The 52,643-nt window shown below is 39.6% G+C and overlaps 1 protein-coding gene across 2 annotated transcripts; it reads right to left on the bottom strand.

Moving 5' to 3' along the window:
* Nucleotides 1-6,039: 6,039 nt before the first annotated feature.
* On the bottom strand, nucleotides 6,040-43,715 carry qrich1 (glutamine rich 1). Of its 2 annotated transcripts, XM_003217846.4 has the most exons (11): nucleotides 43,566-43,715; nucleotides 28,302-28,634; nucleotides 22,388-23,401; nucleotides 13,183-13,360; nucleotides 12,321-12,475; nucleotides 10,697-10,811; nucleotides 9,999-10,107; nucleotides 8,915-9,066; nucleotides 7,891-7,981; nucleotides 7,377-7,551; nucleotides 6,040-6,376 (listed from the first exon to the last, which is right to left on the bottom strand). In XM_003217846.4, the coding sequence occupies exons 2-11, from the start codon at nucleotides 28,611-28,613 to the stop codon at nucleotides 6,344-6,346; spliced, it is 2,334 nt and encodes a 777-aa protein (XP_003217894.1). In that variant the 5' UTR covers nucleotides 28,614-28,634; nucleotides 43,566-43,715; the 3' UTR covers nucleotides 6,040-6,343. The 2 variants fall into 2 exon arrangements, with proteins under 2 accessions (XP_003217894.1, XP_008103652.1); XM_008105445.3 differs by lacking the exon at nucleotides 6,040-6,376 and having other exon boundaries at nucleotides 6,616-7,551.
* Nucleotides 43,716-52,643: the final 8,928 nt, after the last annotated feature.

Raw genomic sequence — 52,643 nt, 5'->3', positions numbered from 1 at the left:
GAGTGTTGTTCTTTATTTAGTGTTCTGATTTTAGAGATTGTATTGTTCTGTTTTATTATACCACATTAATTTTTATATATTCTGATTTTAGTGTTTTTGAATACTTGGAGCCAGATTGTATTCATTTTCACGGTTGACCGCAACACAATAATAATAATAGTAAGGATAGTAATGATAGTAATAATAATGACTTTGGTAATACATAGTGCTTCACTGCCTTCTCAGCTTCCTTTCTGGAAGAATCCTTTCTTGGGAGGTGTTAGCTGGCCCTGATTGTTTCCTTTGTGGAATTTCTAATTTCCTTGCTTTATTTACTTTCTTTATTTCTTTATTTCTTTATTACTGTCCTGGTTTTAGAGATTATATTGTTCTGCATTATTCTATCCTAGAAATTATTTCATATCAAAGTAGAATCTCACTTATCCAACATTCGCTTATACAATGTTCTGGATTATCCAAAACAGTCTGCCTTTTCATAATCAATGTTTTTGTAGTCAGTGTTTCAAATTCATTGTGATATTTTACTGGTAAATTTGTAAATACAGTACAGTAGAGTCTCACTTATCCAACATAAACGGGCCGGCAGAACGTTGGATAAGCGAATATGTTGGATAATGAGGAATTAAGGATAACCCTATTAAACATCAAATTAGGTTATGATTTTACAAATGAAACAGCAAAACATCATGTTAGACAACAAATTTGGCAGAAAAAGTAGTTCAATACGTAGTAATGCTATGTAGTAATTACTGTATTTATGAATTTAGCACCAAAATATCACGATATATTGAAAACATTGACTACAAAAATGCGTTGGATAATCCAGAACGTTGGATAAGTGAATTTTGGATAAGTGAGACTCTACTGTAATTACTACATAGCATTACTGCGCATGGAACTACCTTTTCTGTCAAATTTGTTGTATAATATGATGTTTTGGTGCTTAGTTTGTATAACGATTACCTAATTTGATGTTTAATCAGCTTTTCCTGAATCCCTTCTTATTATCCAATATATTTACTTATCCTGCCGGCCTGTTTATGTTGGATAAATGAGAGTCTACTGTATATTGATCATCTTATATTATCTGCTTAGAACTGGATTATATGAGGCCCCTTCTTCACAGTTGTATAAAATGCACACTGAAGTGGATTATATGGCAGTGTGGAGTCAAGATAATCCAGTGCAAAGCAGATAATATAAGATTATAAATGGGTTATATAGCTGTGTGGAAGGACCTTGAGTCTACACTGCCATATAATCCAGTGCAAATTAGATAATCTGTGGAAGAAGCCTAAGTGAGGCCTAAATTTGCCTGTCCCCTAACTGAAACCTGGCTGTCCCTTGGTTGCTAGGCAACGAAGTGGGCAGAGATTAGCCCTCTAAACTGGCAGCAATTGGATAAAAACAATTATTGCTCTCCCTCTAATTAGGACTTTATTTTTCTTTTCTTTTTGTTGTATCAACCTAGAGGCGTGGATGATGGGTTGTGTTGTCAAATTTCGAGGTTGGGGGGCCTGTAGTTTTGTTGTTTTGTCCACTGCCCTGATGCCATCACTCTTTTATATATATATAGATATATATATACATACATATACATATGGTGTATATATGGAATATATATAGGTAAAGGTAAAGGTTTCCCCTTACGTTAAGTCCAGTCAAGTCTGACTCTGGGGGTTGGTGCTCATCTCCATTTCTAAGTCGAAGAGCCGGCGTTGTCTGTAGACACCTCCAAGGTCATGTGGCCGGCATGACTGCATGGAGTACCGTTACCTTCCCGCCGGAGCGGTACCTATTGATCTATTCACATTGGCATGTTTTCGAACTGCTAGGTTGGCAGAAGCTGGAGCAACAGCGGGCGCTCACTCCGTTCCTGAGATTTGAACCTGGGACCTTTCGGTCTGCAAGTTCAGCAGCTCAGTGCTTTAACACACTTCGCCACGGGGGCTCCTGATATATATGTATCTTAGGAAATCATTTGTTGTCTTAGAATGATGGCCTTCCAAGTGTAGTGTCCTGTAAGTGGATATGTTGGTGATTGTGGAGACATGTTCTTCCACAGTGAAGACATTGGCATGGTGGACCTTTCTCTTGTTATGTTTCCCCCTTTCACCCTCCATTCGTGCCTCTTCAAATACCACAGCACTGCTGGTCACAGCTGACTTCCAATTGGAGCTCTCATGGGCCAGGGCTTCCCAGTTCTCGGTGTCCTTGCCACAGTTTTTAAGGTTAGCTTGAAGCCCATCTACACATCTCTTTTCCTGTCCACCAACATTCCGTTTTCTATTCTTGAGTTGGGAGTATAATAACTGCTTTGGGAGACAATGATCAGATATTTGGGCAACATAGCCAGGCCAGCGGAGTTGATGGCATAGGATTCCTACCACTTGTTAGGAATTGTGGGAATTGAAGTCCAAAACACCTGGAGGGTCAAAGTTTGCACATGCCTGATATATACCTATATGGGGTGTATGTATGTGAGTATGTGTATATATGTGTGTATATATATACAGTAGAGTCTCACTTATTCAACACTCGCTTATCCAACGTTCTGGATTATCCAACGCATTTTTGTAGTCAGTGTTTTCAATACATTGTGATATTTTGGTGCTAAATTCGTAAATACTGTATAATTACAACATAACATTACTGCGTATTGAACTACTTTTTTATATCTCGCCCCATCTCCCGAAAAGGACTCAGGAGCGGCTTACAATATGTATACATGTATACATATATACCCCTTTAACAGTGTATAATTTAAGAATATTTTAATTTGTACCCCCCTTCCAAAGTGCGCATTTATAATACAGGAATGTTTCGGTTTTGCAATCGCTTCTCCCCCCCCCCCCCCCCAAATGTATACATCTTTGACATTTTATAATTGTGGAATTAATTATATTATTTTGGCAGCCCTCCCACCTCCAAATGTATGCATCCTTTTTTCCAGTGTATAATAGATCCTTCACAGGATTAAAGATTTCGAATCGTAAAGCGTTGTAAAGTCCCAAGAGAAACTTCCATGGAAGTTTGAATCTCCAATGCTGCACAGGGAGGATGATGGGAACACCTGGCATGAAACTGTCATTTAAGATGGCATCTGTAACTGATTATTATAATTATTATATTATTAGTGTAGCCTATATGCTTCGATATAAATGCATTTGTGTAGCTTTTGAATCTGCCACTGCCTGTTAAAAGATGGGATACATATTTCTGGGACAACTCTTTATATATAAAAGCTGTATATGAGCTTGGCTCTCTAGAGAAAGTCGTCATCCCCCCATTATATATTGTGGCAGACTAACCCAACTATTTCTTATCAAAAACTTAAAAAATCCATGACAAGCAGCGAGCTTCTCCCGGGCCTTTACTCCAAAAGCACAGTGCCACCTGTCGACAACCTGGGGAAATTGCTTCAGCTTAAAAAAGTGCATACAAAGGCAGTCAAACTCCAAATTTGCTCCAAGGACACAATGTAAAGTCAGGGGCACTTTTAAGTGTGTTGGATTGGTTGGATTTGGGGGGTCTCCTTTGATTCCACTTCAATTCCCGACTAAAGGTATCTCTACACTGTAGAATTAATGCAGTTTGAGACCACTTTTAACTGCCATAGCTCAGCGCTATGGGATAGTGGGCATTGTAGCTTTATAAGGTTTATAGCCTTCTCTCCAAAGAGTGTGAGTGCCTCACCAAACTACAACTTTAATGATTCAATAACATTGAGACTATGTGAAACTACACCTAGAAATCAGGATGATTGTATTCTAGTATTAAAGGCAGGCATTTCTTTCAGTTGTCAGGACACACAAGTGGGGTGTATTGCTGCAATTGTGCTTATAGGATACCTTCTGATTTGTCATTATGTGATGAGAATAGACTTGTCTTTAGTGTAAATTAGTGTTGCTTACACTCTGGTCTTCTAGGTGTTTCGGACTTCAACTCCCAAAATCCCCAATCACCGGCCGAGACAGTTGAGGCTTCTGGGTGTTTAAATTGGGAAATTTGTAGTCTAAATTAACACAGCTCTTCTTACATTCTTAACTTCTTGCAAATTCTATTTAATTCAGGATTGCAAACAATGCAACTTACCTACAATCATCCTCCACTGCACTGAAGTTTATTTTCTATTTTGTTCAGCTGAAGACAGCTTCACACATCAGCTATGGAAAGAGAATTCTAAATGGCTAATTTTAGTAAGTGAGAGATAGTGCAGTAAGTGTATTTAACAAAATGTTGCCCAAGTAAACAATACTTTAACCTGTTAAATATCCCATATTTTACATCCTAGGTAAGGTTTGGAATTCAATCACTTACATTTAGTCATATACATTTGTGTATATATAAGTGATGTGTTGTTGTGAAAAAGTTCAGGAAATATAAAGTTGGTTAGAGGTCTTCAATCTCTTTTTAAACTTTAGGATTCAACGTGTTGTTATCAGTTAACCACGGTGTGCAATGTGTACTACTGTATATACCGTAGGTGTATCATTTCATATGCACAGAAACCAATCTTCTTTAGATAGCTGTTTTTCCAAGAAAAATAACAATATTGTTTGCAAAAGAGCCCATAGATTCCCCACCTTAGAAAAGCAAGATTCTTTCCCAACACAGTGGGTCATTGGTATGTTCTTGAATTCGGTTACAGGACTCATATATTGACTCTCTGTGAACAAAATCTGTGGATCCACAAGTCCCATTATACACAATGGCATTGTAAAATGATGTTCCCTTATTAAAAGATAGCAAAATTAAAATTTGCTTTCAGGATTGTGTGTGTGTGTGTGTGTCCGGGGGGGGGGGGGGGTTATATTCTAGCAATGGATGGTAGAATCCAAGGATGCAAATCTGTGGATATGGAAGGCAGACCGTATTTGGCAGCTTCCCCTGCTACTAGGCTGCTTTACTCTTTACTGACAATCAGTTCTTGAACTAAAATATAAAAGAACACTGGTTTGTGAACTGACTACAGCTTTCTTCATAATCAGGGGTTAGTTAATAGTTCTTTTCGGTTATACAAAGTTCTTCAGTAGGAGAACAAGTGATTCAACAGAGCAACTGTAACTGCCCTCTGGTTCATTGATTCATTTCAAACAGCAGGTACAGCAGGTATGGAATTAGAGATCTTAATTCCAAATCACAGTCTCGTATTACTTCTTGTTGTTATGTGAGGATGATAGATCACAGGGTTTTATTGGCAAGATTTGTTAAGATAGTTGCCATTGCCTTCTCTCAGACTGAGAGCATACCACACACCAAAAAGAAAAAGAAAAAGATGAATTTTATCATTCATGCTGAATTAGGGAAATGATATCATTTTCAAATTCAACAAATTAAGAAATGGGAGAACACCAAATCTATAGGTACAAGACCAAGGACCAATCTGAAGGGAACTACGTACTGACTCCTGGAAGTGAAGAAGCAGCAAAGCTTGTATATGCAGCAATTGGGGATGGGGGGAACCCTGTAGGGTATACCTATCTGTTTTTTTCATGTTTTCTAGATATATGTAACTCAATATGCTTTATTTCCTGCTTTCATGTAGAAATCACTTCCCCCTTCTTCCCAAAAAGCCTTTAGTGTGCTTTATTATCCTTTGTTTGAGAAGGGAGCACCATGAGTCCTCTCTCTGCCAAATGATGCTTTATGCACAAAGATGAGAGTCAGTATTAGGTAGTATTCTACCAAAGTTAGGTAACTTTCTTTTGTCTATCTACTCTTTTATCTCAGGTGTATGACCTGCAACAGTAAACACACATTTTTACCTGTAATTAAACCTTACTAGAGCAACCTGCATATTTTCTTGCCTGTTTCCTACCATATGCTCATATATAGCACTGGCTACACTTCACTCTACTCTGCCATGGATAAGAAATATTCCAACACTGATAACCGACAAGATCAAGGACCAAACTGAAGGGAATGACCTGGTTTGTGCCTAATGATTCTGATACTACTGTAGGACTCTAGTCCCAAAAGAGGAGCAAGTTCTAGCAGTAACAACAGGAGTCTGTGATAAATGAAAACTGCAAATAGTTTGAGCTGTTCAATGACATATTATTCAAAGAATGTAAAATAAAACCGTCTTCCATGAGCCAAATGTAGATGTAAAATACAAGGGATTACACACTCCCCACTTCTCAGCTCTCTTCCCAGGTTCACCAATATAACCAAGTGTTGCCAAGTCGATGAAGTTGGGATCCTCCCAAATGTACTTAGCCAATCTAGGATTAAAACCAGTTCCCAGTGGTCAAGGATAACACCGAATCCAGATGAAAAGGGGACAGAATGAGCTATAGGAAAACATGCCCTCTAAATCCTGGATTCATTTGTATATCTGCTACAGGTTTGAATTTTCCAGGAGGTTGTATGCCTGAAAAAGAAGGAATAAATGTCACCTTCACCCCAAGGTCATTTCATCCAAAATTGTTCTGCAAGCAAAATTACTATGGAAGCCATAAGCCAATACCAAAAGATTTCTAAAGGGAATTCCTTGCTATTGGCTTATGGCTTCCATAGGGTCTCTTCATCAGTGGGATGGTCACCCCCTACCATACAACTAATCTTTTTCTGCAAAATTTCTCATAAATAAAGACACGTTGTTCAATAGCATGTTGAAAAGACGTGCTCGTCATTCTTAATAAACAACTAGCGTAAGAATACATAAGAGAAACAGGGTGGTATCTTTATATGATACACAAGTGTATGTTACAAGAATTCCATCAGGCACAGGAGCCTCAAAGTTTTAAGGCCTCAACATCAGGCCAAAAAAGAAAGAAAAAAAAAGACTGAAAGAGGGAGATTGAGAGAAAGAAAGAGAACGGACTGTGGTAGCTTGTACTTAACATCTAAAAATGTCACTTTTAAGAAATCAATTTTCTTCTTTTTCTTCTTATAAATCATAATTGCAGGACAGTCTTCTCTCCCTTCCAAGACATGTCAGTGTGAGCACAAGGAAACTGCAAACTGCTTCTCTATCGATCATTTTCTGCTCTTTCCAAGTGCATGAGCGCCAAAGTAGTGGCCGCACAAGGCCAAGTCTCTCAGTTAAATTTGTTTTTCTCCCCTCACATCATAAAAAACCCAAAGTCAACCTACGGCACCTCACAGCTCCCAGAGAGAGAACACAGCCCTCAATGTGTCCAGAAGGACGGTGCATTTGGGCCAGATATACAATGGGAAAGGTTCTCTTTTGAAACAGAGGAAGCTTAAAAAGGCTTCCTAACTACACCCATTAAAAAAAAAACTTAGGCATCTCCTTTAGTGTAAAAGGCTGTACAACTGATCCTGGCCTCACGACCTACCCTCCCACCCTACCCCACTGCACCCATTTTATGAGCTGGCAAGGGATGCCCTTAGTGCATGGTGCTGACATTTGCCACAGCAATCGCTTCCTGAATCTCTCGTATCACCAGAATCCGGGTGAGCATCTGCTCCATTTGCTCGCGGCTGATTGGCTGGATGGAATACCAAATTGGGCTGTTGGGAGCCACCACGGGTTCGGGGGTCAAATAGAAGGTGTCATTCCGGCCTTTCACACTCTGGGGACTGTGGAGAAAGAGAAAGAGGGAGAGAGAGAGAGACTGAACATCAAGCAATTACTCTAAATGGCTATCAATATTATCCTAACCCAGGAGTTTGAGTTTTAATTTTAATAACATTTAAGCTGGCTATGTATGCAACAAGCAAATAAATTGGATGGAATTTCCATTTTTTAGTCAGCAGTGACATCCAGTAGATCACACCTCCATCCTAAACTCCAAGTAGGAATGTAGCTAGATGACCTTATAGTAAGATGCATATTAAAGCAATTTAAAATCGAGCACACTCCCACAACCCATTCCATGATATTTTGTGGCTTTCAAGGACAAGGACATAAACACTCACCATTTGAAGAGGTAGAAGTCATAGAGCTTTATAGGACACCTTAAAGGGTTCTCAGGGTTCTCAGTCTGTTCTGCATACATGTCATCCGTAACTGCAAGTTAATCCAAATAACAGAAGCCTGTCAGATACTTTACATGGGAAACAAATAACAATAAAGCAAGCCTGCACAACATGCGGCCCTCCAGGTGCTTTGACATCTAACTCCCAGAAGCCTTAGCCAGCTTGTTCAATGGTCAGGAATTCTTGGGGCCAAAATCCAAAACACCTGATAGGTCGCAGGTTGTGAACGCTTGCAATACAGCATAATATCAATCTCTTTCTTGTGACTGATGAACCATCTTTACAGGGATTTTAAAATATTTTTTTCTGGTGGAATTAGGAGTTCTTGTGAATAGCCAAATACAAAAACTTTCTGTCTGACAAAGTAGTCTAAGTACATACTCTGTAAAAATCAAATCCAAAATGGGAATAGTTGGAAGAGTTGAAGGTCAAAGGCGAGTTCTGCTGTCCAAACCACATTTATGGTAAAGGAAAGTAAATTGGCATTGAAAAAGGATCTCTGGTGCAAGGAGGAAGAAAGCAGACAAAACTCTCAATGTCACTTCAGAGTCTCACAAATTTGATTCATATTGTTGATCCTATCATCTTAGAGAAGTAAGTTTGACACATCCAGTCAAACATCCACATACATAAAAATTAGAGGAAAAGGTACAATCAAAATATCTGCAGAGAAAAAAAAGAAATTTATCTGCAGAACATAAAGGAGCAGCATCACTATAAAATAACTCAGTGATAAATTCTGTTCACTCTCATGAAAGTACTGTATTTAAAGTTTTACTCTGAACTATTCTGAGGAAGCTTTACATAACAATGTAATATAAATATGGAAAATAATAAAATAAAATGCTATTTTACACATATCATAAAATCCCATTTCTCTCCTTTTTCATCTTGCATCTTCTAAGCAGCACTGCAGAATAAATATGATTAGCCATTAGAACCAAAATTAAGTTTTAAGTTCTACCTTTCTGGCCAGCCTGGTGTATACCAAGTGCCTTCAGATACCGGATGCTTGTACTCTTATCCTTGGGATTGGAAGGGTTCTTCTTAGTCTGCCTCAAGACTTTTGAAAAGGCCAACTTCATGTGCTGGTCCACTGTTTTTAACAGAAAGTATCTGCACAAGAAGAGAGAAGATGCACATTAAAATATATTTGAAAACCCATTTCTCATACTGAGAGAAGTACCCAATTTGCATCTAAAAGGACATAAATGAGAGTCATAAAATTTAATATTTAATGGCAGGTCACCACAATCAAGAAAACAGGTGTGTTTACTTCCAGCAAACTAATGACGTTATGGTAACTTCACAGCAAAGCCACATACAGTCTACTTCAATTGACATAAGGTAGTGTAAACAAAGAAGAGGTTTTGGCAAATTTATAAAATGCAGCACTTAGCTGTACTAGCCAAAATGGCATTTCCTTGTTCCCAGACAGACTCCCTGCAAAATCCAATACTGGGGGAATTAGCTAGGCTCTGTTTGTGGCTCTTTCTTTCCTTCTTTCCTCACTTTCCCTCATACATTTCTGCTTCTTCTTCCTTTTTCTTGGCTTTCTTTTCCTTCCTTTCCTTTTTCTTTCTCCTTCCTTCCTTCCCCTCATACACTTAGCAAATGCCAGTCCACTTTGTCTCTCTCCCCCCCCCCCCCCCCAGTCATATGACAGAGGGTCACTTACCCAATCACAGCCAATCCACTTTGTTCCTTTTCTTTCCCTTCACTCTGGGCCCGAAATGGATGGGGACATTTTTAGTTCATACCCCTTAATTATTTGAAGCTGTATAATGAAGGGTATGTGCGCGTACAAACCAACCACTGACAAACCAACAGACATACTTTTACTTATATATAGGTTTCTGAGTACTTGCAACTCAGTAACTCTAGATACATTCTGATCTGATCTATTAAAGTATCTCCTGTCCGCTAGTTTGTCTTTACCCTCCCTCTACGTCCCCACATCAAAATCCACAATTCATTAAAATAGGATTCTACTTATTTTAAAGCAATCACTACAATGTTGGCAACAAAATTGGTATAGCAGTACATACTTTGTGTTGAAAAACATAAGAGTAGTGAGCAAGGTGGCAGGGGAGTGAGCACCCAGTTGCTTGCATTCCCACAACATCTCTTCAGTTACGTGGCTCGGAAGAACATAGCCTGAAAAGACAGGATGACAGCGTCACCAAAAGCATGGAAACCAAGCAACATTTCCACCCCCCAGAGTTGCCAGATAAAAGACATAATTCGTGATAGAGCCATTACAACCATAAAGTTGCATTTACATCAAATTTAGTGAACTGTTTTGTCATTCTGTTAAATAAAGGTGCAAATAAAGGATACCACCCTGAATACCATTTTGTATCTCTCCAAAAGTCCCCTAAGCTCTTTTGTCTTTTTATCTTTTTTAAAAAATATAAAAAATGTGATCCCAAAATGAAAAACCAAAGTCAAAAGGAATGGCTTTTCTATATGCCACATACTGCAACCACCTCAATCTCTTGAAAGTCTGGGGTGTAAACCAAGATTTTTAAAGGGCAGCGTGCAAGTAAAATGTGGTCAATTTCAGGGCTGATTTTCATCTGAAAATGAGGAGCATTGCACTATTAGGATGAATGTTTGGCAAAATCTGTCTAGCAGTTGTCTACCCAGTATGAAACCTTTTAAAAAAAACAGAATGGCGTACACAAATAATTAAAGTGCTTCATATTATTTCTCTACAATTACTATAAACTGAGGAATCTCTTACCAAGAGGAGTGACTCGGGGCTGGACATCCTTGAGAACTTCATGTAACCACTCAGTGAACCGTATATAATAGAGATCAGAGAAGATGTCATCAACTCGTCCATTTTCAAATAGATACTGAAAAAACACAGTAACACGGGTGAGAGCAAACTTTTTCCACAAGACTAATTCTTAAAATGAAACTTCTAAAATAGTAATCAAGTTATTCATGTTTTAAAGATGGACACCTGAAACATGGAGACTAAATCTCCCTTGTTAACAGTATATTTTAAGAAGGATCTTAAAGGAAAGAACAGTGGCTTTTGTAGTTGTTAAATGCTTTCAAGTCAACTCCAACATGGTGATCCTTATTGAGAGTTTTCTTGATAAGTTACCCAGAGGAAGCTTGTTTTTGCTTTGCTCTGAGGCTGAGAAAGTTTGGCTTAGCCAAGGACACCCAGTTGTTTCCACAGTTGAGCTAGAATTTGAATTCTGAATTCCCAAACTCATAGAACAACACTCAAACAATTACTCAACACTAGCTCTGGACAGTGACAAACACAAAATCTATTTATGTCATTATTTTATAGTTTGACAGCTACTCATGACAATATTGCAATGTGCAATAGGAGTTAAAGTGATATGGCTGTGTACATAAACTTAATGGCTAAAAGTCATTTATTGTTTGGAACTATCCCTACAGGATACTGGCCTCTTTGAACTAGACATGACTTTGCTTACTATACACAAATCTGAGGCCCCTTCCACACAGCTGTATAAAATACCACATTTAACTGGATCATATGGCATCGTGGACTCAGATACGCTAGTTCATAACAGATATTGTGGATTATTTGCCTTGATATTCTGAGTTATATGGCTGTGTAGAAGGGCCCTGAATAACTAACTTTTCAACTGTTTACTCTTTAGCATGGAATGTGTTCATAATTTTGGATGTTAAATTTCAAAAATATGTTAAATAGTACAAACTAACCAATGGAACACTTCTTAGTGCAAAACCAGTGCACATGTTTAGGTTTCAAATAAAAATAGCATTTATTTAAATTTCCTCCCAAATTTCCTTTTCCCCTTTCATGGCATCCTGTAGTATTGCTTTTGAGGCAATCCCAAGGACTATGGTAAGGAGATGAACAAAATTTCAATTGTACTAGACGTAAAAGCCCAGTGCAACACATTATAATTAGGGCACAGAATCAATTGCAGTTTGAAACAAGCTATTTGTTAAAATGGAAGTATATTGGCATTTCACAAGTGCATTCATGGTTATGTACTTTTAAAAGCATGATGCATTATGTATTTCTTTATATATATTTCATGCAAACTATTTTATATGTAACTGAAGTCTTAGGTTGGGATACATGGGCCTAAGATGATTTATTCAGCCTATACCTTTAGTTCACTTATTAAACTAAAGCAGACTGAGCATGAGTGCTAAATATATGAGTACATTTTGTAATATGGTCTTTGAACATAAAGTCATTCTCATACAAAATAAGAAAAAGTTCATTATTGAAAAGAAATGAATTTCTCTCCCAAGCATGTACAAGAATTGCCCTAATCACAATAAAAACACTGCCCTACAGTTTTTGAGCACTGGTTACAGAAAGAATTTTCATGACATCGTACCTTCTGAATACACAGGAAGATATAGTACAAAACATCTGGATCATATGGCTCGCCTTCACTATTACGAGCTTCACGACTCATTAAGCACAGTCCATAATTCAGTTCTGCTACAGCTGATGATATGAGATCTTCCTGGAATCTCAACAGCTGACGTCCTGCAAACCACAACAAAAAAGCCCATTAACTGATGTTCTTCAGAAGGCTATTTCTAGACCTGATCGTCCTTCCTTTAGTGTCTCCCCCAAAAAAACTACCTGACATTTTCAAGAACAAATTTCACCCAGCACCCAGTATTTTTACATAATATCCTAAAATATTTACTCAAAACAAAGTTTTGACATTAAGATTTAATTTTTAATAAACCTAAAACCCTGGTACACTAAATACTACCCAGGTGAGCCTTCCTTCAACAAGGAAGGGAAAAGATGTGAAAAAATGAATTGTACAAACAAATAACTTTAGAGTCTTGTGTAAGTGACTCTAGCATGTTGTATAACTCTAGTAATGTGTCAATAAATGAAAAAAATTCAGAGACCGGAAAACCCAGAAAATGAGTAAGCTTATTTTTTCAAATAATCCAAGATTGATTTTTAACATGAAAACACAATAAAAATGGGGAAACAGTATCAAAATAATTAAAATTAATTCAACCGAACAACTAAAAACAAAACCACCAAAAGGGGGAGGCAGTTCAATACTCAACAGAACATTTGGAGCATGAGATGCCTGAAGGGAGAGGTTAACATTCAATAACCAATTCTAGATTCATGGAATGTAATAACCTTCCATAGTCAGGAGAGCAAAGAAAAATTACTTTGGTTTGAAAAGGCAAAGCAGTATGTCTTCTGCCCGAAGAACTTACTGCCAATAGGTGCAAGCCTGTTCTGAGACTCCTTTTCCAGCTCTGCATTTTTAGTCTGTGCCCAGCTCTTCCATACTTCTAGCCCTTCTTCTGGCTTCAGGGACTGTGGAAGGAGGAGTTCAGGTGAAGGCTGAGGCTGCGGCTGCTGCTCCACTTCAGCAACCTGGACAGTTTGAGCCTATGGAAGAAAGTCATTTTCATTCATTTAAGTCGGCAAAAATCAAAGGTTTTTTTCTAATTGAATACCATCAGTGTAAGTTCAACCACAATTCAAAGCTATTCTACCACACATATAGTTAATTAGCAGGATTATACTATTTTGATTTATGGACTGCATTTTGATCAAATGTTGCTTCAGGAAACTTACAAAAAGCTTCAACACATGCACACATGTGAGTGTGTGCATACAACATAACCATCTTCATGGGAAAAGAGTAATGCTCAGGTTTAAATCTGAACATTATTCTTTATGTAAACCTGGATGACAGAAGATAGATGAAAATCTACCAGCAGATCTATGCACGCTTTACAATACAGTAACTCAACTGTTTTAACATTAAAAGCAACAATATTATCTCTCAGTGCTGTTAAGCTGAAGACTGGCTGAGTAACAAGGGTTTTTTCCTTGTGTGTTTGTTTTGATTTATGAAAGATCTGTAAGCTCCATTCCGTTCCTGTATTATAAACTAATTTCTGTGGTTATATTTTGTTAATTGTAATTGCACATATTTTGCACCTGGACTATTAGTAAATCTTGAGGTGCTAGGAAAAATACCAAACAAAACCAATATTGATCCTTGAGGTATGAAGTCTAGCCACTTCTTAATTTATACTTTTTTAAAAAACCAATTCACCAAATGCAACCTGCCATTTCATATTCTTTATGAGCAAATACCAGAAAGTAAATACGAAGGTGCAAGTGTAAAGCTGTTTAGCCTGGGTGGATTCACATACATTTCTGTTAATCTGGGGACCAACAAGAACAAAAACAGAGCAACACTTTGAAAGAGGCAACACCTCTCGGCATAGCTACATACTGCTACTTCAAAACTCTTTTCAAAATTGAACAGGAAAATCCCACTGGGGGAGGGCTTTCCTCTTTGCTTTGGAAAAGATGCAAGAGTCACATCTCTGAGAGATGAACAAAGTATCCTTTTGAAGATGGCAGCAGAAATTCATGCTTCTACTAAGCTACTGTATGAATTTGTCAGTTTGCTGCAACAACATTATTCGTCCTCAGTTCAAACCTAGCAAGTTACTTTAACAAACCACAGGATTTTTGCCATGTGATGACGTGAAAAGCATTAACATGCCTTCTTCTTTCTCCTTGCTACTAACTACAGACAAAGCTTCCTTGTTTCTTTGTTTTCTGTGATATTCTGCTAATCCTCATTTACAATCCTGATTTATAGTTCACTTTTAAACTAGTTTCTCAGTTCAACTATCATAGGAAAGAGGCGTGAGATTTCAGTGCCTCTCATTTTGAGGGCTTGGGTATTTAAGGTTTTGCTTGGTTAGAGTGAGAGAAAATAAGGTGTATATCTACACACAACCAATCAAATACCAATCTGCATCCATTTAGGAAACTACATGAGGCTCTACAATGATGCAGAATCAAAGATCTGCTCCAAATGGTGACTTCTGGAGAGAGCAGATTTGTTTCCTTCCTGGAATGGGTTATTACTTTCCAGAGACATTTTCAAATTCATACTTTTATTTGCTGGAGGAAGTGAACATATTGTAAAAAAAAGTTTGCAAGTTTTTAATGTGTTTTATCTGTATAGGATGGAAGGGAATACAGTAAACATGCAAATTAAAACATTGTTTTCTCACTAGCTCTACCCAATGAGATTGTTTTGCTTTCTCAGCAGGCCTGTCATGGTTAGGAAGACTTGTTAAGTCATTAAGATACGCATATCTGTGTATGGGTAGGGGGGATAACAACCTGAATTGAAAACATTATATAAACAAATTAGTCTAATGATTACATAATAAATAGTAGCTACTTATTTTTCATTCTCTTTCTTATACAATCATACCTCCACATTTGCAGATTTGATTATTCACAGATTTGATTTAAAATATTATCTCTAGGAATCTCCAGGTCCTGCAGTATGACTTTATAGTTAACTTCCTCCAGACATGTTGGAGGACCTAAAGATTTCTAGAGTGAACACCCCTCTAGGAATCTCTAGGTCCTCCAATGTGATTCTATAGTCAGCTTCCAGTAGACATTGACCATAAGAGTCATGCTGGAAAACATAGAAATCCCTAGACAAATATTCTCTCAGGTTAAAAAAGGCAATTTATTTATTTGTGTGTTTTACATTCACAAGGGTACTGTGCCTCTAACCCCAGTGAATGTAGAGAGCTCACTATACACTTTATAAATGCTCAACTCCTTAAAAATATACTACACACATTTATATGTTTTGTGACTTGATATGTAGTTCTGTGTGCAATAATGTGTGTGAACTACTGAGCCTGCACATATATTGTTATTCTGTACTACTCTGGATTATGGTATTGAAAGCGAACATCTCATATCAACTACCTTCTTAAGTTAAAATTCCATTTTCTGAGGGATTTTTTTGTTTGTTTTCTTTTAAACAAGCAACTCTCCACTGTAAACAAGAGCAAAAGATCAAACTTGTTGTTGCATATGAGCATACTGTTCATTGTTGAGAGCAGCCTGTTATGTTTGAACAAGGGCAATATACGGCAGCAATTTAAGAACCAATGTAATTAATTTCCCTTAGTAAGTAGAAATAACAAGATCTGAAAAGTCTCATACTGGGGAAAACTAAATACTAATTGTTCTAGAAAATGCAAATGTTTATAGTCATCACCATCTCTCTGCCAATAGCTGAAGGGAAAACTTTTCAGTAATAAAGACTTTCATATAAAATTTAAAAACCTTGTGCCAAAGTCTAGGTTACTATGAAAGTGTTTCACAAAGGGATTATTTGGTTTCTTATGAACAAGTAGTACAGCAATTTAAGTCCACAACTGTAGCCCTTTTCTAATACTTAGGACAAGGACAGTAACAGGAAAACAAAGTTCTAAATATGTTTAATGTAGTAACATAATACTACAAGGATAAATTAGAATTATTGCACTATCCCTGGCCCAGCCCTTTTATAGTTGGCGACAATCATTGTAATCCTGGCAATTGGTTTGTTGAATCTTTTACTGATGGAGCTACAATGAAATGGGTTTTTTAGTATTTATTTTTACTTTGAGTGTGTTTTAACAGGTTTGTGGTGTTTTAGGATGATATTTTGGTTGTTTTAAGTTTTTTAAGTTTTTAGGTTTATTATAATGTTGAATGTGTTTATTTTGATGTATTGTTTGTACAGTTTTCTTTCTGGCAATTGAATGTTTTGCCTTCATGTTGGAAACCGCCCTGAATCCCTTTAGGGAGATAGAACGATATACAAATAAAGTTTATTATTTTTTTATTATTACAGGAAAGCTGTAATTTCTTAGTTTGATCATTAACAGCTCTCTTGGCTGTCAGATATTTTCACTAAGCAAAAAACTGCATGTTTAACATACTAGATACACTATATGACAAGAATGGACTATATACAGGCTCCTTGACAGGCATCTCTAAACATATATCTAGGTTTTGCAATCAACCTTTTTGCAATACTTTGTATCTGCTCACTGTTTTAGGGCTGTGCACATTTTAAAAAAAGAGGATGAACCCTATGTCCGAAACTGCAAGGAAACAGGTTTGTGAGGACCTCTACAGAACTGCAAAACATTTGTATGGAAAATTAGTCTTGGGCCACATTTTCCCCATCGATGATCTTTTTTAGCCGTGGAGCCTTTCTGAAGCAAAAGTTTCTCGTGGAGCCCCAGTAAATGTTTATATATTGTATTATATTATATATATTAGGCATAGGCAAACTTTTTGACACATTGTGTTTTAAAATTTGAGATGGTCCGGACCAGTGACAGATGGATTGAGAGCATTTGTGTGAAGTATTTGAAAAAAAAATGAACAAATTCCTATGTATATTGCACATATCTAGTTCGAAATGCAAAAAAAAGAAAAAAAGAAAAAAGAAAAAAAAGAAAAGAAAGAACAATACAATATTTAAAATGGAGAATAATTTTAAGCAACAAAAACGTAACAGTATTTCAGTGGAAGACCCCAGTCCAGCCAGTCCAACCCCCTTCTGCCATGCAGGAAAATTGCAATCAAAGAACCCCCAACAGATGGCCACCCAGTCTTTGTAGTAATAAGAATAGGAGCAACCCCAGGGGGGTTTAGGGGTGAGGGAGGCAGGGGAGGGGAGAAGCAGGAAAGAAGAGGGAAAGCTTGAAGGAGAAGGAGGGTGGAACAGGAGGAAGGCTCCACAAAGTACACTTTGAGAACCACTTATCTAGATATTTGCCAAACATTTCAGATCACATTTATAGCATGAAGGAGGTCTCTGAAAAATCTTACTAAAATACACAATTTTTTAAATTTACAACGAAACACTTCAGTTCAGCAAGAGCTTCCTTACCTGGCTGGAAAGCAAGGAGTTAAAATATGATTTTATGAGGATTCAAAAAAATGTTTACATAGCAGATCAATGCACTGACATAAATTTTCATTAAAAAAAACACCAACCCTAAAAGACTGGGCCATCTTATCCATGGTCAATGTGAGTACTGCACCCTAACTCTAATAAAAGAAACCATCATCTTCTCTGAGCAGAGTAACAAAAGGCAAGAGCTTAGTCTGTCCCAGGAGAACCTGAAAGATGCCCTTCTATTTTCTCAGTTGTGATGCTACTTCTGGCCTTTCTGAATGCCTGGGTGGGGGAATGGTGAAAGTGGCCGGGAGCAGTTGGCCCCTTGATGCAGCATTGGTGCTTTCCCCTCACTGTAGAATGACTGACATATCCATGGGTCATCTCAAAATCCATTTTGCCTGATACCTCCTCTTTTGACTTATACATGACTATATACAGTATAAGCCTGGGGAACAGTTGACAGTGAAAAAAGATTGTTTTTCCATACATTTGCAATGAAAGCAAATGTATGGAGAAACAATCAGAACAACAGCAGCACCCTATTTTCCAAATGTATGTAAGATTTCAAAATAGCTGCTCACCCTGTGGCAAGTACTATTTGTTTGGACACTGCCAAAGATGCTTTAGTGAATGTATTTTTATTGCTTCAGATGTATGTACCACAAACTATATGGGTACATACATATTTTTTTTAGTGTTGGACTATAACTCTGAAGACCAAGGTTTGAATCTCTGCTTTGTTCTGGAAACTCAGTGGATAGCCATGAGCAAATCACAATCTGAGCCTCAAAGGAAGGCAAACACTTCTATGCCAAAAAACAAAACCTTAAGGAAACAAAAACCTATTAATTTGGAAATGATTTGAAAGTACATATGCTCCTCCTCCAGGCTAGACGTTACTGCAGTTGTTGCAACTTGACTTATGGTGGTCCTATGAATGAGAGAACTTCATGATCTAATCACAAATCTGTTTTTCACTGGATGCATCAGTAACCATGATCCTTTAAAGAAAACCCTTCAGTTATAATCTGACTACAAGAATTAAAAACCAGTACAACTGGTGCATGCTTCAATGCAAGATAATTCAAAAGCATCCCACAGTAGCCAATAGGAGCTGTTGACACAGGAGAAACTGCATTTCAAAATTGCTGCAAATGTGTAAGAAGTCAATCTTAAAATTGAAAGAAATTGAGGTCAAAAGCTGAAACTATACTTACCAAGCAGTTGCCTTACATAATATATAAGAGGTATTAAAAATACCAATGTGATAGAAACACAGGTCCCCCACAGTCTTTTATAGCCTGGCAGAAGTGTTGGCTACAATTCTGCCATTACCTCATCCCTAACTTCAAGATGCTGCAGAGAAGCCAATTTCAATGCAGCAAACCTAATGATATGGTGCTATTTGGCTCTAGCAGAGGTGGTAAACATTCAAGATTCTCAAAAGCCTGCAAGCCAGCTTCTGTTACTTGAGCTTCATACAGATTTACAAATTTTGTAACACTAGCAAGATGCAGGGCCCAGAGGGCAAAACTCTACAGAGCTGAGAAATCCTGCGTGCTAGAAAATAAGTAATTTGTAAGCAGTCTTACAAATACCACCATTAACAGAATGAATAGTAATTTTCAGGATACTCTTTTTAAAAATCTATCAGTGAAATGTCTGTCACAGACATTCATTAACAAAAAGATGTCGCAACAACTATGATAAACCATTCTGATAATATGACTTGACTGCCTGCTTTCAGGTGTTCTGGAAAAGGAAAAAAACATAGGAACAGCAAACAATGGGATCACTAATTCCCAAAATGCATTTTTATATTAAATTGAATTGAGTAACTTCAACATCATAATTTAAGCTACTTGGACTTTTTAAAAAGTCACTGATGTTTTCATGAAATATCAATTTACACCTACTCAGCTAAAGTAATCATAATCAGAACAGATATGTCCATACTTCTAAGATTACAGACCAAAATCTAACTAAACGTCCTAATAAGAGTAAACCAATTCGAACAATGGGAGCATGGTACACGTACATGGCTGTTGTTTGCCTTCATGACATTGCCGACTTATGATGTCCCTAAAACAAACGTATCATGGAGTTTTCTTGGCAACATTTGTTAGGCTTCGTCTTCCTCTGAGGGTGAAATATTGCCCTTACACCAAAGTCATCCAGTGGGTGTTCATGGTCAAGCAGGGTTTCAAACCTTGTTCTCCAGAGTCATAGTCGAACATTCAAATCACTACATAATGCAGAGTCTCTTTTTATGCTATATAAATCAGCTTCACCTATACGTTTTGGGATCAAAATTATGGATTTTGATATGACCTATGGTTAAGAAGAGGGAGAGTTAGGGAGAGAGGAAGCACCAGACCTGCCCTAGGGGGCCAGTCCCATCAGCAAATTCTTCCTTTTGCCTAACATCTCTCCCTTTCTCCCCATTTTATGGACTTTACATGTCTGTTCAGTTCGTTCTCTCTCACATACAAACATACAAGATATGTATGTGTGTGTGTATATATCTATACACATACACACACAACACACCCCTATAGTTATATATGTACTGAAGGTAAAAGAATAGAGGCTTCATGTGTGCAGTACAGTGCATCAAGGGATAGATGGAATTGGGGGAGAAGAGGGAAGTGGGAATTAGGTGCAGATACTATGGGGCATAAAGAAAAGAGGAAGAACAACTTCAGAGCTTCTTTCCCTGCTATCTGAGCTGCTTTGTGCAAATTTGCAGAACACAGGGGACAGGAACAGGATGGGTATATGTTAAGGCATACAAACTTATGAAGGAGAGTGGTAAGCCCCAGGGAAATGGGGAGGAACTGAAGAGGAGCCATAAAGGAAGAAGAGGTAAACAAACAAATCGAGAGCCATACAAGTGACTGAGAAAAGGTGAAATGGTAAACTCACTCGCTGGAAATGGCCAGATGGTGCCAGCTATCAGGCAAAGCAAGGTAAGTAGTGGCAGTGAGCAAGAGAGGAAGGAGATTCCCCCTTTAAATTACTGCATCTCGCCTTCTCCATGTCTTTTTACTGAATATAAACAGTCTATGGGCCTTCTGAATGCTGCAACTCCCTCCTAATCAAGGTCAGGCTGGCTTCCACAACTTCAGTTGTTTAAGGCTTAAAAGGATTTTATTTAAATCCAAACAGAAAAACTTGATTTTGTCATTTTAAATACTAAACACAGTTTTACTACACTGCTTCATATAATGTGACTTGAGCATCTACGGATCTGAAGATCTATAAAGAGACTACATGACAGTCTATCAAATCTGAAGGTTACACTCCTGAAGTTAAAAGATAAACATAAACTGATCTTCTGCCCATTCAGAGAACTCTCCTCAAATTCCATTTATTACAACAGTATTCCCAGGAAGAAAATTGTTAAAAGAGAACTGTAAACAAGATTGCAGGTCATCAGAGAAATACAAAAATGTGGCATATTGCCAAGGACTTTGTGTCACAACTCTATTTCCACCTTTTAGAGACACTATTTTACATCTATTTTAATCTTGCAAAACTGAAGCCTGCTTACTTTTCCTCTCTAGATTTGCACATCTGTATCTTACTAAGATATATAAGAGTGGGAATAAAACTATAAAGCTTTTCACACAAACCCAGGTTTAATCTAAGACATAATATCTCTCAGAATTACTATGTAAAATTATACAGAACCGCCGTTTTATAAACCAATAAGATGACTTAAATCTAAAACACTTTATTCTGTCAGGTAACTGAATTAATTTAAAAAATGAAAGTAGAAAGAAAATAAGAAAGCTTTACAGTTTCTCCTAATCACCCCAAGAAAACACTATTTACCTCTTGCAATTATGCAACATTAGTCCATATTCCTAAACAATCCAAATGCAAAAGAAGAGAGCTTATTTTCAAATGAATTATAGGGTGTATTTGAGTGCATGATTATGAACAGGCAGTATGTTTCAAAAAATACTAAGATTTTCTGCAGAATGCTATTTTGCAGTAAATCACCTGTCACCTAATGTCAATACATCAAATGCACACCTCTCTCTACAAAGACACAATATACTGCAAAACATAAATGTATTTGATTCAAAGTAAGTCAAGAAATTTCACATAAAAACAATTCATGTAATTTTGTGCATTTACTGCATATATGGTACTTGTGTACAAGTAAATGCCATGTACAAGTCACAGGCAGATTCTGGGGCCAAAATTATGGTTTTTGATATGACCCATGGATAAGTTAAGGGTCATTACGCTGAGACGGGAAAGTGGCAATGCTACCCCAGCCAGCCCTGGCCAAAACAATTTCTTCACCTAGGCACTCAAAAAGGCCAGAAGTGACACCATAGCAGTGAAAGTAGATGGGGGTCGGTGCTTTGTTTAGTTCTCCCAGGACAGATGAAGCTTCCACCTTTTGGCATTCTATTCAGGTAAAGGAATGGTTCCTTAAGTACAGCATTCACATTGACCCATGGATGTTGATCTAGGTTTTGGGGTTGATTTTTTTTAACCAAAATTCTTGCCTAAACTATCCTATATACTTGTGTAGCTTGGGTGAAATACCTAGACAATTCTATTCTTGGCTTTAAAATGCCTCTTTCACAAAGATCACCACCATGCCTTCTTACAATCCGAACATTTAAATACTTTCATTGGGATAGTCTACTTACAGAGCAAGTAACTTGCAGCTGCTGCTGCTGCTGTTGCTGTCCCTGCTCTTGAGGTGTGGGTTGCTGCTGTTGCGGGTCCCATATATGAACTGTCTGGGCTGTATTCTGGTAGGTCCCTGCCACGGCTTGCACTGCCACTGGAATGTGGATATTGCCATTCATAAACTGTGCTGGGAAAAGGGAATTGGCAAGAGTTTGCACCACTTCCTCATGAGAGTTTTTCACTATTGATGCACCTCCTACCATCTTATCCTTATCATCTTCCAGCTTGACAGTGGCCAAAGCTGTTGGAGAACCACTCACATGGACAGCATTGTAGGCCTCCTGGGGGATAGCAATATGGGTGATGTTTTGCTGCTGGAGATCACCACGTGGCTGTGCAGAGTAAACAGGGATGGTCCAAGTCTCCCCAGTGGGGCTGGTTATGGTCCCAGTGGCACTATAGAGGTGGGCGCTATCCACCGTTAACAAGTCCGGCCTTAAGGAGACATAACTCTGCTGCTGGCCCTGGGGGATAGCCAGGACTGTGGCAACTGGCTGCCCTGAAATAGCATATGACACAGTAATAGGCATATCCACTTTGCGCTTCTTCACTGGCTGGAGAACGCTGGCGGTGCTGATCCTCCGCTCGCCTTCTCGTGGCGAGCCTTGCTGAGGCGGAGGAGGAGAAAGGGCTCCAACTGTCTGGATCTGGATCTGCTGGCCCCCAGCAATAGCCTGTCCTGCCACAAGCTGCGCCTGGATCTGCTGGTGCTGTATATGTTCTTCCTGTATTTCTGCACCCTGGATCTGCTGAGCAGTCTGCACATGCTGTACTTGGATCTGAGCTGCTTGCAACTGAGACGGGCTGGGACTCTGAAGCGCTTGACTCTGTATTGTCTGGGATGTTTGTTGCTGTGGCTGGATCTGCACCTGGACCTGTATTGGCTGTTCTGAGGCTTGGTGAACAGTGAGCTGAGGGGAGAGCTGTTGAGTGGAGACTTGCTGGGGGGACTGTTGAACCTGAACTTGCACCTGGGGGAGAAAAAAAAGGATTTAGTACTTAGCACTCTTGTTCAAATTTCCACACCAGTACCTCTGTGACTAGGCCATAGATTTTATATATCAAAATGTTTCCTTTCTGCTTGGAAGCAAAATAAATAACTACAAGATATTCAAAGAATGACTCAAACCCTACTGCAGGGAAAAAATGTTTAAAAATAAAAAGGAAAAATAAAAGTCCCAATGAATATTGTGCATCTTCTCATCTCTACCGACATAATAATTTATAAACAAGGTTTCATTTTCAACTACTGATTGAATGCAAGATACAAAAGATAGATACTAACATGACAAGGAGCCTCCAATTGTTCTGATGGGATTCTAAAGCTGGCATGGACAAACTTCGGCCCTCCGGGTGTTTTGGACTTCAACTTCCACAATTTCTAACAGACAGCAAGCTATTAGGAATTGTGGGAATGGGAGTTGAAGTCCAAAACACCTGGAGGGCCGAAGTTTGTCCATGCCTATTCTAAAGCACACTTGTGGCAATGCTAGTGAGCTGCAACTCTCATAAACCCTTATTGTGGCTAATCTGTTTAAAGTTGAGTTGCAGTTTAACATCATCTGGAAGGCCAAAAGATACCCACTCATACAGCTATGGCTACATCAAAAAACAACCTAGAAGTGGTTCACACATGCACATTTAGTACTCAAGAGAAGTATCAAGTAAATCAGCATCCATAAGTGAGTCACTGTTAGCCAGACAATATAATTTTCCATTCACCTCAAATAATGTCTTTTTAATGGACATCTTAATTCAGCTGCAACGAATACGAATTTTGAGAATGAACAAGGAAACTGCATATATGCTTATGTATTTAGGGCGGCCTCTGCCTGTTCACTCTTGTGGTACTCATGCTACAGAATTTCATCAGAGAAATGGCAGGCACCTGGTCATGTCAGTTTTTTTAAAAAAAATCTTGCATTCAGTCAACAGCTAAAATGGGCTTAAAAGTTTTTAACTTTGATGATTGTATTAATCAAGTTGGTGTGATATGCTGCAATTTTATCTTTTTATTATGTTTTTAAAACATTTCGAACTTCGTCTACTTTGCGATTTTAATAAAATTTAGTTGTATTTTTAACTTTTTAAAAATAATATTTTAGCTGTACTTTGTTTTAATTTGTTTTAAGAAGGCTTGGAGTCCTGTGTGGGAAGAAAGTTGGCAAATAAAACAAAATATATGAATATAGGACTATTCTTCTTGAAGCCTGTTAAAGCAAACAAATTAAAAACCTCCTCTTGGACTTTATTTTCTTAGGTACCAATTACCTGCCTTGTTTTTGTATTAAGATAACTCCTTCTCTTTGTTTAACGCAGTTTGAAACATACGCCTTCTTTGCCTCAAGCCAAGGTTTTTTATCGTCTGTTTTAATGCTGTGGACTTGCACACAGACATGCAGCTAGAGAAGGCAGTGAAACTGGTTCCTTTTGAAACAGGTGCCAAGTACCAACACATGGTTACCAGCAAATATCACATGAGAACTCTTTTTTTTAAACAAGATCTTGTGCTGCAGAAAAATGAAGGAAATCTAAATATGAACGCCAGTGAAATATGGAAGATTTCCTTTTCAGCTCTTAATTCTTCTTTTCAGCTACATGAGTACCAGCAAAGTGTTGCTTGCATATGGAAGACAGGCTGGTCCCTTCAGAGATTAAAAGAAAAAGCATCTTGTTTTTATTCCAATATAAACACACAGCTATACTTAGGCCAAGATGATATCTTCACCTTATTCTGTGTCACTGCTATTCCTCACCCAACCATGCAATCATTCCAGCAACTCTTTAGCAGTTCACAAATTTTAAGAATCCCCACTATGTTCATTTTTGAAAAAAATATTAAACTAAAGTTTTAGCTTTTAATCAACATGAGACACATACAAAAAGATTTTCTTGGATCATATTTAATTTGGTTCTGAAGAATGGTAAAAATACTAGATACTTTAGGTAATAAGATGGTATTTTAAGTAAATCGGTTACTCCAATGTACACCTCCTCTCAAATATGCACCACTCACTTGTCAGTATACAGAATGACTCCATTGAGGGTGCTACAGGATCTACATATAGATTGCTACTAAAAAACAAGATTGGACCAATTTACATCATATGTGAAGGCACATTCATAATTCTGTAAAATACTGTTGGTATAATAAATCTAGTGGTAATCCTTGTTTCTGTTACATTCGCATTTGCTAAGCTAGGAAGGATCAGACTTGGTTAGTTCTTGGATGGGGGAGCATCAAATAATACCAGGTTATATTTTAGAGGACGAAACTGGCAAAATCGTATCTGAGAATTCCTCGCCTAAGAAAACCATGTGAAATTCATGAAGTTGCCACAAGTAGGCAAGTGGCTTGAAAGCATGTGCAGAAGCACACACACATAATGTAGATTGTTAGAAATAGAATTCAAGCAATGCAGAATAGTTGAAACCAGTCTTATAAATGCTTTTGTCCAAGAATAGCTGTAGTTAAGTAAGTGTCAAGGGCACCCATGTTTGCTGGAGAGGAATCATTTCTCTGATATAAATAAAGCTCTTTGTAAGCAAGTTAACTAAAAGCCCCATCTTAACACCATTTAAGCAACAGAAAATAGCTGTGCATTTTGAATAAAATTCAGAAATATACAGCTATTGTATTTCAGCTCTATTGATACATGTAACATCAAGATACACAACTAAAATTATGAGCTCTGAAATGTAAAAACATTTTTCCCCTAAGCAGAAGCAATGCTTCAAGGTTGTTGTTTTTTAATGGTCAAAAATATATGTGTGTTCCTAAGTGGAAGAATTATTTCATAAGGAAAAGGCCTAACTAATAATTAATTAGTAAACCAAGGTTAAATTGAACTAATAATATGTGGAATTAATATTTCCAACCAGTAGGTATTGGTAAAATCAAGTACTGAAGAAACAATATTACTTTTCTTTCTTTTAAAATAAAGACAAACACCAACATTCAGTTAGTCCAACTAGAATAAGTCCACTGAATCAATAGAAACTCTGGAGATCAACATTTATATACATTCTACTGATTCAACGGGGCTATACTATTTGTACCATCAAATACATTTTATTTATTTTCTTCAAAAGCAGATTCTTAACCCAGAACTAAGGATATCAGCTCCAGTTCTATACATGGTAAGAAATGAAAGCCCAGAAGTAGAATTTGAATTCCACAGGCTGCCAGTGTTAAGAGGGTTCTCAACATTTCATATTCTGCCAGCACTCCTTAAAAAAAAAAGTAACAGCACTGTGACAGCAGACTCAAAGCTTTTCAGGGAAGCCCATGCTGGATAAGTTTACTAAGGAAAGAGGGAGAGACAACAAACATGATTACTGAAGATCTATGTATGATTCTCTTACTCCTTCCAGATATGAACAGGAAGGTTTATGTGCTGCATGGCCACACAAGTGTCGCAACTTTGTTGTTCTTTCTCTTTCCAAAGTAATGCTTATCAGGCCAGTTGATATGAACCAGGTGGTTCAAGAGGTATCTTCTAATGGTACCGATTTTTAAAACTTCATCATAAACTGTGCCAGTAACTTCCTAGCAACTTCAATCAAAAAGCATTGTAGATTATGCCCACTACTAGGGCATTTGCTCTCCAATATCAGCCAGCATGGTTTATAATCATTGAGACAGAAATTTCTTCCATCTGTTGCCATATTGTAAATGACACACTGAAAGGCACTGTGGTACTATTAGCTGATAATTAGTATACTATATATGGCTAGGACTGGGAAAGCTCTGGAACGTTTTCAAGCCATCTGTAACTAAAGCCATGTCATTTACATACACAGATAAACTAGAGATATTATAGAATTTAGTTCATACAACTCTTCCTTCTAATACTTGCCTGTTTTCAGTCAACAGCTAGGTAATACAGATGGATCCATCATGCCTGAGGAGTAACAACTCAAGCAGTGTCACTATTTATCCCATGAACATCACATAGTTCAGAGGTTACAGCAAGCCATTTGTTTACTAATAAATATGTCTATTTATCAGAATAATAGCTATTATTGGTCTTTTTAAAAAGCACCAATAGATGCATGTGAAAATGCAACCTAAATGCTAATACAGTACCACAGAAGAATATAACTGAAAATTCAGGCATACCATACCTCCAAAGGAGCAGGCACAATGTTTAGAAATAATGGCATTTGAAACATAATACAAGTTGGAAATGACAACCTTCTTCAAGCCTTCTCTAGTAATGTTTATCTATGATCCTGTTGCCTACTGTTTGCATATATGTTCTGGTATGCAGTTTCCTTTACTCTATGGTTCCTGAGAAGTTATAAAAAGGCTGCAGACCAAATGCTCTCTCTCCCTTTTGACTATGTGACCTGTTGATAACTGTTTTGTTACAAGAGAGATGCCTTGGCCAGATGGCACAGGGAACCATTTCAAACATATATGAAACTGGACTGATAATGTTTGTATCTGTGAATGCTGAATACATGAAGGTTGTGAAAAAACCAAATATGTTATTTTTTATCAAAGTCTACTTCATTTTGTCTCTTGAGTGCATGATATAAAACAAATTGTTTTATGGGAGAGTATATCTTTTTGGGCAACAAAAAACACTTCAGTTGGCTTTTGTAAATTACTCTGAACATTTATTTAGATTTTATGTCCTGAAACCTGAAATTATGTCCCATTTATAGTAGATACATGGCAATCCATGTTGCTACTCCAGACAATTCAATACTGTCCTTATCCTTGCTTTCTGCATTATTTTGTTTCAGAGATCAAAGGAAGTAAATGTAATGCTAGTCTTTTAAGTTCTTTCAAAACTACATGAGCTTCTGCAAACACTCAAATGAATACAGCAAGCAGTAGTTAGTGCATCATTTTAATATTACCTGAACTTGCTGAGGTTGTTGCACCTGTATTTGCTGTTCTTGCTGGGTTTGCTGCTGGACACTTGTTGTAACGGGACAAGCAAGTTCAAGCAAAGATCCGGCCACTTCTGTGCTATCTGTATAAATACAGTTTCCACCTTGCTGATAAACCATGGTAGTGGTAGCAGCTGTCTGCTGAAATTCCTGCAGTGCTTCAGGGCCTTTGGAGGCAAGGGAGTCCAGGAACTCCTTCATCCTATGTTGGGGGATTGTTCTTGCTTTTACACGGATGTATTCTTCAAAGGAAATGGTGTTCTCCAAGGAATTATTCATATTGCAAGGTCCTCAGGATTCCTTAGAAAATAAAATTAAACAATACATTTATTAACTCCAAGTAGCCAGTAGTCTAAACAATGGCTCATTGCAAATTCCATTATAAATTAATAAAATTATTAATATAAATTATTAAAGGTCATCACATGTAACCACTTAACCTGTTGAAAACACATGTGTAACAAATAACATGCAGCTAGCTGCTAAACTTCCCTTATGTTACTGATCATCTCTCCCATTGCCTTCCAACAAGAATGAACATCAGATGAATAAAACCAAATAAAGCAGTTTGAATGAAATAATAAACTTTGCAACTGATGTGCCAACTGATTTTATTTGTACATCACCTCAGGAGTTGGGAGGTAATGTAGAAATAACTTATATAAGAAATAGCCTTGTTTAAAAACCAAGAAGCATCCTATAAGCTTGGAGACTAAATATTTAAAGTGTTTCTACAATCCCACTAGTCAGCAATTCTATTTTTAGTAAGAAATGTGTCTTTATGAAAAGAAGATTCTTAGTAACAAACCTGATACATCACTCTTCTAACGTCCATGCACACACACTTTAACACAACGTAACAGTGAGAGCTTGTTAAATAAACAGGAGTTGCTACATTCCTTCATAATTTAGTGGTTTTTAAAACCCACATGGAAAATAGTTTGCAAATGATTTTTTTTCATGTCAGGAGCAACTTGAGAAACCGCAAGTCGCTTCTGGTGTGAGAAAATTGACCGTCTGCAAGGACGTTGCACAGGGGACGCCCGGATGTTTGATGTTTTATCATCATATGGGAGGCTTATCTCATGTCCCCACATAGGGAGCTAAAGCTGACAGACAGGAGCTCACCCATTCACTGGACTCGAACCGCTGACCTTTCAGCCGGCAGTCCTGCTGGCACAAGGGTTTAACCCATTGCGCCACCGGGAGAACTGAAAAACTGTTGCTGCTAAGTTGGAATCACTGTTTCAGTAAAGATGCTTATGTACATAGATTTTCCCCCTAAGAGTTGAAGCTCACAATAGAATGCTGTAGAAGCATATAAGGACAACAGGAATTTTACACAAGAATTCAGTGCTCTTATGATTTATTTTCCATTAAACACACACACAGGGTTATCCCTTGAAAGTATGGCATGAGAAGCAAGATTAAAATTACTTAAGGGGCATAGACATCTACCCAATGTTGAATGAATGACTGATCCAACTAGCCCTGTATTGTCAACACTGGCAGTGGCTTTCCAAAGTTTCAAGCAGGACTCCTTCCTTAGTCCTACTTAGAAATCCCTGGTACCCAAGTACTAATCAGACCCCATTTTCCTCAGCTTCCAAAGAGGCTGGATGTATTCATGGTGGCAGTAAGGAGATTGCTGTTCTACATGGCTTCCTGTACCTTCTCATGACAAGCAGAATTATGCACAGGCAGGTTTATCAATCTGCATTACATAAGACTCAGGAATAGTATTTGTTATACATTATACCCAACTTTGGGGAACCCCGGTGGCGAAGTGCGTTAAAACGCTGAGCTGCTGAACTTGCAGACCGAAAGGTCCCAGGTTCAAACCCCGGGAGCGGCGGGAGCGGCCACTGTTAGCCCCAGCTCCTGCCAACCTAGCTGTTCGAAAGCATGCCAATGTGAATAGATCTACAGGTCCCGTTCCGGCGGGAAGATAACGACGCTCCATGCAGTCATGCCGTAGGTGTCTACAGACAATGCCGGCTCTTCGGCTTAGAAATGGAGATGAGCACCAACCCCCAGAGTGAGACATGACTGGACTTAACATCAGGGGAAACCTTTATCTTTACTTATACCCAACTTTGAGCAAACGGGAGACTTTTTAAAAGCTACCTGCCAGCCCTACTACGAAATAAAACTCAAGACATTTAGAAATGAATATTATATTATCTTTTAATTTCTGCTTTTGAGGTTCTGACTTCTATCAGCCCTGCCTCACAAGCCTAAATATGTGTCCAATCCACTAAGAGGTCTTCACATAAACAGTAACTCATTAAAATGATATGCTCCCGTGAAGCCACTGTTTGAGTACTCAAATAATCCAGCTATTTAGCCACTAACCAAAGGGCGTTTTCTTTCCTACTCTTAAGCCTTTTACTAACCCAAAGGTGTTGAGCTGTTGGCAATTTGTAAAACTAACTTGACAATCATTTTTTCTTGTTTCTAGCTAGCACATTGATCTAGGATTAAAATCATGATTTATTTCATCTAAAAGAATTTTCTAGCTCTCCTGCTAGAAAAAAAATCTGACGATACACAGCAAAGATTCAGACAAAAGAGAGGGAACTTTATAACCTTCATCTCTCAGTCATCTAGTTCTCCTAAACTGTATCTCCATATTCTGACCTCTTTCAATTCGTAACTGTCATTCACGTTCATCAAAAAGTTCCAGTGTGTTTGAAAAAAAAGCTCAAAATAAACATGTATGCACAATAGGTTGTTCTTGAAGTATATATTTTGAACCTAGGATTTTTGTTTCGTTATTCAAAGTATGAAACGGAAACAGAATTTATTTTATTTTATTTATAGTATTTATATTCCACCCTTTTTCAACCCGAAGGGGACTCAGGGAGGATCATAATGTACACATACATGGTAAACGTTCAATGACATTAGACATACAGACATAGACAGAGACACAGAGGCAATATATCATTTTTCAGCTTCCGGCTTCATGAGGTTATGCTCGATTCCGGCCACAGGGGGAGCTGCTGCTTCATCTACTGTGACACCAAGCCCTTGATAAAGTACTTCCTAGTTCCGTTGCACGCTGCTGGATGTTTTTATGGTGTCATAAATTAAATTAGCCTAAATTTCCTACTTAACAAATGCAACTGTCTTTCAGGTTGCTTAGGTTAACAATGAGCTAGGCTATTTAATGGTCTGGCACTCAATCCGACACAGGCTGGCTTTGAACTCATGACCTCTCTGTCAGTAGTGATTTATTGTAGCTGGGTACTAACTAGCTGCGCCACAGCCCACCTCAGAAGACTGTTAAGATACAGAATTGGGAGGGGGGGGGGCCTGGCTCGACAGCAATACATGTGAAAAAGATTTTTGGAGTCCTCATGGACAGCAAATTAAACATGAGCCAATAATGTGATGCAGCAGCTTAAAAAGACAATGGGATTTTGGCCTGCATAAACTGGAGTATAGTGTCTAAATCCAGGGAGGTCATGCTACCCCTCTACTCTGCCTTGGTCAGACCATACTGGAATACTGTGTCCAATTCTGGGCACAGCAATTTAAGGGAGATGTTGACAAGCTGGAATGTGTCCAAAGGAGAGTGACTGAAATGATCAAGGGTCTGGAGAACAAGCCCTATGAAGAGTGGCTTAAAGAGCTGGGCATGATTAGCCCGAAGAAGAGAAGGCTGAAAGGAGACATTATGGCCATGTATAAATATATGAGGGGAATTTATAGGGAGGAGGGAGCAAGCGGAACAATGGCTTCAAATTACAGAAAAAGATATTCCACCTGAACATTAGGAATAACTTCCTAACTGTGATAGATGTTCAGCAAGAGAACTCTCTGCCTCGGAGTGTGGTGGAGGCTCCTTCTTTGAAGGCTTTTAAACAGAGGTGGGGTGGCCATCTGTCGAGGGTGCTTTGAATGCGATTTTCCTGCTTCTTGGCAGAGTTGGACTGGATCGCCCACGAGGTCTCTTCCAACTCTATAATTCTATGACTGTATAAAATATGCAACAGTCCTGATTAATATCCTACTTCTCCAGTTCTGTAGATTTCCCCCCTAAAACACCCAAGTTAATGCTTACAGGTAATTTGAAATAGAGCACTATGGAATTTACAAGCAGTAGGTTATACGCTGTAACATATATACTATAATTTTTCAGTGGTTAAGCATTTTATTACTAATGAATCTGTGTAATTAAATGAACAAGAAAACATCAGAAGACATAAAACTACCACCTGCATTGCACCTGGACAAAAACTAAGGCAAGAAAAAAATTTAGTTGCTCCCACAATCGCTTCCCTATAGTCACCTAACAACCAAGCATTTATCTGATCACTGGAGAATGAATGGATTCATTGTACAAAGATATAAGAAATGTGTGCAGCCACGTGTCATTTCCAGCACTGTTTATAAGCAAGACATGTATTGTGTCTTCACCTCAACTACTGCAGGAGTCAAATAAAGGCCTCAGATTCCAGCTACTGCCAAGAACAATGGTTGCTATCTTGGGCTTTGATGCTTGTTTCTGTTAAGTCACACAGGTATTACACATTAGATGGAGCAGAGTACTTGCTGCTACTGCTCCCCTAGTTGCACCTGCGTTACTCCTGGTGGTTTCTGCAACTTCAAGCCACATTGGAAGATTACATCACAAATCACATCAGCAATGCTAGTCTAAATCGGAACAGCCATTGCCCTGACAGGATCCGTTCTCATTAAGCATGTATAGAGTACCATATGGAAGCAGCAACTAGATGGCACCAGCTGCACAAAGCTAGACAATATATAAATGGGAATCTTAGGCCTTAATTCTTCAGAGTATATTATTAGATATTACTTCTATGGTCTTACTTTTTAAAGGCTTTACTATGATATTAATCAACACCAAAATAACCATTTTAATGTGTATGGAGACCAAACAGCTCATGAATTGCTGCAAACATATTGTGCCAGATGAAGATGAGTCCAAATAAAAAGGGATCAAAATAAAGAAAGAAACAAAACTCTGAATTTCACCATCATTGTTATTCCCTGTTTCTCACAATATAATTATCTGAATGCTAGCAATGGGAGCAGGAGACTCTTATAGATTTTATTCAAATCTTTAAGTTATAGCTATTATCACTGCACTAGATTTTGGAATACATAATAAGTGAAATATATTGGTCCTGTGTTTTAGCCAGTGAGTTTTCAAGTTAAGATCCCAATGAGAAAAAGGAATGATATTTACTTTTCCAATGAAGATTCCAGTTGGCAGACATATGATGCCTTGCTTTCTCTGTAAGCCAGAACTAATGATGCTATTCCCTTTGCTGCTGACCCAGTAAACACTATTCCCAAGAGCAAAGATTAAATGTAACATCTTGTATATAGTGCTTTTTCACACGAGAAATAAAGAGAATCATTTGGAGCAGTCGTAGGTAGAGCCAATCAACTAGACCTTAAAGCGACAGACTTCACAAATATGTTCTCTGTATTCTCAGATGTGAATAACAATTCACAAATGATTATTAGATTTTACAATGGAAGAAAAATACAATCTAATGTCAAACATGACAATTATTTCAATGGAAAGCATATCTAATCAAGGAAATAAAGATATAAACATAATCTTGAATAGTTAATAAAACAATTCATTATTGTTTTAATTTTTGCTAATTTTCACAAATCAAGTGTATGACTTAAGTTGCTCAAATTATATGTTTATTTTTACATTTTTTTTACAATTTTCAAAAGTGATCAACTCCTCTGGGTATCTCACTGCTGAACTGAAAAGAACTCAAAGGTAGTGTTTAAGGACCAAGGCCTCATCTACACTGCCATATAAAATCCAGGTTATTTGCTTTAACCTAGATTATATGGCAGGGTAGACTCATATAATCCAGTTCAAAGCAGATAATGTGGTTTATCTGCTTTGATAATCTGTACTATATGGCAGTGTGGAAGGGGCCTGAGATAATTACTCTTAGGCCTCTTCCACACAGCTAAATAATATCCCACATTATCTGCTTTGAACTGAAATATATGGCAGTGTGGACTCAGATATCCCAGTTCAAAGCAGATATTGTGGGATTTTCTGCCTTGATATTCTGGGTTATATGGCTGTGTGGAAGGGCCCTTAGATACACCACAACTAGGTGTTACAATATTAAGAGTGAAAAATGTCCTTCTATCTGAATGATGTCAAATACTATCAAACTATAATTTAGAAATAGTAAAATTCAGAATGATCAAAATGGAACTCTTTAAACAAACAATAAAATGATAGTTGTGCAAAAATATGTCGAGCTGCATACCTCCACACAAACAGAAAGCTAATACAAGTACAAAGTTAATAGAAGTGACCACATCTTCGCATACTGAAACAGATATGTATGTGATTTAGAAGTTTTAATAGACTTACAAGCTGAACATCAGTCAACAGTATGATGTAGCAGCTAAAAAAGATGATTTTGAGCTACATCAATAGGATCATGGTATAGATCAAACAATAATGCCATTCTATTCTGCTTTGGCTAAAACCTCATTTGGAATACCGTATCCTGTTCCGAGCACCAAAATTCAAGAAAGATATTGACAAGTTGGAGGATTCAGAGGAAGCCAAGCGCTATGAGGAGCAGCTTAGGGAGCTGGGTATGTTAAGTTTGGAGAAGAGAAGGTTAAAGGGTGATATGTTAGCCATGTTTAAATATTTGAAAATATGTCAAATTAAAGATGGAGCAAGTTTGTTTTCTGCAGTTCCAGAGATTAGAACACAGAGCAGTGGATTCAAAGTGTAGGAAAAGAGATTCTACCTAAACGTTAAAAAGAATTTCCTGGCTGTAAAATATGCTGCCTAGAAGTGTGGCAAGGCTGGATGACCATCTGTTGGAAGTGCTTTGATTGTGTATTCCTGCATGGCAGAATGAAGTTAAGACTGAGTGATCCAAGACTTATCTCCCAATTTTATGATTTCAATATGATATTTTGAGAAAATGTCCAGTGCAAGAGAAGAACAAACCTTTATTATTTCCTTTCAAAGTTCAGATGGGCTGAGACAGAACAAGGGGAAAGAGAGACCACATGCACTTAAAGAGAAGCTACACATTACACTTTGCCACACAGCTCCCAGTACAGTAAAATCAATACAAGGACTAGATGATCATCTATTGATGCTGATTCTGAGGAGGCCAGGTCACATGGTACGTACAAAAAAACCCTCTTACCACCCCCAAGAGAGAAGCAGCACTGTGGAAACTTATGTTATATAATTTAAATGATATTTAAAAATCTGGGCTTACATTATATCACTGTTGTCTTTTTCTTTTACCACACCAAACAGAAGCAGATGGACATTTGTGTTTGTTGACAGATGTTATCCAAGAAAGCTACCATCAACTTCCCATAAATGTTGACAAATTCTTCAGCCAGCAATATTTTACAAGTCAGCCCTACAGAAATTTACACAGTATTAAGTGTGACTGAATCCTCAAGCTTCCGTGTGCCCTTTCAACTGAGTATTGACTATTTCTTCCCCCCTCACTGGAGTAAACCTTGAATATCCTGCTGGGAGGGAGAAATTTTCCATTTCAAACCCACCATTCTCATTACATTAGAAATGTATTATTGTAATGTTTAATATTCTTGCTCTCTCTCACACACACACACACACAATATATTTCTCTTTAATATTTTCACCACAGTAACAAGATAAATATTGCAAGGCAGCTTCAAACGGATGAGAGGTGTATCAACTGAATGACAAAAGTTAGTATGGCAGTTCTTCACAAACCCACCTACTCCTACGCTGATCTATGATTATCCAACAGACTACCTTACCTTATTGGAATCTTTCAGAATTAAGAGTAGTCATTTGCTCTTTTATCTGTAATCACCACCAGTAAATTACAAGACTAAGAAATCCAATGCTCAAGAACATTATCCAGAAAATATGCACTTATGCCATGCATTATTGCTACAGTCAATGTTATATTAATAACACTAGTAGCACCAGTGCAGCTAAAATCATATACTGTACGGTAAATCAATGAAAACCCACTGGTCTATTCTTTCTTGACCTACAAGATCTTCACACAAAGTGCTTTGCACTTTTTTATTCTTTTAAAAAGGGTACTTTTAAAATGCCTAACCAAAGCAATACATATTCATCTTATCTGTATTTTCATGTAAATATGAAGTGTGGAGGGTCAGGTCATGTTGATTAGCAAGTAGACAATTCAGAGTACTTTTATCAAAGGAAAATACTTTTGCATGGAGAAGATCATGATGCTGGGGAAAATGGAAGGAAAAAGGAAGAGGGGCTGATCAAGAGCAAACTGGATGGATGGTATCCTTGAAGTGACTGGCTTGACCTTGAATGAGCTAGGGATGGTGACTGGCATGGGCTGGTCCATGAGGTCACGAAGAGTCGGAAGTGACTGAACAAATAAACAACAACAAACTTTTGCATGATATGGGCAATCTAGACTCACCAAGAACCATGCTATATATATATTTCTGATATTTGTATCCTGGACTTCTTAAGGCTTGGGATATTCTAGATAGGACAGAACAAATAAATGCTTTCTAGTCACATTTTTACTATTCTTTTAAGAAATATATACAGGGAAGCCAGTGTTATACTGCATTGCTTTCAGAGTTCAACTCCCCCCCCCCTGCTGTTTTTCAGTGGTATTAACAAGTATCCTTAAATTTTTCATTTTGATATCTAGGAAAATTCTGCATGCTTTGTATAATGCTAATATTATTTTGATACTTAAGAAAGAATGAAATGCAACTGAACTGAAGAACTATACACCTATTTCCTTGATTAATAATGCCTAAAAACTATTTACTTCAATTCTAGTAGAAATATTGAATAAGGCTTTACAGGATTTGAAACATGAAGGGTGATGTGATCTTACTTTTTACCCAAAAGGTTTTTCAGAGACAACATTAGGTGCGTTTTGGAGGCTTTGGAGTGCTATGATAAATATAATGAAAACAAGTAGCATTAACTTTTTTTTAGATGCAGAGAAAATAAGATAATGAGAACTGGTCAATCCTTTTGTTGATTTGGAGAAGATGAAGTCTGAGCAGAATTTTGCTCTATGGATTAATTGCTATATTGTGTTAGAACAGCCTAGAGTTTGATTATTGGTAGCAGTCTTTTCTTAAAGAACTTTATTGAAAGTGAACCATGTCTAGGTTTAGATCAGAATGGAAGACTGTTTGGAAAGATTTGTTAACTGTCTTGAATTCAATGATGGAAAAAAGAGTGGGGGAAAAAGTAGCATTAATGTGTAAGGATAGCATTTTCTAAACCTCAAAACAGAACATAGATATTGCTGACATCTACAGGCAGTCCCCAAGTTACAAACAATATAGGTTCTGTAGGTTTGTTCTTAAGCTGAATTTGTTTGTAAGTTGGAATAGGTACATTTTAAAGTGTAATTTCAGCAAAAATATATATTTTAGCTTTGGTTAGCATAGGGAAGAGTTAACACCCCCTATGGTGTTCGTTTGGTTTTTTGTCTGTGCCCCTGTTCAGAAGATTTCAGCTCACTTTCAGTCCTTGCAATAATTGGATTTTGAAAATACTGGCTTGTTCTGAAAACAAGGATTGGTGAGGAAGCTTCAGTTGAGACACCTTTTCCCCACGATACCTCTTTAAAGAGATAATTTCCCTTCTGAGGGGTCTATTTCTCTCATTTCCAGTTGCCTCACTCCCATTCTTAACTATGTTAAGTCAGATGTTTGTAACTTTGGGACTGACTGTACTACAATATTTTTCTTTTAGTAAGCCACTCAAGACAAATCAAAGTTCCACCAAGATAAGCTTCATTGTCCATTCCACTAGGTAAGACACGACGGAGAGCAGGTGCAGGAATTTCCATATTAGACATCTGCTGTGCTTTACCTGTACAGATGTATCAGCCAACACTTTTGATAACTTAAAATGTCATATGGAAACACAAGTGAATGAAAGGCAAGATTTCCATAATGGCTTAGGCCCAAATAAATCTGTTCATCTTTATGTTGCCACAAAACTGCAAGAAATGCTCAAAATATAATCCACATAATAGGCTGGTTCACTGAGGCCAGTTGAATCCATCACCTATTTCTAACTTGGGCCTAATTAAAGAGGAAGAATAGTCTAACCAACTATAAAGAACACTATGCAAAAGGTATGCCTTTTTTTAAGTTTTTTTTTTGTTTGTGTCAGGAGCAACTTGAGAAATTGCAAGTAGCTTCTGGTGCGAGAGAATTGGCTGTCTGCAAGGACGTTGCCCAGGGGACACCCGCATGTTTGATGTTTTACCGTCCTTGTCTTATCTTAAGGAAGAAAAAGGAGGTGATAGGGCCACTGCAAGGAGAAGATGGGGTGATTGCAACAGGGGATAGGGAAAAGGCAGAACTGCTTAACACCTTCTTTGCCTCGGTCTTCTCAGAAAAAGAAAGCCATCTTCAACCTCAGCAACATGGAATGGACGAAGGATTGGGGGAAATCCAACCCCAAATAGGCAAACAAGTTGTCCAGGAACACCTGGCCGCTCTAAACGAATTCAAGTCGCCAGGGCCAGATCAACTACATCCAAGAGTACTGAAGGAACTAGCGGAAGTTATTTCAGAACCACTGGCAATTATCTTCGAGAGTTCTTGGAGAACGGGAGAAGTCCCAGCAGATTGGAGGAGGGCGAATGTGGTCCCTATCTTCAAAAAGGGGAAAAAGAACGACCCAAACAATTACCGTCCGGTCAGCATCACATCGATACCAGGCAAGATTCTAGAAAAGATCATTAAGGAAGTGGTCTGCGAACACTTAGAAACAAATGCGGTCATTGCTAATAGTCAACACGGATTTACCAAAAACAAGTCATGCCAGACTAATCTGATCTCTTTTTTCGATAGAGTTACGAGTTGGGTCAATACAGGGAATGCCGTGGATGTAGCCTACCTGGATTTCAGTAAGGCCTTCGACAAAGTCCCCCACGACCTTCTGGCAAACAAACTAGTAAAATGTGGGCTAGACAAAACTACGGTTAGGTGGATCTGTAATTGGCTAAGCGAACGAACCCAAAGGGTGCTCACCAATGCATCGTCTTCATCATGGAAAGAAGTGACAAGTGGAGTGCCGCAGGGCTCCGTCCTGGGCCCGGTTCTGTTCAACATCTTTATTAACGACTTAGACGAAGGGTTAGAAGGCACGATCATCAAGTGTGCAGACGACACCAAACTTGGAGGGATAGCTAACACTCCAGAAGACAGGAGCAGAATTCAAAATGATCTTGACAGACTAGAGAGATGGGCCGAAACTAACAAAATGAAGTTCAACAGGAACAAATGCAATATACTTCACTTCGGCAGAAAAAATGGAATGCAAAGATACAGAATGGGGGATGCCTGGCTTGACAGCAGTGTGTGCGAAAAAGACCTTGGAGTCCTCGTGGACAACAAGTTAAACATGAGCCAACAATGTGATGCGGCAGCTAAAAAAGCCAACGGGATTCTGGCCTGCATCAATAGGGGTATAGCATCTAGATCCAGGGAAGTCATGCTCCCCCTCTATTCTGCCTTGGTCAGACCACACCTGGAATACTGTGTCCAATTTTGGGCACCGCAGTTGAAGGGAGATGTTGACAAGCTGGAAAGCGTCCAGAGGAGGGCGACTAAAATGATTAAGGGTCTGGAGAACAAGCCCTATGAGGAGCGGCTTAAAGAGCTGGGCATGTTTAGCCTGCAGAAGAGAAGGCTAAGAGGAGACATGATAGCCATGTACAAATACGTGAAGGGAAGTCATAGGGAGGAGGGAGCAAGCTTGTTTTCTGCTGCCCTGCAGACTAGGACACGGAACAATGGCTTCAAACTACAGGAAAGGAGATTCCACCTGAACATCAGGAAGAACTTCCTCACTGTGAGGGCTGTTTGACAGTGGAACTCTCTCCCCCAGGCCGTGGTGGAGGCTCCTTCTTTGGAGGCTTTTAAGCAGAGGCTGGATGGCCATCTGTCGGGGGTGCTTTGAATGCGATTTCCTGCTTCTTAGCAGGGGGTTGAACTGGATGGCCCATGGGGTCTCTTCCAACTCTACTATTCTATGATTCTATCTCATGCCCTGGCATAGGGAGCTGGAGCTGACAGAGGGAGCTCACCTGCTCTCCCCGGATTCGTATTACTGACCTGTCGGTCAGCAGTCTCCTGCACAAGGGTTTAATCCATTGTGCCACCGGGGGCTCCCTTTTTTTTAAAGGGGAAATATAGAAACTCTGATCAGCGGAAAAGAGAAAAGTTACTTAGTGTGATTTTAAACTGGAGAATTAATGTAGTCTGATACCACTTTAACTGTCATGGTTCAATGCTACAGAATCATGGGATTTATACTTTTCCAGGGTCTTTTGTCTCCTCTGCCAAAATGTGTTGGTGCCTCAACAAACTGCAAATCCCAAAATACCATTGCATTGAGCCATGCAGTTAGTGGTGTGAGAGTGCATTAATTCTATAGAATAGACGCACCTCCTTAGGATCATTCAATTGGCTTATCAGGCCCATATGCATTTCACAGTGGACCCTGCTCACTACAGAGCATCCATAAAACTCTTAACACGTACAGGTTGAGTATGCTCTATCTCAAATATTTGGGGATTCTTTTCTGATTTTGAAATACCTGCATTTGCATATACGTATATAATAAGATATCTGGAACATGGAACCCATGTCTAAGCATGAATTAACTTGTCTTCCATGTACACCTTATCCATAGGATATTGACAAGCTGGAACATGATCAAAATCATGTCGGAAGTGCTTTAATTGTGTGTTTCTGCAAGGGAGAATAGGGTTAGACTGGAAAGAACTTGAGGTGTCTTCCAAGTCTTCGTTTATTTGGTACATCTGCACTATAGAATTAATGCAGTTATTAATGCTGTTTAACACCACTAAATCCCAACAAATCACCATCAAACCTCAGTTTAAAAGCCTCCAGAGAAAAAGGCTCAACATATGAGTTTATGATCCATGAATTCTGGAGACTAACTCAGCCCTATCACAAGTCTCAGGAGGCAGGCATTTATTGGCCTGCGGGCAACCTCCTAAACTTAAATAAACACCACTTACAATAAGATACAAAATATGGATGGTGATACAGGGATTGGATATACATGCCTTTCTCATATTTTCTACAGTCGTGTATGAGCTGGTGTTTCTGGCCGAATAAAGTTGGAACTAAATAGCCCTTGGAATTTCTGCTATGGCCCCTTCCACACAGCTGAATAAAATCCACACAGAACTGGATTATAGGGCAATGTGGACTCAGATAACCCAGTTCAAAGCAGATATTGTGGATTATCTGCCTTAATATTCTGGGTCATATGGCTGTGTGGAAGGGCCCTTATATGAGTTTATCAGTAGAATAGAGTTGGAACTGAAGGGCCCTTGGAGTCTCTTCTATGGCCTCTTCCACATAGGCCCTATATCTCAGGATTTCTGCTTTAAACTGGATTATATGAGCCTGCACTGCCAGATAATCTGGAATAAACAGAAAACTTTGGATCAGATCCCGGGGAAAAGGGCCTGTCTGGAAGGGCCCTCAGACACCCCAGTTCAAAGCAGATATTGTAGATTATTTGCCTTGAAATTCTGGGTTATATGGCTGTGTGGAAGGACCCTTACATGAGTTTATGAGCAGAACAAAGTTGGAACTGAATGGACCTTGGAGTCTCTTCTATGGCCTCTTCCACATAGCTGTATAAAATCCACACTGAACTGGATTATATGACAGTGTGGAAGGGCCCTTATATGAGCCAATGAGCAGAATAGAGCTGGCCCTTAGAATCTCTATACTATCAACACTGTTCAGTATGTGTTAACTCCAGAAGACAGGACTGTGAACATGTCCTGCAATTTTGTATTTGTTCATTTGGAATTAAACTATAGTGAGCACTTAGGTCCAATAAAGATCAATAGCTTTACGCTGGGAATATTTTGTACATTTGGTTGTCAGTTATTATTATATTTTGGCCGATTCCTTAAACCCAAAACTACCATTTGAGAAGAACTGAAATTATGATAACAGCAATCCTAAGTATCTAGTTCAAGTGCATTAAAACAAAAACCAAAAATATTTCCATAGATAGCCTGAAGGTAATTTTAAATAATTTTATGAAGGAGACAAAATGTGTTTACACTGGATTATCGGAAAGTCAAGGTGTCAATCAGGAACCTTCCACATGGCAATATAACCCAGAATATCAAGGCAGAAAATCCCACAATATCTGCTTTGAACTGGGTTATCTGAAGGCCCTTCCACACAGTCCTGTATCCCAGAGTATCAAAACAGAAAATCCCACAATATCTGCTTTGAACTGGGTTATCCGAGGGCCCTTCCATACAGCCCTATATCCCAGAATATCAAGGCAGAAAGCCCCACAATATTTACTTTAAACTGGGTTATGAGTCCACACTGCAATATATTCCAGTTCAAAGCTGAAAACGTGGGGTTTTATTCAGCTGTGTGGAAGGGGCCTCAATGTGGGCAATTTCGAAGTCTTTTCGGATCAACCTGTCATAAATTACTGCGGACTAGTAGGCCGCACCAAAAAAAAAAAAAAAAAGGATAGTCCCCGCCTCGCCCGTTATTCCAGCGCAACCTTCAGGCCAAAGGGTGGGAAGAGAAATAAGCGTCGTCCTGGCGACACAAAGCAAGCGCTAAAGGCCCGGCGCGAGGGATAAATCATGGGCCGCGCAAGCAACACAAGACGCGTCCTATGCAGCAGCAGTAGCAACAGCAGCAAGAGCAGAAGGCCCCTCATCTTGCAGCGAGGCAATAGGGAGAAAAAGAAACAGCGCGCGAGCATGCGCACGCGCGCCTCCTCCTTCTCAGGATTCTATATACCCCGGGCGCGCGCGCTCCCGCTCCTGTCCTCTCCCCGCCCGCGCGACAATCCCCCCTCCCTTCTCCTTTTTCTCCCAGTGGGCGGGGCCGCGGAGGAGGGGGGGGGGGAAAAAGAGAGTTTTGGAACGCCAAGGCGCGGCCCGGAACACAGGGAGAGAACAGAGAAAGGAGACAGCAGGGCCCCGATCCCGCCCTCTCTTCCCGTAGCCGTCAATCACCGACGCGTGCACGCGCGCTGAGGCCTCTTCTCCTCGCCCAACCCCCCTCCTATATTTTTTCCCGAGGCCCGTTTCCCTCTTCCATTCTCCTCCCTTCCCTCCCTGCCTCTCTCCGATATCCCGCCGTAGAGGCCGCGGCCTAGCCCCAGCTCCGCCTCACCCCGGCCCTCGCGCCGCCGTCGCCACCTCAGGCCCCGCGTCTGTTCTCCCCTCACAGCTCCCTGGGCGCCATCTTACATTCAACCCGCCACGGCCAATCAGCGGCCGCGCTCGGGCTCGCGACAGCTCCGCCTCCAAGCCGCGCGAGAACTGGATCCCCAGCCCCGCCCCTCGCCTTAAAGTGGACGGGCGCCTTCGAAGCAGGGAGCGGCGGGGGGAGTAGAGTAGAAAGCGAAGGGGAATAAAATGGTGTATGTGTTATGCAGGGTGTCGTGGTTTGATAAGGCACTGAGCTGTGTGTGTGTTAACTGGAAAATGAAGGGCGTGAAGCCGATTGGCTGAGACTGGCAAGACCTGGGGATTGAATTGATACTGTTTCTGTTCTGCTGCTGCAGAACCAGTTTGGACAAGTTTTCATTTGCTGTCTGAGTACTGCTAGTGAAGAGAGCTTTGTACTCAAAGTGAGGCCTTGCTATTTTGAGGCCTGTTTGTTGCTGAGAAAAAGGAGAAGAACCAGATTTGTGGACTTCTGAAAGTGATCAATGGGACCATTGTAAATACTGTTTTTTTTTAATGTCTTGGAATCAGTAAAGTTCCTGTATTTTTTGTTCTGCAAACCCGAGTCTTAGGCGATCCCCTGTAGTTCGAGGATGATGGTCCTCCATTTCTTGGAAGACGCCTGTGTGTGATTTTTTTTTAATGTGTGGAGGTCGGTGCACGGCCGGTCAACACACAGTCTTCACAGAGTGAGGTTCCAGCAGTGATGTGATTAACACAACGAGAGTGGCTTCTCAGTCTGTTGCAGCCTTCTTCCGCCTTCACAGCCATTGTAACATGTACCATGTTATCCTCCGTCTGCTCCGCCGTTGAGGTCTTTGGGTCTTCGGATTGTTCTTGGTCTGGAACTCCCCTGTGGCCACTCCTGGGAGTGTGTGACTCCTGTGGTTGTGCCCTCAGGTTCATTGGAACACACAAGCCCCCTTACCACATCAAGGTGACAATCCATCGACGGGGTATGCAAAACTGAGTGGCAAGTTATTGTTCTGCAGGTGACTGGATCGTGGGCGCACGTAAGAGCTTCCATTTATCATAATCAAATCCGTAACAGAGGAGAATGGATATTCTATGTTCCCCGCAAGGAAGTTATTATTATATAGATTTATTTCCTTTGCTTTATTATATAATATTTACACACACACACCCAAAAAAACTGCCACCATAAAGAAGCCCAAGGTTCAGATTAGGAAGACACCAATCCTTAGGGTTTGTGGTTCCCAAACTTTGGAGTGCATCTGCATCATGGAATTAATGCTGCTCAATAATAATAATAACAACAACAAGGAAAAAACATGAATGTCAACAGAAAGAAGGAAACCATGAAAATGAACCAAATCAGACTACCAGTATTTTTTTTTTAAAAAAACCTCTAAATAAATAAATAAAGAACAACACTCAGAAAACGGGAATTCCAGACATGAAATAATTAGGGCAAGGTAACACCTCCCAACAAAGCATGCCTCCATGTAGGAAGCAGTCAGGCTTTGAAGCTGCAAGGCTATTCAATGCTAATCAAGCTGGCCATTTGCAACATTCACACAGACAAGAGTTCTTTCTCCCACCCTGGACATTATTCCACAGATATAAAAATCCCACTTGCCTAGTTTCCAACAGACCTCACAACCTCTGAGGATGCCTGCTATAGATGTGGGTGAACACAGCCTAGAAAACTCACAGCAACCTAGTGATTCCAGCCATGAAAGCTTGGGCTTGGGCCTAAACACTCCGCTACATATTTTATGGTGAAACTAGTGAACTCTGTTGCCCGCATATTCCAGATCCCCCCAAATAAAAGGTATGACATGGGAGAGAAGGCAATAGCTGTCCACATGGTGCTGGACTCAGCTTCCAATAATAAGCCCAGTGGTCAGGGATGAGATACATTATGCTCCAATAGCATCTGGAACAGGCATTGGCAAACGGGCTTTCTAGGTGTTGTGGACTTCAACGCCCACAATTACTAAGAGCCGGTAGGCCGTTAGAAATTGTGGCAGTTCAAGTCCAAAACCCCATAGAGGGACAAAACTTTCCCATGCCTGATCTGGAATGTCATGTTCCCCACCTGTAAAGTTGATGATGTTTTGTGAACTTACCAGTCTCCATATGGAATGTTCCTCATTAGGCCAGGAAGTGTTATTTCATCTAAGCCTTATGGTATGTCATTACTTTATTCCAAGACAAGGCAGTCTATACTGTGATCCCATTGGAGTTTGGTTCCAGGATGCACCATGGATACAGAATTCCATGAATGCTCAGGTCCCATTATGTACAATAGCATAATAAAACGTTGTCCCTTGTATATACAGTAGAGGCTCACTTATCCAACACTCGCTTATCCAACATTCTGGATTATCCAACGCATTTTTGTAGTCAATGTTTTCGATATATTGTGACATTTTGGTGCTAAATTCGTAGTAATTACAACATAACATTACTGCGTATTGAACTACTTTTTCTGTTAAATGTGTTGTATAACATGATGTTTTGGTGCTTAATTTGTAAAATCACAACCTAATTTGATGTCTAATAGGCTTTTCCTTAATCTCTCCTTATTATCCAACATATTTGCTTATCCAACAAACTGCTAGTGTCACCATAATATATTTTCAGTTATCATAGAATCATAAGAGTAGGAAGAGGCCCCAGTCCAACCCTCTGCCGTGCAGGAAAAGGACCCTTTACAGATTAAGGCCTGGCCTCTGTGTAAAGGAAGGAGCCTCCACCACACTCCGAGCCAGTGAATTCGACTGTTGAACAGCTCTGGAGGTTCCTCCTAATGTTTAGGTGGAATAAACCCCTACATTTCAGTAGGAACAATTATATAGACATGGGACCATCTTGGGCCCCAATTTTGAGAAATAAAAATTTGATAAAGGAAAGAAGGAAGAATTTCAGAAGAATTTTATGCCAAAAGGGTTGAGGATTCATGGTCTAGGAAACTCTGTAGCTGAACAAGTAATGGAAGCATAAATGCCTTTCAAACATGCAAATATTTTAGAAATATTATGAGATCCATACAGGCAGCATATAAATAACACTTGCTCCATTCAGGTGAGTGAACAGAAAAAAAATAAGTAAATGATCATTATGCCTTGCTTTTCTTACAATTATGATACATGGAATTCTGTCCTAATAAGTCCTGGAGCCCAAAGTCCATAACTTCTGTCCAGGCTTTAGCAAAGTTTGCATTAACAGGTTCAGAGATAAGCAGCTTGGCTCATACAAATCCCAAGAATTTCCTCATTGTATATTAGCAATATGAACAGTTTTATAAGAAGGCCAGTTTGCTCATCTAAGATCCATACAAGTCACTGAAAGTAATTTATATCTAAAAAAGGGACTTGTAGCACAACCCTGTACTGGTCCCTTGATAATGGTATAAGAGTCTAACTGATCTTATTTCTTTCTTCCCTACCATAGCCATAATCAGTGCAAGGGGATTAGAAGGCAAAAAGATGTAAATGAAGATCTATTTCAAACCAAATCCCACACCACAAAAGGAAAATTAGAAAGCTCATTATTTTATACCAGGAACATTTCCTCCCCTTTTTTGTCTTGCAGGTAGGACTGTTTATTTCTGTTGTTCCCCTAGCCAGAAAATATGCCCCCCAAAGTATCTCCCAAATGGGCCAATTGAGCGGGTGCTTCTAGTAAGTTGACGTTTTTTAAAAAAATATATATTCTGTTTTGCTTTTAGTTGCAGTTGCAGCCTCAGCATCCAGGTTCATGGTGGGCAAGGCCAGATCTACTGAGAGTTGAGATTTTTAGCTTTATCTCTCCTCTGTAAAGACATAAATTACCATCCCAAAAGGGATCCAGTAGTCAAATGCTGGAAAGCAATTCAATTTCTATTGCATAGTCTCCAATTGAAACATTTTATAAACCAAGCCAACTGGCCCACTGACCATACAAAAAGACCCAAAGGCACTAAAGATTTTAAAAAATTAACAAACATGGCAAAACTTTTATTACAAACAAGCCAATTTGGCTTAGCTAAAATGGATAACTTAACTCCTCACACTGCTTGTATGAATTTAAGTAAATTTCCTTCCTAGTCCTGTAGGATAGATAATTAACTGCAAAGGAGCCATAAGGTGTTTTTATGTGAAAAGGCATCACTCAGCACCATCTTCCAGATATTTTTAAGTCCTTAAATCCTCCTTGTTTGCAGGAAATCAACACTGCTTTTGCTCTAATGCATCGATGTGAAATGCCGATGACAACAGTAAAAAAGCACTGAAATTCCTAAGTAAATTCACCCACACAAAAAGACAGCAAAGACAACACTGAAATCTTGATGAAAATTCAATACTTGCATTTTTTTCTGTCCTTTATTTTGTCATTGGTATCTCCCATCCATTTATAAATATAGTAAATAAATAAATGTGTTTAAATGGGAACAGTACCTCCAAACATAGAAGTCAGTCTATAGCGGTATAAAACCAGTGTGGTGTAGTGGCTTTTGAGTTGGATTAGGATTGTATGGTCAGCTTCTAGTGGAAATTGACTACAGGATTATGCTAGAAGACCTAAAAAGTGCAATTTGTTCAAACCCTTGCTCAGCCTTGGAAACTCACTGGAAGACCTTGGGCAAGCCACACTCTCTCTGCCTCAGAGGAAAGTCATAGATAACTCCTCTGAACAATTTTTGCCTAGTGATCCCCATGATAGGTCCACTGCAGGATCACCATAAGTCAGAAATGACTTGAAGACACACAATAGCACCGGGGAGAGCGCGGATGAGCTCCCTCTATCACCTCCAGCTCCATGCGGGGACATGAGAAAAGCCTCCCACAAGGATGGTAAAACATCCGGGCATCCCCTGGGCAATGTCCTTGCAGACAGCCAATTCTCTCACTCCAGAAGCAACTCCGGTTGCTCCTGACACGAAGGGGGAAAAAAGCACTAGGATACCAGCAGAAAGGCTTATCATACATGTATTTCTGTTACTGGTCCTGTACCACTTCTTCATCTTAAATCCAATTTTTGTCTAACTTAGGAATTGCCTGATTTATGGGGTGGTGGGAAATTGCTACAAAATGGTGCACAGTGACAACATAGTATAGAACAGGCATGGGCAAACTTTGGCCCTCCAGGTGTTTTGGACTTCAACTCCCACAATTCCTAACAGCCTGCCAGCTGGAGGGCTAAAATTTGCCCATGCCTGGTATATAGAAACAGCATCCCAAGCAGAAAGGGCTTTTACCGGCTTCTCTTTGGGTGCATCTACACTGAAGAATGAATGCACTTTGACATCACTTTCACTGCCAAGGCTCAATGCTGTGGAATCTTTGGATCTATACTTAGTAGATGAGGTACCAACATTCTCAAGCAGAGATGGCTTGTTTACAACTCTCAGAATTCCATGCCATTGAACCATAACTATTAAGTGGTATCAAATCGCCTTATTTCTATAGTATAGATCAGGCGTAGGCAAACTTCGGCCCTTCAGATGTTTTGGACTTCCACAATTCCTAACAGCGTACCGGCTGTTAGGAATTGTGGGACTTGAAGTCCAAAACACCTGGAGGGCTGAAGTGCGCCCATGCCTGGTCTAGATGCACCCTTTGTCAGTAGGTATATTAAGCCATGGTTATCACAGATGGCTCTGAACCGTCTATGCCAGGCATGGGCAAACTTTGGACTTCCAGGTGTTTTGGACTTCAACACCCACAATTCCTAACAGCCACCCTGCCAGCCTTTGCTATCCTGACCTGCCAAAGAGTAGGGCATGCCAAGCCAAGAGTAGGTCATTTGCCTAAGGCAGTGGTTCTCAACCTGGGGTCCCCAGATGTTTTTGCCTACAACTCCCATGAAACCATGAAAACGGACAAAATCTGGCTGCCAATATTAAAAAACTCATTCAGAAAATGGGAATTCCAGACAATATAATCAGGGCCAGCTAACACCTCCCAACAAAGTATTCCCCCAGGCAAGAAGCAGCTAATTAAATGCTAATCAAGGGGGCCAATTTCTGCATTAACACTTGCTTCCAACAGACAAAGTTCTTTCCCCCACCCTGGATATTAGACACTTGCCTAGTTTTCCAATAGACCTCACAACCTATGAGGATGCCTGCCATAGATGCAGGTGAAATATCAGGAGAGAATGCTTCTGGAACATGGCCGTACAGCCGAGAAAACTCACAGCAACCCAGTGATTCCAGCCATGAAAGCCTTCGACAACATATTTTGAATGAGATATTGCAGTTCGAAAACATGCAAATGTGAGTAGATCAATAGGTACTGCTCCAGCAGGAAAGGCGCTCCATGCAGTTATGTCAGCCACATGACCTTCGGCTTAGAAATGGAGATGAGCACCAACCCTTAGACTGGACTTAACGTCAGGGGAAAACCTTTACCATAGGGCAGCAAAACCTTTCAATTGCTGTGGGCCTCTCAAGATCTTGATCTGGTCCTTAGCTTCTTAGTGTGCATCTACACTGTAGAATGAGTGCAGTTTGAGACCACTCTAACTGCCATGGCTCAATGCTTTGGAATACTGAGAATTATAGTTTGATGAGACACACTAGCACTCTTTGGCAGGGAAAGCTAAAGACAGTAGAAAACTACAACTGCTATGATTCATAACACTGAGCCAGGGTAGTTAAAGTGGTATCAAACTGCCTTAATTCTACAATGTAGATGCACCCTTGGCACCCAGACGGTAGTTGCCAAGGAGTTGGGAGAGACAAGTTCTCCCACTGAGGCCCATGCCAAAGGAGAGGGGCCCAGCTCTCCCTAAGAGAGTCGCCTCCCTGAAGGCAAAGCCCAGCCTGCTTTAATATCCCCATGTGCTCGCTGACATCCAAAGTACCAACCACTGCTGCTTAAGGTGGCAAGGCTGCCCCGCCCGGGGAAACATTCACTCCCCTGTGCTGCTTTCTCTCCAGTCCACCTTAAAAAGGGCCCGGCGTTCCTCACTTTGCGCCTAGGCCTGGGTGTTTGTACACAGCAGAAAATGTGCGGAACTTTAAAGGGGCCGCGCCCCCAATTTCAGCCTCCTTATGAGGAAGAAGAGGAGAATTGGGCATCAGAGAAGGAAAGGCAAAGGTTAGCCGAGCCGGGAATCCTTTGCCCTCTGGGCTACATCTATACACTGCAGAAAGAGTGCAGTTTGATGACCCTTTAATGGCCATGGCTGAAGGCCATGGGATCCTGAAAGTTAGTCTTGTAATTTGGTGAGGCACCAGAACTTTTTGGCAGAGAAAGCTAAAGACCTTGTGAAACTACGACTTCCAGGGTTCAGTAGCATAGTGCCATGGTAGTTAAAAGTGATATCAAATTGTATTAATTCAACAATGTAGATCAGGCATGTCCAGGGTGGGAGAAAGAACTCTTGTCTGTTAGGGGCAAGTGTGAATGTTGCAGTTGGCCACCTTGATTAACATTGGAAAGCTTTGCAGCTTCAAAGCCTGGCTGTTGCTGCCTGGGGAAATCTTTTGTTAGGAGGTGTTAGCTGGCCCCGATTGTTTCTTATTTACTGGTCTGATTGTAGAGTTTTTAAAATACTTGTAGCCAGATTTTATTCATTTTCATGGTTTCCTCCTTTCTGTTGAAATTGTCCACATGCTTGTGGATTTCAATGGCTTCTCTGTGTAGTTCGACATGGTGGTTGTGCGAGTGGTTGGTCCTGCATTTCTGTGTTCTCAAATGATATGCTGTGTCCAGGTTGGTTAATCAAGTGCTCTGCTATGGCTGACTTCTCTGGTTGAGTTAGTCTGTAATGCCTTTCATGTTCCTTGATTTGTGTCTGGGCAATGCTGTGTTTGGTGGTCCCTAAGTAGTCTTGTTCACAGCTGCATTGTATACGGTAGACTCCTGCAGAGGTAAGAGGATCCCTCTTGTCCTTTGCTGAATGTAGCATTTGTTGGATTTTCGTAATGGGTCTATAGACAGCTTGTAGGTTGTGCTTCTTCATCAGCTTCCCTATGTGGTTACTGGTTCCCTTGATGTATGGTAAGAACAGTTTTCCTTTGGATGGATCTTTGTCTTTCCTCTCATGGCTTGTTCTTGGCCTTGCAGCTCTTCTGATGTCTGTGGTGGAGTCTCCATTGGCCTGGAGAGCCCAGTTTAGGTGGTTCAGTTCACCTTGGAGGAGGTGGCATTCAGAGATTATTTTTGCACTGTCTGCCAGGGCTTTAATTTTGCTTCTTTTTTGACCTGGGTGATGGTTGGAGCTTTTATGTAGGTATCTATCTCTGTGTGTAGGTTTTCTGTAAACTGTCTCGCCCAATTGTTGATTTGGTTTGCGGATGCAACATTCACACTTGCCTCAAACAGACAAGAGTTCATTCTCCCACCCTGGACATTCCACAGATATATAAACCCCACTTGCCTAATTTCCAACAGACCTCACTACCTCTGAGAATATAGATGTAGGCAAAACGTCAGGAGAGAATGCGTCTGGAACATGGCCATACAGCCCGAAAAACTCACAGCAACCCAACTGTGAGTGTATTTTCAGCATCCCAGTAGCCTGAGGTTTATACACCAATCTAATGGGGGAAAATCACAAGACAGACTCCACTACACATTGGTGACGTTTTTGGGTTGTGAATCACCCACCGGACGCCCACAAGTTGTAGCTATTGAGCAGTGCATTGCCAAATAAGACTTATTGTTTCAGAAATAGCATCAGCTATTCTCACACCTCATCAGCAGATCAGCAGCTGGTCCCCACTCTCCCGGTTTCCTGCCTTTACTGGGAGAAATCTCGTGGCCAAAGCAGAAAGAGAAATCATCCTGCGTCAACTGCTTCTAACCAGCTCTGAACCTCCTGGGAGCCTTTTGGTCGGCAACCTCTATCTGCCTGAAGTTAAGTCACGAGTGGCTGACAGCATCCAACCAAAGAGCCCAAATCATCAGCATAAAGATACATCAATGGAGGTGGAAGTGGAGATATAATGCTGTTGATCCACCTGAATAGTCCTGATAATCTGGCAGAGGCTTTTGTGTATTTTGCATGAAGTCCTGCCCTAATGATTTTATACATATTATATTTTTCCTATGCTGACATTGGC

This window comes from Anolis carolinensis, chromosome 2 (genome assembly GCF_035594765.1).
Source record: "Anolis carolinensis isolate JA03-04 chromosome 2, rAnoCar3.1.pri, whole genome shotgun sequence".
In the NCBI taxonomy this organism is placed as follows: Eukaryota; Metazoa; Chordata; class Lepidosauria; order Squamata; family Dactyloidae; genus Anolis; species Anolis carolinensis.
This window is presented reverse-complemented; position numbering and strand designations above follow the sequence as displayed.

Excerpts from the sequence above, each read along its gene's own strand:
- qrich1 (XM_003217846.4), bottom strand. The coding sequence starts at position 28,613 with ATGAATAATTCCTTGGAGAACACCATTTCCTTTGAAGAATACATCCGT. Across the intron at positions 12,476-13,182 it reads CAGGCTTGCACCTATTGGCA|GACGTCAGCTGTTGAGATTC; the intron begins GTAAGTTCTTCG and ends TGTGGTTTGCAG. Across the intron at positions 10,108-10,696 it reads GCCCCGAGTCACTCCTCTTG|GCTATGTTCTTCCGAGCCAC; the intron begins GTAAGAGATTCC and ends CTGTCTTTTCAG.